This window comes from Mytilus galloprovincialis, chromosome 3 (genome assembly GCF_965363235.1).
Source record: "Mytilus galloprovincialis chromosome 3, xbMytGall1.hap1.1, whole genome shotgun sequence".
Classification (NCBI taxonomy): Eukaryota; Metazoa; Mollusca; class Bivalvia; order Mytilida; family Mytilidae; genus Mytilus; species Mytilus galloprovincialis.
Window position 1 is genome coordinate 26150233 of NC_134840.1, and position 66925 is coordinate 26217157.

Consider the following 66925-nt stretch of genomic DNA (forward strand, 5'->3'; position numbering starts at 1 on the left):
GAGCCTCCACAAGAGGAGGAAGAAGAAGAAGAGCAATGTAAGATTATATATAGATTAAAGTGTAGCACTTAAAGAGATATTTTGTAGTTTATAAGAGACTTTTTCACTGATATTTCCATATACAATATTAGGTCAATGTGAAAAAATATCAATCTTTGTTGTATGAGGCTAAGAAACAGGGAACGAGCAAGGTATATCAAGCCCTTCAACAGTTTTCATCCCGAATGTAAAACAGTTGATATTTTTCTAACATTGACCATAGCCGCCCGCTTAAAATTAATTCAATTACGTTTACATAAATATTAACACACACAAATATATTCCAAAGAGAAAAACTGCATTTTATATAACATTGATAGTGATGTCACATTTTTAACCCCATTGAATTTTGAAGTCTTTAAACTTTCTGTCAATTCTCATTTATAAGATAACACTCAAATCTGACAAGTGTCAATAATACATCATTTAAGTTTTATTCTGACATATTTTTTTGGAATGTTGTGCTTATTTTAGTTATTTAGAACAAAAATAATGGATTAGTTTTATTTAATTTTGATATGAGCAGCAGCCTTATCCTAAAAATAGTTTCCTTCAAGTTAGCTATTTCAGAGATACAGTTGCGTTCCTGTACCTTTTTTTTTAGTCAACATGTCAAATATGATATTTTTATAACTTCACTTTGGTCATAATTGATATTTTTGTCTTGAAATGACCAGATTTTAACATTTATTTGTTTCATAATAATTAAAAAAATATTGTGGAATCTTTTAAATATTTGTGGCAAATTTTCTTGTTTTTAGAAAAAATAATGCATCCATTTGATTTTATTTCCTTTCACAGTTGGCAGTGAGGCAGAAGGCAGTGTCAAATCAGGCGGAAGTAAACGCAGCAGGAGTAGAAGTAGAAGTCGAAGTCGTAGTGGCAGTCGTAGTAGGTCATCTAGCAGGAGTCGAAGCCGTAGCATAAGCACGACTCCATCACATAGCGGAAGTAAAGAGGGAAGTGGAAGTGAAAGTGAGGCTGAGAGTGAACATGCAAAGAAAGATGAGGAAGAAATCTTTGGATCTGCTAGTTCTGATGAAGATTAAACTTGTTTTCTTTAAAATGATAAATACTTCTAATGAAGAAAAAAAAACCAACTGTGACTTGAACCAAGTTGAATAATGCACTACCAGAAAATAGTTCTGTTATTATACCAATTACAGCAGAAAACATTATTTTTGGGATTTAAGCAGTCTTTTTTCAGTCAATATGATTATTTCATATTGTAAGTTCAAGTATTTTTTCTAATAATACTTTAATGAATTTTGAATGGTATATGATGTATAAAAGTTCAGAGTTAAGTTAGGATTTTTAAGGTAATTGAGATCAAAGATTTGATGGAATCTTCTGATCCTTGAAAACATTTTCAGAAATCATGAAACACATTGTCATTTGTAAAATATTATTTTGCAGCCTTTTAAGTTCACCGTTGTATAATCTTGTCATTGTGAAATTGCATTGCAAAATAAATTTTAAACCTGTATATTCAATTTGAATGTTATTTAAGGAATGACTGTAATAGTTTTTTCTGTCTATGAAGAAATAACATTAAAAATTTGGTGCACACTGAATAACGCGCGTCGCAGGTTATTTAACAGTGTGCACCACATTTTTGTCGAGCCTGCAACTTTTGTTGCAGAAAGCTCGACATAGGGATAGTGATCCGGCGGCGGCTACGGCGGCGGCGGCGGCGGCGGCGGCGGCGGCTACGGCGGCGGCGTTAGCTCACTTCTTAAAAGCTTTATATTTTAGAAGGTGGAAGACCTGGATGCTTCATACTTTGTATACAGATGCTTCATGTTACGAAGTTTCCGTCAGTCACATGTCCAATGTCCTTGACCTCATTTTCATGGTTCAGTGACCACTTGGAAAAAAAGTTCAAATTTTTTGTAATGTTGAATTCTCTCTTATTATAAGTAATAGGATAACTATATTTGATATGTGCGTACCTTGCAAGGTCCTTATGTCTGTCAGACAGTTTTCACTTGACCTCGACCTCATTTCATGGATCAGTGAACAAGGTTAAGTTTTGGTGGTCAAGTCCATATCTCAGATACTATAACCAATAGGGCTAGTATATTTGGTGTATGGAAGGACTGTAAGGTGTACATGTCCAACTGGCAGGTGTCATCTGACCTTGACCTCATTTTCATGGTTCAGTGGTTATAGTTAAATTTTTGTGTTTTGGTCTGTTTTTCTCATACTATATGCAATAGGTCTACTATATTTGTTGTATGGAATGATTGTAAGGTGTACATGTCTAGCGGGCAGATGTCATGTGACCTTGACCTCATTTTCATGGTTCAGTGGTCAAAGTTAAGTTTTTGAGTTATGGTCTTTTTATCTAATACTATATGCCAAAGGTCAACTATATTTGGTGTATGGAAATATTTTATGATCTTTATGTCAGTCGCCCAGGTTTTATTTGACCTTGACCTCATTTTCACGGTTCATTGCACAGTGTTAAGTTTTTGTGTTTTGGGCTATTTTTCTTCAACTATAAGTAATGGGTCAACTATATATGTTGTATAGAAGCATTGTTAGCTGTACATGTCTGCCTGGCATGGTTCATCTGACCTTGACCTCATTTTCAAGGTTCATTGGTCTTTGTTTAGTTATCTTGGTTAATGTTAAGTTTATGTGACAGTTGTAATAAAGCTTAGCTTTATACTTAGGACTATCAACATGATATCAATGATTAGTATAGAAGGCGAGACATTTCAGCGTGTGCACTCTTGTTTATGTTATTTCGAATAGACAGAAAAAAATATTACAGTCAGTTCTTATAATTCAATTCTAAATTCCATTTTAATCCGTAGAAAACCATGAAAAAACGTTGATGACGTCACGGTCACATGACTAAATTATGTCTATGGGCTCATAACAAAATAACTTCAGCCAATCAGAAGACGCGTTACATCTAAAAACTATGTTTATTTATTAATATGATATAGTGCAGAATTTCTTATTTTATGCTGGATGGTTATTCTTTTATTTTGACATCATGTCAGAAAAATGAAGACTTTCCTTACAAAGGATTGCTTGTTGTTTTCTTAACATCCAGTGGCAAATATTTGATGCATGTTCATGACACAAATAACTTGACAATTTATACAATAGGCAGTTCTTGTAATAATGGGTCGATCAAGATAGAGTGTGGGCCTGGAAATATGGACCGCCATCTAAAAATGACTATAATTTATATGGACAGAAATTTAACCTTGCAATAGGCCACCTACAAACTCATCAGGGTGGTTTTAACATGCTGAGAGTAAGGACAAACTTTTTACATGACGTCCAGAGACTAAATGATGAAGATGTTAGCAACTATAAGTCACTGAACAACCTTCAAAAATGAGCAAAACCCATAGTGTATACAGCAAGCTATAAAAGGTCTGAACATTTCAGAAAAGATGTAAAACAATTCAAACAAGAAAACCAGCAGCCTGATTTTTGTCATAAAACCTGAAAGGAACATAAAATTTACAGCAACAAATGCCAACCACTGATTGCTTACTATACATGTAGTTGTATTATGTTAGTTCATTAGAAGATATATAGGTGGTTAATAGATAGGATGTATAAGGTTTCAGTACCTGGACAGATTCTTTATAAGTTTAAGTCTTATGCTCAATGCTGTAGAAGGTACATGTCAGTCTGCCAGGTTTTGTCTGACCTTGACCTCATTTTCATGGTTTATTTGGCAATGTTAAGTTTTTATACGACCGCAAATTTAGAAAAAATTTTCGTCGTATATTGCTATCACGTTGGCGTCGGCGTCGTCGTCGTCGTCGTCGTCCGGTGTCCGAATACTTTTAGTTTTCGCACTCTAACTTTAGTAAAAGTGAATAGAAATCTATGAAATTTTAACACAAGGTTTATGACCATAAAAGGAAGGTTGGTATTGATTTTGGGAGTTTTGGTCCCAACATTTTAGGAATAAGGGGCCAGAAAGGGCCCAAATAAGCATTTTCTTGGTTTTCGCACCATAACTTTAGTTTAAGTTAATAGAAATCTATGAAATTTTGACACAAGGTTTATGACCACAAAAGAAAGATTGGGATTGATTTTGGGAGTTTTGGTTTCAATAGTTTAGGAATAAGGGGCCAATAAAGGGCCCAAATAAGCATTTTTCTTGGTTTTTGCACAATAACCTTAGGTTAAGTAAATGGAAATCTATGAAATTTAAACACAATGTTTATGACCACAAAAGAAAGGTTGGTATTGATTTTGGGAGTTTAGGACCCAACAGATTAGGAATTAGGGGCCAAAAAGGGACCCAAATAAGCATTTTTCTTGGTTTTCGCACTATAATGTTAGTATAAGTAAATACAAATTTATGAAATTTAAACACAAGGCTTATGACCATAAAAGGAAGGTTGGTATTGATTTTGGGAGTTTTGGTCCCAACAGTTTAGGAAAAAGGGGCCCAAAGGGTCCAAAATTAAACTTTGTTTGATTTCATCAAAATTGAATAATTGGGGTTCTTTGATATGCCGAATCTAACTGTATATGTAGATTCTCAACTTTTGGTCCCGTTTTCAAATTGGTCTACATTAAGGTCCAAAGGGTCCAAAATTAAACTTAGTTTGATTTTGACAAAAAATGAATCGGTTGGGTTCTTTGATATGTTGAATCTAAAAATGTACTTAGATTCTTGATTATTGAAGTTTTTTTGGTCCAGTTTTCAAATTGGTCTACATTAAGGTCCAAAGGGTCCAAAATTAAACTTTGTTTGATTTCATCAAAAATTGAATCCTTGGGGTTCTTTGATATGCCAAATCTAACTGTGTATGTAGATTCTTCATTTTTGGTCCTGTTTTCAAATTTCAAATTCTACATTAAAGTCCAAAGGGTCCAAAATTAAACTAAGTTTGATTTTAACAAAAATTGAATTCTTGGGCCTCTTTGATATGCTGAATCTAAACATGTACTTAGATTTTTGATTATGGGCCCAGTTTTCAAGTTGGTCCAAATCAGGATCTAAAATTATTATATTAAGTATTGTGCAATAGCAAGTCTTTTCAATTGCACAGTATTGTGCAATGGCAAGAAATATCTAATTGCACAATATTGTGAAATAGCAAATTTTTTTTTAATTAGAGTTATCTTTCTTTGTCCAGAATAGTAAGCAAGAAATATCCTATTTGTGCAATAGCAAGAATTTTTTTTAATTGGAGTTATCTTTCTTTGTCCAGAATCAACTTAAATCTTTGTTATATACAATATACAATGTATATACACTTTTTACTACCAACTGATAAATTTAAATAATCTTTACCATTCAGTGATAACAAGCAGTTTTTTTACATCTTAATATTTTATGATGTATTTAAATGAGTAGTTATTGTTGCAAACTCCATTAGAAATTTGAATTGATATCAGTTTTGAAAAAGGGAAACGGGGATGTGAAAAAAAAGGGGGGGGGGGTTAAATTTTTCTCATTTCAGATTTCATAAATAAAAAGAAAATTTCTTCAAACATTTTTTTGAGAGGATTAATATTCAACAGCATAGTGATTTGCTCAAAGGCAAAAAAAACCTTTTAAGTTCATTAGACCACATTCATTCTGTGTCAGAAACCTATGCTGTGTCAACTATTTAATTTTAGATTTAAAAAGTTTGAAGAAGAAATCTTTAATTGATTTGTAAAATCTTGGCATTTGTTTTGTGTAAAAAAAAACCATGTAATGTCAAAAATTTGATCACAATCCAAATTCAGAGCTGTATCATGCTTGAATGTTTTGTCCATACTTGCCCCAACTGTTCAGGGTTCGACCTCTGCGGTCGTATAAAGCTGCGCCCTGCGGAGCACCTGGTTGTGTTTTGGTCTGGTTTTTTGTCGAGCCTGCAACTTTTGTTGCAGAAAGCTCGACATAGGGATAGTGATCTGGCGGCAGCGGCTACGGCGGCGGCGTTAGCTAACTTCTTAAAAGGTTTATATTTTAGAAGGTGAAAGACCTGGATGCTTCATACTTTGTATATAGATGCCTCATGTTACGAAGTTTCCGTCAGTCACATGTCCAATGTCCTTGACCTCATTTTCATGGTTCAGTGACCACTTGAAAAAAAAGTTCAGCATTTTTGTAATGTTGAATTCTCTCTTATTATAAGTAATAGGGTAACTATATTTGGTATGTGCGTACCTTGCAAGGTCCTCATGCCCGTCAGACAGTTTTCACTTGACCTCGACCTCATTTCATGGATCAGTGAACAAGGTTAAGTTTTGGTGGTCAAGTCCATATCTCAGATACTATAAGCAATAAGGCTAGTATATTTGGTGTATGGAAGGACTGGAAGGTGTACATGTCCAACTGGCAGGTGTCATCTGACCTTGACCTCATTTTCATGGTTCAGTGGTTATAGTTAAGTTTTTGTGTCTTGGTCGGTTTTTCTCGTACTTTATGCAATAGGTCTACTATATTTGTTGTATGGAATGATTGTAAGGTGTACATGTCTAGCGGGCAGATGTCATCTGAACTTGACCTCATTTTCATGGTTCAGTGGTCAAAGTTAAGTTTTTAAGTTTTGGTCTTTTTATCTAATATTATATGCCAAAGGTCAACTATATTTGGTGTATGGAAATATATTATGATCTATGTGTCAGTCCCGCAGGTTTATTTGACCATGACCTCAATTGCACGGTTCATTGCACAGTGTTAAGTTTTTGTGTTTTGGTCTATTTTTCTTACTAAAACTATAAGTAATAGGTCAACTATATTTGTTGTATGGAAGCTTTGTTAGCTGTACATGTCTGCCTGGCATGGTTCATCTGACCTTGACCTTATTTTCATGGTTCATTGGTCTTTGTTTAGCTATCTTGGTTAATGTTAAGTTTATGTGACAGTTGTAATAAAGCTTTATACTTAGGACTATCAACATAATTTCAATGATTAGTAAAGAAGGCGAGACATTTCAATGTGTGCGCTCTTGTTTTAAGTTCTATAAGTAATTGCAGTCAACTATATAAGTGTATAAAATGATTGTAAGGTATACACATTATTTAAGCCGGTATCATATGTGACCTTGACCTCATTTTCATGGTTCATTGGTTAATGTAAAGTATTTGTGTTTCGGTCTGTTTTTCAAATTCTTAAAGTAATGAGGTCAGCTATTATTGGTGAATGAAATAATTGTTAGTTGTACATATCTGTCTGGCATGTATTATCTGACCCTTGATCATGGTTCATTGGTCAATGATACATTTTTGTAATTTTGTCAGTCTGTCGGACACTATAAGCCACAGGTCAACTATATTTAGTGTATTGAATAATTGTAATGTATACATGTCTGTCTTGTCTGGTTTATCTGACCGTGACCTCATTTTCATAGAACATTGATAAAGTTAAGTTTATGTTCAAACTTTATGTTACAGAATTTCAACATAAATTCAATGATAAGTAAAACAGGCAAGACATTTCAGCCTTTGTATTCTTGTTATGAGGTAGGAGTACTGATATAAAACCATAATTATTGACAACTGCCATGATCAACAAACAATCAGAGACATGTTGGAAACAAAGGGGTTATCTTTATTTGTCTATAACTGAGATAGGTAGCCTTATTTGTGCTCACTGTAGATATGTTAATGCTTTAATCTGACTCGCTCAAACAAATTTGTTAAACTCATATTCTTACAAATGTTCCGGTGGCATGTTTAGTCACGAGGAGAAACATATGCATATGACTTAAGTACGACCCGGGTCCACTAGTGTCTCCTGTTAAACAATCAAATACATGGCCCTTATCTATGTTTTTTGTATTGCTTCTTTCTTGCTTTGCTGGTTTATATGCGGGGATATTTATATGAATTTTAAGCACAGTCCCCTTGGTCTCCTCCAGCTGAGCAATCAATTTACCGAAATGTTCGTCTCCTTTTGAGTCGCACTGCCATAAACATCGTTATTGTAGAGTATTTAACATTTAAAATCATCAGACCCTTAAATTGTTATTGTAATTACCAAACCTGTGTTATACATAGTTTTCTGTTTCTGTTTTGGAAGTTTAACTGACTCAGAATAATTATTATTGTATCTTTGACATTGCTTTTTGAAGGGCATAAACTTGGTAAAGGAAAGACTTGTAGATGTTGACTGTCGGACTGAAGGATGTCAGTTCCTCTCATCCATGTGGTTTTAATTTACGAAAAAGAAAAACGAAGAGTATATCTTTTATTTTGAAGAAATATCTTCCTTTTCAAAACCTTAATAACCATGAATATTTTTTTCTTAGGTCTTAGATGAATGGTTGCCTCCCTGGAATCTTCTTACTCATAAATTCATATAAGAAAACTTTCTCTCAAGATGTCATTTCCTGCAGAATTATTCTTTTCTTTTATCCGGCATTTACAAAAATAAAAACCAAGAATATTACATTTATTTTCCATCAGAATTATGTTACTTTTTTATTTCCCAAATCTAGACAAAAATGCTGGTTTTAGGTATTTGCTAGAACATCTGGTGGGTCCATCGTCTATTAATACAGCATCAGTTATTTTACAGTCATAACAACAGGCAGCAAGATTGTAGGTTGATCCTCCAAAAGCTTCGAAACAACCAAGACATCCCATCAAACAGGATCGGCGGACATCTCTTGGGTCACATGCTAGTCCATATGGCGACATCTGAACTGACAGGACAATACATAGACTTGACACAAATATGTGTAACCATACTACCTGAAATAAATATCGTGATATCATGCTTAATCGAAACAAGAGGCTGCATTTGTCTGTAGACCCAAGCACATACAGTGCTTAATCGAAACAATAAGCTACATTTGTCTGTAGACCCAAGCACCTACAGTGCTTAATCGAAACAAGAGGCTGCATTTGTCTGTAGACCCAAGCACCTACAGTGCTTAATCAATAATCAATTAATTACCGATTTCTTGTTGAGTAAAATATCAATTCGTTCATTTTCAGGTGTTTTTCGACCGAAGTAATAAACAATTTAACATAACATCTACCTAAATTAAAAACTCAATGATTTTTCTTGCCTATTCTACACATATTGCATTAGGGTGGTGTTGATGGAAGATCTGCGGTTAAATTATTTCACAACTTCAAATCTGGGCGATTCAGCTTTCAGTTAATTGTTGAAATGGGTGAGTGATTGGTGAAATACTAGAAAGTAATAATCATATATCGAATTCAAAGGATCACCTTTTGTGTTATCATTCTTTATCTTAAAATACGATTTGAAAGTACTTGCAGTTACCGAAAGCTTGTTTAAAGCCGAAAACAATTAATGATAAAAAATCATACATCAGAGTCTTAAATCAACTAAAACACATCCCAGGGATTTAGTATGATGGCGTGTGCAATGCCAAAAAAAAAAGTATCGACAGGAGTAGGATAGTTAGGAGATATGTATTTACATATTTGACTTGGATTCCTCCACGAGGGGCTTCAATAATGGTACATATTTCAGGTGCGAATCCAGGAATGTGAAAAGGTGGGGCCTAGTAGGCCAACGTTTGGCCTGATGATAGTAAAAAAAAAACTGTATGTTTTTATTATATACGAAGCTTCATTAGGGGTTGGTGAAATCTGCCTCTGTTTCATAATAGTGTATTATCGGAAACGGGATATTTGATTTTTGTATATAAGAGGTGAATAAGTTCCCAAAAATATTCTATGAATTCAATTCAGGCACTGAAGTAAAATTATGTTGGTTTTTTTTTTTTAATTTTGGTGTCGATCTGCAATTTAAAAAAGATACCGCCGAGGAAAATATATGATATAGATACAATGGATATGCGTTGATTCTTTAAAAAAAAAACCATGAGCCCAGATCTCATTAAATGTTGTGATAGTCGGTGCTTTGCTTTTGCGCCAATTGGCATTTCTTTTTCGCCAAAAAAATCTTTCGTTTGCGCCAAAAAAGAAATCTATCGTTTGCGGCAATATTACAGGTAAATACAGGTAAATAGTATAAAACGTAGAATTTTTCAAAAGAGAATTTTAAAAATAAAAACAGTTTTAATCGAGATCGTTATCATAAAATCATACAAATAATGTTTTACACCTTGATAAAACTATACAAGTAATGTTACAACAATGTTATATAAAAAACACAGTTCTGTTATATATATATAAGTACGTCTGAGTCAGTGACAACTCTACAACAGATTTAATCCATCGGATCACCAGCAATGAAGATGATACATGACTGTGTACATTATGTATATACAACTCGTCCCGGCGACGGAAGAACAAAAAATTTGCGAAAGCAAATTTACAGATCTAACATTGTTGGGTTGATGTTTAGACGAGTTGTATATATATATATATATATATAATATTATATATATATATATATAAACGAGTCTAAATTGAAAACTACGTTCAAACCTATGATTGCGTTGGATAAAAACCGCAATTTTTATACGTGTGCATGTAAAACAAATTTCGTTGTAGGAGGGTTTAAAAACAGCACAAACAACATTTTCCAAAAGACCAAAAAAGTGAAAAAGTATATTTAAACAAAACGCATTTGACTAACAGGTCGAACAACTTATGTTCTTTAACCCTGCTGACTGCCATTGTCGATTGCCAAATAAAATTGATCACAAGATGTAACAAAATGGATCTTAATATAAATTTAATACTAAACAGAAAACAAGTAACTTGTGGTCACGATGTTATGCCACAAAAATAGGGTGTTAATATTTTTTTTGTACACCAGATCCGGATTTCGACAATAAATGTCTCTTCAGTGATGTTAGGGATCGAAACGGTATTTGGAAGGCCATATACAATGTACCCTCATTTTTAGATAGACTCTTGAATTTTAAGAGTCAATATAGGATGAACGGATCATATAAACCGGAGGGAAAATATGATACAAGCCCAAACGAAAAAATATAAACGAGTCTAAATTGAAAACTACGTTTAAACCTATTATTGCGTTGGATAAAAACCGCAATTTTTATACGTGTGCATGTAAAACAAATTTCGTTGTAGAAGGGTCTAAAAACAGCACAAACAACATTTTCCAAAAGACCAAAAAAAGGGAAGAAGTATATTTAAACAAAACGCATTTGACTAACAGGTCGAACAACTGATGTTCTTTAACCCTGCTGACTGCCATTGGCGATTGCCAAATAAAATTGATCACAAGATGTAACAAAATGGATATATATCTATATATGTTATATATATATGTTCCGGACCATATGAGTATTTGGACCATACGCGTATGGCCATGACCATATGGGTAAATACTCATATGGTCCGAGCGTACGCGTATGGTCGGGGTAAGTTAATACTCTGTTACAGTTAACTTTGAATATTCTAAACTCTTCATATGGTATGAACGTTACTTAAAAATACGCTATCATATAGGTCATTTTATTATCATATTATAATAAAGAGATGAACTGAATAAAAATAAGAAGTATCACACATTTAATTTTGCTACCTAGTCAAAACTATAATAAAAACATTTTATACCGAAGTGTGGTCCAAATACTCATATGTTCCGGAACATATATATACCTAAATAAATAATAAAACATAAAAGAAAGCACTATAAACTGGAATAAAATATGTATAAACCTAAGTAACTCTCAGTTTTGTATTAAAAAATAGTATGAACTCACCCAAATATCCAGGGGAGTTATATAGAAACAAATCGTAAAGAGCAATGAACATTTAACTTTTCCGTTATATATTACTATTATAACATGTAAAATGGCGCCAATGAAGTTTTAATTTTTTACGCAAATGAATACACACTTGTGGCGCAAATGAAATACAACCTTGTGGCGCAAATGAAATACAACCTTGTGGCGCAAAATGAAATACAACCTTGTTGCGCAAATGAAAGCGGTTTGGATTGATTAAAAATTGGCGCAAATGAAATTCGCCCGTGATAGTAAAAGGTTAACTGGTAGTGGTCGGGAGCATTTTTATTTTAAACGTGTCAAGTTTTAAAATAAATTATTTTCAGCTATTTTACGAACAAAGGATGGGTAGATACAAGTCTTTTTATGAATATTCAATTACTGGTATACATGTCTTCCTTTTCAAGTTGTTTAACAAATATGAGGGGGGACAGACAAACCAAACACTTTTATAAAACTGATGAAAACACGAAACATACAAGCATATAAAACTAGACCTTATACCCAACCTTCAGCAAAAACTTGTGTCGATTCTTTTAAAGCAAAATATTTTTGCTGTATTTATATGTTGTAAGTTTTTATGTCACGAGACAAACAGCAGAAAATACAAACACAAAAAAAAGGATACATGCACATGGTAAAATATCAACAATAATTAAATATGTTTCGGCGGTTGTCTGCTCTATAGTCGGGTTGTTGTCTCTTTGACACATTCCCCATTTCCATTCTCAATTTTATTCAAGTCTCATTTAATATTTAACTGAAATTATAATTTAAAATTGAGAATGGAAATGGGGAATGTGTCAAAGAGACAACAACCCGACCATAGAAAAAAACAACCTCAGTTGTTAAATACGTTTTAAAACTATTTTGCTTGACTTCTTCTTGCCATCGAATAATTTAGTTTTTGTTTATTTACCATAAGAAAATAAACAGCTATTGTCTTACCTTCATATTTGAATCTCTTGTCTTTGTTGGTATCTTTCATCTGTGAAAACTGTTCTGATTTCATCTTTTTATTCGTGTTTTCGTCATAACTATTTGGTCATTTCCGCTAAGGAAAGGCAGTCTGCCCCCTTCAGATTGTGTGTGAATTTCGTGAATAAAAGAATAATATTGCCGGAAACTTTTAACTGTCCATTTGAAGACTAAAGGGAAATAACGATTTCTAATTAACATCAATAAATACAATATCAAAATCACTTCTTATTATATTAATTGCATAGAGATATCAATTAATGATATTTTTAGTACTCCGTATGAAATTTTACATTTATTGTCAATAAATAGGTGTCAAAGTTACATTAACATCTTTTAAAATAGACGGATGAGTGGATCGCCTCGGACGTCAATGAACGATTCAAAGTATGAATGAATAAACATGGAGTAACTTCTAAGACCAAGAAATGACGAGGATAAATAACAAAAGTGAGGCATTTGCAGCATCAAAGAGTTTGGACAATACTTTGACTAATATATTGGCCTTTTTTTTTTTTAATATTCAAGTTCATTGAATTATAAATTTTAGTTATATCGACATGTTTACACAAAGAATTTCTATTTTTCGGTGGTTGTGTTACTGTTTCATATTTTGCCAAAAAGTAGTATATATTGTGATCTGTTCAAAAATATAATAAAAAGATAGGTCACCGAGCATTTTTTGAAGCTACAGGTTGTGCCAAAATGGCACATTTTGTATGGATTATAAAGGGAAAACATCATTATGTGATTAGAAGCTTAACTAAATGATAGAATTGTAAAATAAAATACGAAAAGATAGCTTTTAGAAAATACTTTAAGAATATCAAAAGAAAATATAGGGTAATCGCAGATTTTTTCCCCAGCCAGAATATAAAATAGCAAAAATTCATGTAGATTCGATCAGAAAATGCACTATTTCAGAGTTGCTTCCCCTTAAAATACAATTTTTATATAAACAGTAAAATTCAAGCATAAATAATCTACGATTGTTATAATATTTTAATATCTTTAAGTTAAAATTTAATACATTTCTTCTTTTAATTGAAAATTACATGAGTTATCTGCATTCCTGATCATATTTTGCTAATTTGGTTGAAAATCTTGACCGTAGATGCTCTGTTACGTTACAATTCAAGATAACAAAAGACAACAATACCACTATCGATTCTGAATACACGACAAACGCTATCGTTCAACGAATGCAAGTTCTTTTAAAATATCTTCTCACCTTCATCTAAGATATACTGCAGAAAAGGCCGATTTAATACATTAAGCGTCTAACCTAAATATACATATCTGAAAATCATACCTGAAAATGGTTGTCCACGGGTGCGCTATTTGGACTAAGTAGTGATATACTGACCAATTATTTGACCATCACTTATTATGTCGAATGATATTTCATCTTTGACATAATTTGCCTTATCTGTTTGTGTGTGTGGGTGGATAATTTAGTGAATAGAGAAGCAACTGCATGGTATAACTTATAAACGGAACTTAATAAGGAGGAGGCATGCCTTTGAATAAAAATTGGAAAACAGAGATCAATTGACATATACGTTAAATACTATACGTCAAAGTTCGGCCTTTAACAATGAGCAAAACCTTTACGCAAAGTAAGATATAAATAAGGCATCGAAATGACAAATGTTAAACAATCCAAACGAGAAAACTTACGGCCTGGTAAAGGACAAAACAATAAACGGTATAAAAAAGGATATACAACAAAAGAAGACAGCCACGGATTTGGGACAGGCACATACAGAATGTGGCGAGCTCAACATGTTTGATGACGCAAATCCTTCCCTTAAACCTGGGAAAGTGGTGTAACAATACAGCACAAAAAAAGTCATGAACAAACTATACAAATCAGTTAAAAAGGGCTTCACTCATCAAATCGACACCATAAACTAGATTCCCTCTCCACTCTGAGGTAACTGTACTATAACAAAGTCAATGTAAGACTTTTGAGATATCATTGTGTCTGGGTGACACAAATGGTCCCCCCGCAGATACAAAATGTAATTTAAAATGCACAAAGTTGACCATGGGGGCATTAGGTCTATGGTTCAATGTAAGAGGAGTTATTCTGAAGCGATATGCACCTCTTATGCAAGTAATACTCCAAACTGTGAAAATATTCAAACTATCTCCCAAAAGGGCAAATAATAATAAAAATCAAAACCCTTATAGCTACATGCGCACCTTCAATATGGTGTCACCATATCACAGTAGCATGGGTTCGAATCCCGGCGAGGGAAGAACCAAAAATTTGCGAAAGCAAATTTACAGATCTAACATTGTTGGGTTGATGTTTAGACGAATTGTATATACATTATGTACACAGCCATGTATCACCATCATTGATGGCGATCCGATGGATACTTCTGTTGTAGAGTTGTCACTGACTCAGACGTACTTATGAATATAATTATTTTCTGTGACTGTATATTACATTAATTTGTAGGATCCTTTACTACAGATAATTTAGCTGATCTGTAACAATAACATCTTCATGCCTTATATATCATGTACTGCAGTACGCCGCTAGATTAAAACTGACGTGGAAAGGTAACACACGGCCAGCGAAAGCTCTTTTTTTGAGAGCCCAGGTGGTCGTGTGGTCTAGCGGGGCGGCTGCAGTGCAGGCGATTTGGTGTCATGATATCACAGTAGCATGGGTTCGAATCCCGGCGAGGGAAGAACCAAAAATTTGCGAAAGCAAATTTACAGATCTAACATTGTTGGGTTGATGTTTAGACGAGTTATATATATATATATATATATATATATATATACAAACAGCCATCAAAGTGAAATATTCCTATTATTTAAACTGTAGCAGGAGTTTTCTGGAATTACTATACATTTTGTATATATATATAATGGGATGGACAGACAAGGGTAAAACAATATGTGTCCAATTTTCAGTTTCGAGGGGAATAAAAACACCAATAAAATACCCACAAAAGGCACCAAGTACAGATTTGACCGTACTCATAGTTACTGAAAGCTAGTTAGAAACCACTTAAAAATTGGGAGAGATCCGTTTGCGAAAAAATGCGTCCTTTCGCGCCACACCTTTTTTCCTATGTTACGTTTGCGCCACCTGTTTTAAAATTTCATGGAATCATGTGCCAAAAAAAAAAAAAAAAAAAACCATTGCGCAAATTAGAAGAAAAATTACTTCCCTCCTCCTTTATTCGGACTTGGAACCGGCAGTTTACACGGCAAATGTTTGCTTTTCTGAAACATATTATCTTCTTACTGCTGCTGCATGGGTACTTCCCAATTTAATGTATGTAGTAGCTTGTAACTTCACTTTATTGTCCAAAAACATAAACATTGAAGGATAAAATGCATAAAACAGTTCAATATCATTCATGTAGAATGCGGCTGCTCCATTACTGGTACCTCTTGACTCAGTGGCGGTTTCAGAGGGGCAAAGAGGGCGTACGCCCCCCCCCCCCTCTGCGCGGGCCTTTTTTTAATTTTGTAAAATGATTAATCAGACTAGACTTCGTGAACTTTGCCATTTCCTGTGTACTGTAGTATTTTATTTTAATGCGACAATTCTTTACTTATAAATATATTTTTCGTTGGAATTTACTGATTGACAAAGTCATGTCATTCTCTATGGTGGGGTTAAACAGTGCGTCGAAAAAAAACGTCGCTTAGTCATTCTGAAATTCAAATAACAGTGACACATTGCTTAGGCTGGGGATGACAATCATGACACCTTTAAAGCGACACAGGATTGAGCAAGAACGCATTAACTTCTATTTCACTATTCCACCAAGCAATCTATAGACTATTACATATTACACCCACATGAAAAAAAATTCCATGGCAATATTATTTACCTACGAAAACATGTTTAACCCCAAACGCCCCAGCCAATTTAAAAATAACATAGCTGAATAATGATCCCCAGTCAGTATAAGCTCTATAGATATATTTAAAGTCTAAGGTACGAACCATTTAATTTGAGGAGACAGTCTGAGATATTTGAGTGAAAAAAAATAACTGATTTTTGCCTTAAACAAAAATTCTGGCTGTATTTGGATTGACAACAATAATCATGTCCACTGTTTTTGCTATTAGAAACAAAAATTTCCAACAGAATTATTTAGCATTAAATGAACATGATGAATAAAAACGGGCATTTTTTTTTTTTGGTGGCAGGGGTTTGCATGTCTGAACTCTGAACGGAATGTCTGTTTCGCCGAACTGATTTTTTCAAGACCAGACTGCAACCTTCCTGATGGGTGTGGCCTTTATGTCTCCATTTGTCGACCGTCATTCATAAATTCGTTGTCATTAATTCAGACTCATTCTCAGCCTTTGATTGATTTGGAACCCCTCACTTCCCTTAATTTTGTTGGGTTAAACTTATCAACAAAACATTTGGATAAGAAATTGCTTGTTTGTCTTTTTTTAACTTGTGCCGGCCGTATTGTAAATTTCATTGAATACCCCGGCGTATATCTTGTTTACAACAAGAAATCTGTAAAGTTATGATAACTTAACTAGCTTACAACAAAACAGCGAGAATTTTCCATGTCTATTTTTCAGGCTATTGACAAGTCCCACATCAAATTTATCAGTTCATAGCTTTGGATCCATACTATCATTATATGATAGACAATCAATAGAGAGAATACAGCATCGAAAATATCCAACCCTTACACTTTGCAGCAACTACAAAATATACATGCCCCACGTCAGTAACCGTTTGAAAGTGCATATTACACTTATTTTATGTTTTAGCCCCAAAAAGGTCCCAATTTTTTTTTAAACTTCGCCCCCTTTACAAAATCCTGGATCCGCCCCTGTCTCTTGTGGTAGATAGTTTCAACCCATTCGCATGACTGGAACAAAGCACTGTGTCATCAACATATGTGGCTAAAACATAATCAGCAAAAGCTTCTATTTTCTTCTCTTTTTGACATATCTTGTATAAATATTCAGCAAAGCAATAAGTTTTATTCTCTCTCTGTACATTGACTGTCTAATGCATTTTAAGTCATTTCTCTCCAGATGCTCATTTTCTTGGTGAAATATCTCCAAACATATGATACTTTTTAAGCCAAAAATAAGAATAAATATATATTTATCATTAATACCTGAGACTACTATAGTTATAGTAGTCTCAGTTAATACTTATGAAATACATGAGTACAGGTAAAATTGGCGCAAATGAGTTCCGAAAATTGGCGCAATTGATACATTTGGAAAACAAAATTAGGCGCAAATGATACCCCTGAAAAACAGCAATTGGCGCAAAAGGACTGCTGCCTTAAAATTAATGTATCTAAGACTAATATACAAAATCAGTACACATCCAAAATATAATGGATTTAGTAAAAACTTATTTAACAGTCAGAGAAAATCTAGTGCAATGCCAAAATATAGGTATAGACAGAATATATTCAATCTGTTATCCTGTTCTTTGTCTTTAAACGAAAAACGTTTTAAAATGCCACCAGGTTAATTGCAGTTTACCAAACTATATTTGTGCAAAACTTATGTAACAAAATAAAACAATGAAAACTAGGTTCGTTATACGCCAACATTTTACGAGATATTCCACAAGTGTAACAATTCTGGTATTAGATCACCATTCGACACCACGACCAGGGTTTCCCCTTATGAAATGAACTACAGGATCCTACTGGAGATTACTTCACATGTTCTTTTCTCAAAATGGTTCTTCTTACCGAGAAAAAACTTGTAGGGTCGATATTTTTCTTGGACGGTGAATAGCAAGATAAAAGTTTATTACCTTTCGCTGCATGGGTGTCCAGTACAAATGTTATTGCGGAATTATGGGCGTGATTGCATGTAATTGTAATAATATCCGTAGCTATCATGTCTAATGAAAATAAAAATGAAAATATAGTTAGAATTAATATTTTCTCAGAAAAAATACATAAAATATATAACTCGATTGTAATACCGCTTCACATATGGTACAATTAAAGATGAATAAATGTCATTCGGTATTGTGATAACTTATAATGCTTGGTAATTAGAAAAAGAGAATGCTGAAGTATTTTTATTCTTATCTTAGCAGTGACGGGAAATGTTCGATTTTGAGACGGTCTAGCTATTAAAGATTCGTACGTTGTCTTAGAACAAATACCACAACAGTAAGAAGGTAGATATGTAATTTTAATAATAAACTCGACATAAAGATTCTTATATCATGGAGACTATGTTTTATTTGCCTTTTGACATCAGTAAATTTCACGGTGAAAAAAAAAATCCGTTGCTTATAATGCTCCGCCTTTACCTGAATAAAACTGTATTTATATAGTTTCTATTGTTTGATTCTCCGTAGCTGCCGGTTTCAGCCTACTGACGAGGTACTTGATTGAAAGGCGCGTTCCGCATACACCAAAATAAGCATGCCCATATGGCTTCGAAAAATCTGAAATTTGACAGTGTCACTAAAATGTGTCTGATCTCTTAAATTGTGTTAACAAGTTAGTAAAAATTTCTTATGATTTTTTTTATAAACTCAAACTAGTGCCCAATACATTTTCAATCCTTTAAAAAAAATATATTGGAGCCAAAGAATTCCATCTATATAAAATCGAAAACTTTAAATATAAAGAACTGTTGTGTAAGGGTCCCAGATAGTGCAGCAGTATTCGAGTTTTGGTATAATAAGGGTTTGGTATGCTCGGTCTTTGATGTTTACTGAGTTTATCTTTAAATTTCTTCTGATGAATCCAAGGGTCTTATTTGCTTTTGATGTCATGTTCTGAATGTGTTTGTTCCATTTTATGATACAGGTATACCTAAATATTTTGCATTTTCAACTGACTCAAGAATGTGACCGTGCATGTTATAATAAAAATGGCTAGGTGTTTTCTTTGTGATCACTCGAAGTATGTTACATTTGTCAGGGTGGAACTGCATTAGCCAGTCTTGTTCCCATTTGATTGTCCCTTCTAGATCTTCCTGGAGTGTAAGGCAATCTGACGTTGATTTAATCTGTCGGTAAATGATGGTATCGTCAGCAAAGAGCCTGATTTGACTGTGATGTAAATAGCCAGGTAAGTCATTAATGTATATTAAAAATAGTATTGGACCTAATACAGTGCCCTGAGGAACAATCTATTTTTTGTGACAAGTCGAAAACAATGTTTTTCTTCCAATTTAAGCATTACATATAGTGGCAGCTGAGGGAGAAACAAACAATTTTTTCCCAGAAAATCAAATGGTTGCTGCCTTACCAGGATGATGTTTGTCTCCTTTTTTGAAATCCAGTGTTACATTTGCATGGTTCCAATCACGAGGTACTTTTCCTGTTTGCATTAATTTTGTAAAAGTTAGAGTGAGTATGTCTGTGCATGTGTTGATGTTTTCTTTTAGCACTATTCCAGTAACGTTATCTAGTCCAGTTGCCTTTTTTGGATTTATATTTTTAATTAATTTATAGATGCCTTCTCTGTTGATATCTATATATATGTTGTCCATCATTGGATGTGTTGATGGACCTTTGTCAGGGATAACTGCATTAGTCTCGGATGTAAAAGCTGATTTAAATTGTTATTAGCTTTTTTTCAAGGGATCTGTATAAAGTAAACCTTCACTCCTAAGAGGTACAATACCAGTGTTTTCATTGTTTTGACCTTTTATGTATGAACAGATTTTTTTAAGTAAGGTTGTTTGTTAAATCTCGGATTTTCAGTCTCTTGTTTTTCAATGTCAAAAATCATGTTTTCGATATAATTCCAATAGGCACAATTCTCATCTCTTTCTGTAATTGTGTTTTAATTTGTTTGAATTTTTAAATATGTTTGCTATCATGTTTTTCTTTTTATATAATTTCTTTTTCTTATTTATCAGTTTTTTTTCAATTTTGAATCTATCTATGGTAGGTGGGTTTTATTACCTATTAGCTTAGTTGGTATATGCTTTTGGATACTTTCTGTTGTTTTTGTTTTAAATAAATTCCACATATTGTCTCTATCAAGTTCTAATTTGTGTTTTTCCATATGTGTGTATATTTCTTTTAAATCTTTTCCAATTGTTTTCCCAGTCTGCTTTCTTGTAAATGAATACTTCATGTGGTGACTGTTTGGCTTTCGAGAAGGAAAGATTACGTCATGGTCACCTAGTGATGGCCAGTAATGTGTCTACTCTGTTTACTAGGGATGAATTTGACATGCACAGAAGATCAAGTGTGCGGTCATTTCTTGTTGGTTTGTCAACTACCTGTGTGAGATTGTGATCTTGTAATATGTCTTATAGGTGTTGATGAAGAGAAGGATCTCATCTGGTTTGCTATGTATTACTGATGAATTTGACCAGTCAATATTGCCTTAATTGAAATCACCACTGTCAGAGCATGATATTTGCACTGGATATGTTGCATATCCTATTTAGTGAGCCTCGGATACTTAGATGTTCCAGTGATTCCCCTTTGTCTGATGGTGGTCTATAATATGCTCAAAGATAGGTGGTTTCATTTCTTGTTGGAGTTATTTTTGCCCATATTAAAATCTGTGTCTAATTCAGGCACATGTGATGTAATAAGTAAAACTGCATAAGTGAGCATATCATTCCCGATCTGTATTTTTTATTTATTTAAGACTTTGTATGGTAAATGCCTGTACCAAGTCAGGAATATGACAGTTCTTGTCCATTCGTTTTTTATGCGTTTTGTTATTTGATTTTGCCATGTGATTATGGACTTTCCGAATTGATTTACCTCTGAGTTCAGTATTTTTGTGATTTTAGTTTTACTTTTTTTTTTTAGATAAATGTTTTACATTGTTGACCCATTGTTATAAATCAAATCTGATGATTTGAGTCAAATCGATGATCATGAATTTGACAGCTAGTGCCTCTTTGAAACGAAGCAATCATGCCTCTCTCATAACATGGAATTGTATATTTATAAGTTCCGTCCCTGCATTTATAAAAACGGTCCGGATTTACAGCATATCTTCACCGTACTTAGCTTTCGTAATAAAATTATCTGCCCTTGGCTTAAATTCATGATTTGTGATTTGACCCTATCTCTCTCTGTGACTTGTTCAAGAGCAAACCTCAAAACATGTAAGAGTATAAATATAGCCATTAATGAAAAGTTGATAAGTATTCATTTTGACACAATCTGATGGGCAGATATCACGCTTTCGGAGCTTTGCATATAGTGCCTTAGTGTCATAATTTTAGTGATAGCAGATACTGAGATAGGACACCCACACACACACACACACACTTCTTTCTTTCTATCAATACCAATGGGAAGCACAAAGCTCGACTATCAATGTATAATTTATACTGTTATAATAGAAGAATGACTATCCATCTTCCCATTGATAGAACCAAGTGCATTTGGACGCTTATAGAAATGTGATGCTATGTTTGGGGTTTCATTGGTGGGGTTCTGATCCCTTTTACTGTTTTGTCAGATTCCCGTAACCCGCTTACACTATGAACGTAAGCAATTCTCATTTTTTGGTTATTTCCAATGTCTCGCTAGACTTCATTTTCTGTTTTCACGTCATAATAATTTGTCTTTCACATGTCGCGCTTACAAAAAAATCATCAATCCTGCGTCGTGATTAGATCCCAAGGACACCCACTGTATTTAGGCCAAACAAAAACATTTGTGTTTACTGTACCAACACCTACCCTAATTTTTATCCTCTACCCTAAAGTTTTTGTCCATTTTCAATTAAGCACTTTGAAAGTTGCAATGTTGCTCCCATACATTATATAGATTCAATATAAAAAAATATAATAAAAATGGAAAAAATTCCCCACCAATTTTGCCTACCTTCCCTATTTTTTCAGCATGTGGAACAGGGACCCAATTTTTGCCCAATTGAAATGCATTGTAAATAAATGGGGTCCTGTTCAATTAAAAATTTTGATAGCCACAGGCAACAGGGTCAGTCTGTCTACTTCTGGGGAAGAATAAAGGCTACAGTTTAGACAATTTACTCTATGTACTGATGCCAGATTACATTTAAATCAATATTTTTTTTTACAGAAATTCAAACTAGAAAGCCTCCTACCCTTTCAAATAAATCTACATTCAGTTACAGAACTAGCGTGACTAGTCATTTGCTAGTGTAAGGCCAAATAAAAAAGTATGTGTGGTTCCAGTTACATCTGAAAAAAAGTTAAGGAGATAGCTAGGTATTTTTTTTTATTTTATGTTTTTTTTTTACGTCTATGGGAGCAACATTCTGACTTTGAACAGTGCTTAATGAAAAATGACAATAAAATCTTTAGGGTAGGCTATTTTTAAGCTGAAAAAGTAGGGACGGTAGGGTTACTGGAACCACACATATATTTTTATTTGGCCTAATAATAACACTACACAATTTTAAATAAAAATTATATATTTTTTTAAGAACTACATTCACATTGATTCATGGGTACTGGACTGGTTGCCGTAACTGGGATCTTATTCCTGGCATGTGACAGTAAACACACATACTTTTTTGTTTGGCCTTATGTTTTTTCTCGATCAAAAAATCTTTTTATGATTATCAGGTTAAGTTGAAGGTTTTGGCTTAAAAATTAGGATTTCTAAAAGTAAGTTCCTTTGAGTAAATTTCGTCAGTATATTTAGAAATTTTGATTATTCAACAAAAAAATATCATCATGATAATGGTAAGAGTTGTTGAATTCGTCAATTAAATTCAATTTATACTAGACTTTACTGAGTTTGGTCATAAACTGTGATTCATAAAAGTACAAACACAAGTATGCTATTAAAGGGGCACAATTAGTGCCCATAGGAATAACTACACCCAGTCAATAAATGTTGCTGAAACATGCATGTACATAAATATTATGGAAAAAATTAACAGCTTCAATCATCTCATTATAGAAGGCCTTAATTTAGCAACATTGACCAAACAACCATTTAATTAAATAGGAAATGTTTTTTTTTATAAGATTGTGAGAAAGTGTAGTGTAAAGAGTTGAAAAGTCAAAACTGACAACAGAATCAAATAGACCATCAAAAGCATGTAACTTATCTAAATTAATAACATTCAAAGATTTCTTTACACTAAAAAAATAGAACATCCAACTATTTTTCTCTTGCTTGCTGGAGTCAAAAAGCAAGACATAGTTATGCCTCATTGACTTTGGATATATGTTAAAGTGTTGCTATTTTAATTTCAACATTTGCATTATAGAAATGATAAAAAAGTGAGACATATCTCTGTGATAGCAGTTTATTATATAATTTATTACAAATAATTTGTCTGCAGTACCAACATTTGACACACCAAAATTTAACCATTACTTTTCCTGTGAAAACATATACTTAATAGATATTCCAATTGAAAGTACTTTAAGTAATAAGTAATCTACATTTGGTGTATGGAATAGATGATCAATGATAACATGGTGTAATGTCTGTATAGCTGTGGTTCATAGATATATTATATATTACCATGACCCCATTGTGATGGATAGATATATTATATATTACCATGATAATGTTACACTTTGATATTTGTTGTGTTGTTCAAAATAGTCTGTTGAAACATTGTTTAGAATTTTCCTAAACAGAAGTTATGTTTGGCATCTGCAAGTTTTATTCATTTTTATTTTGTCCTTTTAATAACTTGAGAATTCAATTTTATAATTTATTTTGTAGGTGATGATCAGTATGATACGTCACAGTAAGATTCAAAAAGAGGTTTTGTTACTATATAGAGAATTTTTAAAGCTTGGTAAAGAGAAGCCTGGAATTGACAGTTATGTAAGAGTCCAATTTAAAAAGAACGCAATAATTCCACGTACAGAAACATTACGTATAGAGTACCTTATAAGGCAGGGTAGAAAACAATTGGACATGTTGAAAATGGAAGATGTTCAAAAGATGGGTGTATTTGTAGATGATCAATTAAAGAAAAAATAAATAACTACGAAATATTTGAAACTTTGATAAAATGATTAGGTTAAATTTTCATACTATTGTACGCTGGACATCCACTTTAGTGAAGCGTGAGGATGTCCATGAAAGAATTATTGGCAGTTTTCCAAATGATGGAATGCAAATGGCCTTTGCCTATGGATCTGGTGTTTTTAAACAGACAGGACATGGCGACATGAGTAAGAACATGCTGGATTATATTTTTGTTGTAGATGATGCACATAAATGGCATCACCAAAACATTAAAATGTATCCCAAACATTACTCATTTCTCAGGTTTTTTGGTGCAAAAAGACTAGCAAAAATTCAGGACAATTATGGAGCAGGAATATATTTTAACACTCTAGTTCAACATGAAGGAACATTAATTAAATATGGTGTTATAAGTACTGATCGTCTCGTTACAGATTTATTAGACTGGGATACACTATATGTGAGTGGTCGACTTCACAAGCCGGTCAAACTTTTAGTTATACCAACCAATAAACATTTATTATCTGCTATGCACATTAATTTACAAAGTGCTATGCATTCTGCATTGCTTTTACTTCCAGAATCATTCACTGAAGAAGAGTTATATACAAAAATAACAAGTCTATCATATTCAGGGGATTTCAGAATGCAATTTGGAGAAGATAAAAATAAAGTGTCAAACATTGTGAAACCCAACCTACCTTATTTTAGGCAGTTGTATGAAAAAATAATAGAGGGTGAAAAACATGTGATCTGGCATAAAGATGAAAATCGACTAGAACAGTACCCAACACATGTATCACAATTCCATCACCTGAATCTCTTACCAAAGTCCGTACATGTCAATATGGTGGTACTTCGTAAGCGATCAGGTGGCCTACCAGACATGGAGGAAATTATACGGAACTTGGCTCATGAGAGTCATTGTGATGACTATGTTACAAGAAGCATACAGCAAATTGTCACCAATTCTAGCTGGGGTCAGAGCATTAAAACAATACTTACGGCCGGGATAGTCAAGTCTGTCAGATATAGTTTAAAAAAAGTAAAGAAAATGATAAAAGGAAACAAGAAGAAATAGTACAAAATTTATATCACATGTATATTTGTGTGCAGTTAGAATAAATGCATCTTTTTGTTTTTTCATACGACCGCAAAAATTGAAAATTTTTGGTCGTATATTGGTATGACATTGTCGTCGTTGTCTGTCGTCGTCGGTGTCAGAAGACTTTTGGTTTTCGCACTATAACTTTAGTATAAGTTAATAGAAATCTATAAAATTTAAACACAAGGTTTATGACCATAAAAGGAAGGTTGGGATTGATTTTGGAAGTTTTGGTCCCAACAGTTTGGGAATTAGGGGCCAAAAAGTGCCGAAATAAGCATTTTCTTGGTTTTCGCACTATAACTTTAGTTTAGGTAAATAGAAATCTATGAAATTTTGACACAATGTTTATGACCACTAAAGGAAGGTTGGTGATTGACTTTGGGAGTTTTGGTCCCAACAGTTTAGGAATTAGGTGCCAAAAAAGGGCCCAAATAAGCATTATTCTTGGTTTTCGCACAATAACTTTAGTATAAGTAAATAGAAATCAATGAAATTTGAAACAATGTTTATGAACACAAAAGGAAGGTTGGGATTGATTTTGGGAGTTGAGATCCCAACAGTTTAGGAATTAGGGGCCAAAAGGGGGCCCAAATAAGCATTTTTCTTGGTTTTCACACAATAACTTAAGTATAAGCAAATAGAAATCTATGAAATTTAAACACAAGGTTTATGACCATAAAAGGAAGGTTGGGATTGATTTTGGGAGTTTTGGCCCCATCCTTTTAGGAATAAGGGGCCCAAAGGGTCCAAAACTAAACTTGAATTCATCAAAAATTGAATAATTGGGGTTCTTTGATATGCCGAATCTAACTGTGTATGTAGATTTTTAATTTTTGGTCCCATTCTCAAATTGGTCTACATAAAGGTCCAAAGGGTCCAAAATTAAACTTGGCTTGATTTTCACAAAAAATGAATTCTTGATTTTCTTTGATATGCTGAATATAAACATGTACTTAGATTTTTGATTATGGGCCCAGTTTTCAGGTTGGTCCAAATCGGGGTCCAACATTATTATATTAAGTATTGTGCAATAGCAAGAAATTTTCAATTGCACAGTATTGCACAATAGCAAGAATTCTTCAATTGCACAGTATTGTGCAATAGCAAGAAATTTTCAATTGCATAGTATTGTGCAAAGCAAGAAATCTTCAATTGCACAGTATTGTGCAATAGCAAAAAATCTTCAATTGCATAGTATTGTGCAATAGCAAGAAATTTTCAATTGCACAGTTTTTATGAAATATTCTTTGAATATTGGAGTTATCTTTCTTTGTCCAGAATAGTAATTGAATCAACTTAAATCATTGTTTTATACAATACACAATGTATATTCACCTTTACTACCAACTGATTAATTAAAACAATCTTTACCATTCAGTGATTACAAGCACTTTTTTTACATTTTAATATTTTATGATGTATTTAAATGAGTAGTTATTGTTGCATACTCCATTAGAAATTTGAATTGAGATCAGTTTTGGAATAAGGGAAAGGGGGATGTGAAAAAAAAGGTGAGGGGTTCAATTTTTCTAATTTCAGATTTCATAAATAAAAAGAAAATTTCTTCAAACATTTTTTTGAGAGGATTAATATTCAACAGCATAGTGAATTGCTCAAAGGCAAAAAAAGTTTTTAGGTCATTAGACCACATTCATTCTGTGTCAGAAACCTATGCGTCAACTATTTTTTAATCACAATCCAAATTTAGAGCTGAATCCAGCTTGAATGTTGTGTCCATACTTGCCCCAACTGTTCAGGGTACAACCTCTGCAGTCGTATAAAGATGCGTCCTGCGGAGCATCTGGTTTATGTTTGTGATAATAAATATAAATTCATTCGAATAATAAATAAATTTGAATAGCAGTATGGATAAGAATAACAAACAAGTTGAACTCTTATTCTAAAACTTTCCTACAAAGACATTGATTACTAGTTTCCCCTGCTAATAAAATTAGCAATATAATAGTCAAAAGAAGAGAAGATAAACAAAAAACACTTCATACAGGTTTTTTTTTGTCAAGCCCCCCACTTTTGTTGCAGAAAGCTCAATATAGGGATAGTGATCAGACAGTGGTGATGTTAAGTAACTTGTTAAAAGCTTTATATTTTAGAAGGTGGAAGACCTGGATGCTTCATATTTTGGATAAGCCTTATGTTACGAAATTTCTGTTTGTCACATGTCCATTGTCCTTGAACTTATTTTCATGGTTCAGTGACTTCTTGAAAAATTGTGGACTTTTTGTAATGTTAATCTCTCTCTTATTATAAGTAATAGGATTACTATATTTTGTATGTGCGTACCTTGCAAGGTCCTCATGCCATTCAGACAGTTTTCACCTGACCTCAACCCCATTTCATGGATCAGTGAACAATGGTTAAGTTTTGGTGGTCAAGTCCATATTTCAGATACTATTACAATAGGTCTAGTATATTTGGTGTATGGAATTATTTTATGATGTACATGTCAGTCTATCCAGTTTTATTTGACCTTGACCTCATTTTCACGGTTCATTGTTTTAAGTTTTTGTGTTTTGGTCTGTGTTTCTTAAACTATAAGTTATAGGTCAGCTATATTTTTTTGTATGGAAGAATTGTTAGCTATACATTTTTTTTGTACATGTCAGCCTGGTTCATCTGACCTTGACCTCAATTTCATGGTTCATTGGTCAGTGTTAAGTTTTCTTAGAAACTATAAGCAATAGGCCAACTATATTTAGTGTATTGAATAATTGTAAGGTGTACAAGTATTTCTTGTTTGGTTTATATGACCTTGACCTCATTTTGGTGGATCATGTTAAGTTTATGTTATAGTTGTAGTTATACATTATATTTAGGACTATAAACATATCAATGATTAGTGAAGTAGGCGAGGCATTCTCAAGTTAGTCTGCCTGGACTGAAAGCGAGAGGAAAACGAGCAATCATCAAACATGCCAACTGATGCTTTATAATAAAAAAAAACAGGTGGAGGGTGAACTACCATTTTTGTCTTGCCTGTTACAAAAGTCGCAGTATGTAAGTCAAAAGGTTTACTATCCAGCAGCAGTAGTGATGTAACGGTGTAATTTTTTTTTATAAAGCTTTATTTTCCAGAGGGTAGAGGACTTAGGTGCTTTAATTTATTCCATGTATGTAAGCAGATACATTATGTTACGAAGTTTCCGTCTGTCATTGATCTATTGTCCTTGACCTGATTGTTGCTTGGAAAAAATGTCATGTGAATTCCTCGCTTTTTGAGTAATAAGATGACTATTTGGTATATGGCCCATAATATGGGTTCATTGCAATGTCAACATGTCCGTCAGACATAGGTCACCTTACCTCGACCTTATTTCATGGATCAGTGACCAAGGTTGAAGTCACTTAATTATGTTGCCCAACTATTAGCAATTATAGGACAATTATATGTGGTGTATGGAATGATTTCTAGGGGTACATGCCAGTTTTGCAGGTTTAATCTGAACTTTATTTCATTTTCATGAACCATTGGGCAATGTTCAGTTTTTGTGTTTTGGTCAGTTTTTCGATTATCATGAGCAATAGGACAACTTGGTATACGCAATAATTGTAAGGTGAACATGTTTGTCTGACAGGATTTATCTGACCTTGACCTCATTGTGATCGATATCTTTATAGATATAAGAAGATGTGGTATGAGTGCCAATGAGAATCTCCAAATCTAAGCAGTCACAATTTATAAAAGTAAACGGTAAACCATTATAGGTCAAAGTATGGTCTTTAGGACAACACGGAACCTTGGCTCACATCGAACAGTGTGCTATAAAGGGCCTTAAAATGACTAGTGTAAAACCATTCAAACAATAAAACCAACAATTGAATCTATATTAAAACAAAGAGAAAAACACATACGAACTAGCATCAACAAACGAAAAACCATCATCAAAAATAGTCGCTGTTGATGATAAAATTTGAACATAGGTACATATATAAGTGATATAATAGTCCTGTTAAAATCTAGAGGATATATGATAAGAAGGGGGGCTTATAACAGGATCCTGTCTGATAACGCTTAGTGTTTACTTGTTTATGCCAATATAATGCTTGTTAAAACGGAAAGAAAGGCGAAAAATCGTCTTTATAGCTGACTGCGTCATGGGCTTTGCTCATTGTTGAAGGCCGTACGGTGACCTATAGTTGTTAATGTCTATGTCATTTGTGGACAGTTGTCTCATTGGCAATCATACCACATCTTTTTTTATATTGTTTACTTCAAAAGAACATTATAATTTTAAATGATGATTGTAAAACTCTTTAGAAAAGAATATGTGGTATAATTGCCAATGAGACAACTGTTCACAAGAGACCACAAATGACATAGACATTAACAACATTGGTCCAAAATGCATTTATCATATAAGCTGCATATGAGGAAAGTCTACGATCCCATCCCACTAAAAATGCAAAATCCGCCTTTGGTTAGAATACTTTTATCAACTGTTCATGTAAGAATACAGGCTGCCTATAGGACCATTGGTAAAAGTTAAGTCATTCCAATTGATATTTTATAGTGTGTCTTTCCATGTTATACTACTGTTTCAGAAAAGGGAGAAGGTTTGGTACCATTAAAAAGTTTAATCCCACTGCAATTGTTTGCACCTGTCCTAAGTCAGGAATTTGATGTTCAGTGGTGTCGTCTGATAATGTGGTTCATAAGTGTTTCTCGTTTTTTATATAGATTAGACTTGGTTTTTGTCGAGCCTGCGACTTTTGTCGCAGAAAGCTCGATATAGGGATAGTGATCCGGCGGCGGCGTTAGCTAACTTCTTAAAAGCTTTATATTTTAGAAGGTGGAAGACCTGGATGCTTTATACTTTGTATATGGATGCCTCATGTTACGAAGTTTCCGTCAGTCACATGTCCAATGTCCTTGACCTGATTTTCATGGTTCAGTTACTACTTGAAAAAAAATTAAGATTTTTTGTACTGTTAAATTCGCTCTTATTATAAATAATAGGATAACTATATTTGGTATGTGCGTACCTTGCAAGGTCCTCATGCCCGTCAGATAGTTTTCTATTGACCTCGACCTCATTTCATGGATCAGTGAACAAGGTTAAGTGTTGGTGGTCAAGTCCATATCTCAGATACTATAAGCAATAGGTCTAGTATGTTCGGTGTATGGAAGCACTATAAGGTGTACATGTCCAAATGGCAGGTGTCATCTGACCTTGACCTCGTTTTCATGGTTCAGTGGTTACAGTTAAGTTTTTGTGTTTTGGTCTGTTTTTCTTGTACTGTATGCAATAGGTCTGGAATGATTGTAAGGTGTACATGTCTAGCTGGCAAGTGTCATCTGACCTTGACCTCATTTTCATGGTTCAGTGGTCAAAGTTAAGTTTTTGAGTTTTGGTCTTTTTTTCTAATACTATATGCAAAAGGTCAACTATATTTGGTGAATAGAAATATTTTATGATCTTTATGTCAGTCGCACAGGTGTTGTTTGACCTTGACCTCCTTTTTACAGTTCATTGCTCAGTGTTAAGTTTTTGTGTTTTGGTCTGTTTTCTTAAACTATAAGCAAAAGGTCAACTATATTTGTTGTATGAAAGAATTGTTAGCTGTACATGCCTGCCTGGCATTGTTCATCTGACCTTGATCTCATTTTCATGGTTAAAAGGTCAATGTTTAGTTTTCTTGGTTTGTGTTAGGTTTATTTGACAGTTGTAATATTTTTAGCTTTATATTTAGGACTCAATATAATATCAATGATTCACTGTAGTATAGAAGGCGAGACATTCCAGTGTGTGCACTCTTGTTTCCGTTTTCATCAAGAATGGTTCTACACTAGTAATTTTTGGTGTCCTTTATAGCTTGCTGTTCGGTGTGAGCCTAGGCTCCGTGTTGAAGGTCGTATCTTGGCATATAATAATGGTTTACTTTTATAAATTGAGACTTGAATGGAGAGTTGTCTCATTGGCACTCATACCACATCATCCTATATCTATATATATTAAAGGATAATCTTATATTCCTCGTAGACACCAAATTATGGAAATGAATTTTGGTTTCTTATGTCTTGTGTAAATACGATCTGGATTCTACTGGCAATGTCAGGTAATTACCTGCTATGTAATAATCGTGTAATTACCAAAATGCACGTGGTATGCGCGTGTTGTGCTTTAAGAACGATCAGCTGTATCTGAAGAAAAGAAGTGGGTGTTTAATTCCATTGATAATTTCCTGGAGTTTCGATAATAATTTACTTTGGACGGAATACTACACCAAGTTTCGTGGTATGTAAACTATTTAAAGTATAAAACTTTGCAGGTCTCAATATCAACTTTCAGTGAATAAACTCGTTAAAGTTATTTATACAAAGGCAAATATAATCAATATCTGACGTGTGCATTCTGATCTACTATTTTTACTGACTATTATTTAACAATATGAATACGCAGAAAGTTTTTCAACAGAATATAATTGGGCGATTTGATAAGACAATTCGTTTTGGAGTCAAGTAATACCAAGAACTGTTTCAGGTAATTATGGAACAAGAAATGGATGAACAGCCTTTGACAAATCGAGTGCAGATGTGGCAAAAACGAGCAGACGACCACAAGGAGAAACAACTTATCAACCCATTCTCTGATTGGGAGGGAGCATCACATCGCCAGAAATTGTCAAAAGACGACGAAAACTATGGACGCCCCGTATCAGGATCAAAAACTGAAATCAGAGGGAAACAGGCAGGTGAACAAAGTAGTCGTGAAGTAATTAGTCTTTGTTATGTCATTTATGACTTGGGAAAACACCAAGAAGATGGAAGTTATAACATTACTTTTGGTGAACTATTTGAAACTTTCCTGATGATATCTAATAACTTAGTGGGTACATTACTTAGAGCTAGAAAATATAAATTTGTGGAATTTGAAGGAGAAATGTTGTATCAAGGACGGGATGAAGAAAAAGTTATAACATTAAGGACTTTACCAGAAAGACCGTAGTGTTCGTTTTTGTGACTATTTACCAGAAAAGGAGCCGTATGGGACTATGTGCAAATTAAGTGACATATATATACCGTGGACCCGTTTTAAGAACATCAGAGTGTAGCACTACAGGGCAGTGGGATTATAGGTCACCTGCACTCCCTTTGTCAAACTATGACTCTGTAGACGTTGTTAGTATATCACGAATCTTAGTTCTGGATGACCAAAGCTATAAGTCGATCGGAAAGACTTATCGTAAATTTAATGACTAATGTGAACGAATGTAGACTAACTGTCAGAAGAATTATAACAAGCGTATTCCGTATTTGATTTTGACGTGCGTTAACTTTAATTCAAATTCAAATCAAACTTTTATTGTAGACATTTATGTGTTCAAAATCTCTTTTATATTAAAAACAAGTATTTAAAAACATCGACATCCTAGGCGTTAATTAATTTTTCCCGTCAAATCCCCACATAAATCCGTGTTCAGAATGATTAATGCATAGGCCGCTTGAGCCATGAACCCCTTTTTAGCTCACCGGGCCCGAAGGGCCAAGTGAGCTTTTCTCATCACTTGGCGTCCGTCGTCGTCGTCAACTTTTACAAAAATCTTCTTCTCTGAAACTACTGGGCCAAATTTATCCAAACGTGACCACAATCATCACTAGGTATCTAGTTTTAAAAATGTGTCTGATGACCCCGCCTGCGAAACAAGATGGCCGACATGGCTAAATATAGTACATAAGGTAAAATGCATTTTATGGCTCATATCTCTGAAAATATCATTTAGAGCAAATCTGACATGAATAAAATTGTTAATTAGGTGAAGATAAATCTGCCCTGAAATTTTCAGACCATTTAAGCAACCCATTGTCGGGTTGCTGCCCCTGAATTGGTAAAAAATTGCAACTTTTGGTTATCTTGAATATTATTATAGATAGAGATAAACTGTAAACAGCAATAATGTACAGCAAAGTAAGACAAAAAAATAAGTCAATATGACACAACTGGTCAATTGACCTCTTAAGGAGTTATTGCCCTTAAAAGTCAATTTTTAACAATTTTCATGAATATGTAAATTTTTACAAAATATTTTCAACTGTACCTACTGGACCAAGTTCATTATAGATAGAGATAATTGTAAGCAGGAAGAATGTTCAGTAAAGTAAGATCTGCAATCACATCACCATCACCAAAACACAATTTTATCATGAATCCATCTGTGTCCTTTGTTTAATATGCACATAGACCAAGGTGAGCGACACTAAAGAGCCTCTAGTTATTTTCCACATTGTAGTTGGGTAGCATATATTTGACATGTTTTAATGATAAGTAAGCACTCGGATATGTTTAAATATGTAAAATGAGGTAAACAAAAAAATAACATTTCAGATTCTTTTCTCTTAGTCTATCTTAGTCCTACTCTTCCCCGTTATATGATTTATAAGATATCTCATATAATATTGTTTATAAGATATCTTATAAACTTGATAAGATATTTTATAGACTCTATAGTATATCTCAACCAATTTTAGAATATATCTATATAAAGATAAATTGTAGAAGATGTGTTATAGACTATCGTAAACACTTTATAAGATATCTTGAAAGGTTTGTAAGATATCTTATAAAGTATCTACATGCATCTTTTATTATACGATATCTTCTAAAGAATATAAGTTATCATATAAAGAATATGTATGTTTTATAAGATATCTTGTATAGTTTCTAAGATATCTTATAAATATTGTGTATACAAGATATCTTATATTCCTTTATAAAAAAATATATAAGCTATTTATAAATTATATGAGATATCTTGTTAACTATATATGAGATCTCTTATTAAGAATACCGTATAAGATATATCTTATGAATTATGTAAAATATCTTATAATCTATATACTATATCTTATAAATTATTTGAGGTATCTTGTAAAGATTTTGCCATACATTTAGCATGCAAAAATAGTCAGGCTCTGTTGTATATTTTGTCCTTGTTTGGTGCTTTGTGGTCTTTTATATTTTATAGTTTCACTTACTTTCGGTCAGTTATAGGAGGTATTTAGATATGAAAAGATGTGATATGAGTGGCTATCAGACAACCCAGTCCCTCATTCCAAGTCACAATTTGTAAAAGTAAACCATTATAGGCCAAAGTACGGTCTTCAACCAGGAGCCTTGGCTCACAACGATCGAACAGCAAGCTATAAAGGGTCCCCGAAATGACAAGTGTTATCTTGACCATTCAATCAGGAAAACTATAAAAGATATGGTTAAAAACTCTTTATAACAAAATTGATCAGCAACACAATATTTTCAATATCTCAACAGGATCGAAATCTCAATCGACACTTTACAGGATTTAATTCCGCCCATATTTTTGGATTGTGCTTCGTTTGAATATAGAAAATATCAGAAAAGAAATATAAGATCTAAAATGAGTCAAAATTGACAAAGTCGACAATCGACTCCTTAAATGTGTTGTTTTCTTTACCGGATTTTGATTTCTGAGCAAATGTTATGCATCCCGAATATCTTGAAAACGACAACATGAAACCTTGAACAGCAAAAATGATCTGCAACACAAGAGGTACAAATAGGTCATTATGATTGAAATAGCAGATCGACTCCTTGCAAGAGTTCATGGTCTCTAAAAATACGGTGTTTACCAACTTTTTTTCCATTTTTGTCTTTAATTTAGAAAATTATAATTAATAGACAAACTTTGTCTAGCAAAAAACGATCATTAAGACAGGCTTGTGGTTCATATATTTTAAACCCATTTGTTTGTAACATTGTACCAACATAATCCAAAACAGCTAGATAAGTGGCTTTAGTTTCGACATGTTGTCCTATAACTTGTACTATAAACAATATTTGTCACGAGATGTAACAAAATAACCCATAATAGTGAAAAACTGCAGAAAACTCCGACATTTTAAGAGTAAATTTGTACCACTCAGAATTTTACACTGCATTTCTTTTAAGGTACCAATAAAAGGGACACCATAATCATAAAGGAAAGAGAACAAAAGACAGGAACAAATAAGCTATGAAGACTGGAAAGAGGTTTGAACCATAAGATACATGTAGTTGAAATTATGCTGACATGTGGATTAAGGGAGCTACCATTTGATTTTTATGGGGACTAGGATGAAATTTGAAAAAAATAGGCAGGACAGGAGTTTTGAGTAAAAAAAAAAAAGCAGGATGTGACACTTGCAAAAAAAAAAGTCAGGACGACAATTTAGGTAAAAAAAAAGTCAGGATAAACTAAAAAAAAAAAAAAGGCAGGACCGATTAGAGTGAAAAATAAAAAGGCAGGACAGAGATTACAGCTAAAAAAAAATGCAGGACAATATTTTTCATCCTAGCCCCCCCCCTCCCCCCCCATAAAAATCAAATGGTAGCTCCCTAATATGATACACTTTTGTTTAAACTTTGTGTTATAATTCATAATTAATTTATATATTCGTCCTATATTTATTTGATGCTAATAGCGGGTAAATACCCAATGGCGATTTATATTAGATAGTTTTTAACGTTTAGCAGATTTTATTTTGTCAGTTGTCAGTTGTCGACTTTTTAATTATAGACTTTTACTTGTTTAAGAATGTAAGGGCCCTAGGGAAACATAGTTTTAAGAAATAGCATTGACCGGTATACGTTTCACTTGCACCAAAACTGATCTTATATTTGAACCACAAACCATATGTCATTTATGCCAAACTGAAACATTTCATATGATTAGGTAAATAGTATATATAATAGATGTATATTCATCATAAAGGATTACATAATGAACACCCACTCTAATTAATGTGAAGCAGGATAATCTTTGATGAATAATTCGTATCGACAAATCATTGTTATCTTCGATAATTCTGTATGACTGATCAATAATACTTTGGTATATGCATTAATTGATTGGTATGTATATATTTCTGATAGATTTCATATGGCCATGACCTATCCTCCATCTGTATTTCATACTTTTCCTGAGATACTTTTTTTTTACAATAATTGCCGTTCAATATATTTTAAGAAGCACATACGCATCGGATGATTAAATGACCCTGACCTATGTATTAAGGTTATTAACCTTCAGAAAATTATAAAATATATATCAGGCGAGTGTGCCAATTCTTGTTGATGATGATTAATTGTTGAAATAGTAATCGTCTTATCATCTATTATGCGATGTATTTTTTTTAAAAACACAAGATTATTATCGATAGAAGAATCATAATCATTCGTCTAGTTCATTGTTTGTGTTATGATTTAATTTATGTAAGAATATTGTTGAATGTTATACAGGATTTTCAAGAAAATCAAACAAGGGTTGGGATCCGATTATGAGAACCCATTGTACTCACCACTGGTTCAAGCTCAGCAGACGTAAGAACAAAATTGCTTGGCTTTATTGCTAAGCATGTATGCAACAATGCATTTGCTGCATATTGATAATAAAAAAATTGAAAAAAATGAATTTTCATAAAGAATCTAAAGATCTTTTGGCAAACGAATTTCTAGGGTGAAGGTACTTTTTCTTGAAACAAGTTTCCAATTAAGTTATCGATCACTACGACCCCCTTACTGTAACGGGAAACTTTCAAAATAAAAAAATTGTTACTTTGTGCATATATTCAAGTTTAAATTAATAATGGAAAACATCCTGAATAGTAATATATCAGTTCTTAATAGGTCTAGTTCTTTACTTAAATCTTCAAATTTTGAGACAGATTGACAATTAATGGATTAGACTATTCGATATGATAAAGACGAAAAAACCAAGTACTTATTGCATTATTTATTATTGTCAAATATCACTTATTTGTGTTTGTTAGAACCAAACTGTCAACTTACCAGTTTAAGGGCATACGATACAGTTACAGGGAAGGTAATGACGTTGCTAACGTAAAATGTTATTTTCGCGACGTCAAACTATGACATATCGGGAAAAGATGCTTTTTTCGACTGATTTTTATCATTCAATCTGATTTAATTTGAAAACGAGTGCATGGACCCCTATTTTTTAAAACAGCAATTTGTTTCAATTTGCAAGGAGATTATGTGACCCAAATTTTTAAAAACTGTAAATAGCGCAATTTTTTCAATTTTGATAAACATGCAGCAAAAAATGACGTTTTTTCCTCTATTCATGAACATTTGATAAATATAGAGTTATTTCGGAATAAAAATTGCATAATTTTCAATGATACTTATAAAATACAGAAATTACCGATTATTTAACAAAAAACAATCCGTGTTTATCTTTTAAAGCAAAAAAGTTACGTCGTTCTTTCGAAAAAGAAAATACGGACACAAATCTGAATTTTGAGCAAATATACAAAATGTCGACCTCATTTTACTCAAAAAGTAGCACATGAAGGTATATTTTTTATGACATATTTGATTTAATCAGGTAAAAAATAGCCTACATGCAAATTTTCATCAACTTGTAAATACAGGTTCAAAACTGTATCGTATGCCCTTAAGGGAAGATAACTCAAACAGTAAAATACGTAACTATAAGGAATGAAACGGAAATTTTCATCTTTTATTGTATCAAGAAAAGGTCGGTGATACCAGTTTCTTTTTTATTATTATTAAAGCATATTTGATATCTATCTTGATACCAAATTCTTTCTAACAGATTTTTTTTCCTCACAAAAAAGTGTTTATTTTCCGAAACAATCTGCATATTTGGGCAATTGTAAACGACTGGTAGCTTGAAAAATAGCACGGTGTCTCAAACTGTAGGATATTTATACTTTTGGAAAAAAATCATGGTAAAATCGACATTCTGGCAAGGTATAAGAAAATTATATTTCAGGAAATATATATACCAATGCACCACCTTAGTTCGTTTCGACGGTAATGCACTTGTGTGTTAAAATTTTCGCTATGTGTTTGCACGACCAAATTATGGCACACGAACGCTTGTTTGAAGTTGCCATGTTTTCAAAGTGCGGATGGTTGTAGCCTGTAGTTATTTTTAAAAACTGCTCCACCAAATACTTGAGTGTTCTCTTTCTCACTTACTTGTTTGCCTTAAGCGCTAACGACATATTTATTATGAGTATTTTTTATTTACCTATGTTTCATCTAAAATGATAATGTGCAAAAGTGCGCGCAAAAATGAAGCTCAACTTGGTTATCTTTTTTTAATCTTTTAAAAATGGTGTATTTTTTAAAAATCTAGTAAAGGAATATGTAATTTTTAAGGAATATTTTTTTTTTGATATTCTTCAGGACAATACCTTTTCAAATTAATAAGTTAAGTCTCTTACGAAATGTTGACGAGAACGCCAATTCATAACTTAATATCACTATCCGCCATATTGAAACATTGAAACATTTTATTTCACCAAAGGCCTCACATGAGGCATGATAGTACAACAATATAACAAATAAGATATAATGCATGAACAAACATATTTACAAATGCATGAATAAATGGGAAGGTAAATATCATTTGTAAATTGACATTACAATTTTACAGAACTTGGCTAAGCCAACTAGAACAAATTTATCTTTGCTGCTCAGGCATTAAATTAGAGAAACTCATAGTATTTTTAACTTTACAAATATCTGCAGACAAAAATTTCAGCCTTTCAGCATTAAAGAAAGTACAATCATATATATAATGAAATTCATCTCCCAGCACATTGCTGTTACATAAATCACATATTCTCTCTGATCTATCAATGCTATAAAATCTACCACATTCAATAGGTAACCTATGACTACTGCACCTATATTTACACAAATTAATTCTTAGATCAAAAGGCAATGTAGTTAAATAATCTTCAAAACCAAACTCAGACTTGTACATTCTATAATTTAAACATTTTGAGGTATTAAATATCTGAGCCTTCCATTCATTTACAAACAAATTGTGGTAATACTGTTTCACATTTTTAGACAACTGACAATTTGTATCTATATATTGATTATTCCAGGCATTAATAAAACCCCATTCAGATATAATATCTTTTACACAATTCAACCACGTAGAGTGGTAAACATTACCAGAATCAAGTTTATATAGCATTTCATACAATGTACGAGAAATTTTCTCTTTTTTACCAGTAACAATACGTTTCCAAAAACCAACCATTCTTGCTTTAATATTAACAGACATTGGTACTCTACCTAGTTCACCATATACAATGCAATTAGGTGTACATCTTTTAACTTTCATTATATATTTACAAAATTCTAAGTGCAATGATCCAATAACATAATTTTTCTCATACCCCCAAACTTCTGCACCATACATTAATATAGGGCCAACCATAGCATCAAAAAGTTGTAACAATACATCTATAGGTAAATATAATTTTCTTGCCTTACGTTATACATAAAACATTGCTTTTCTGGCTTGTTGAAACAGTCTTGAAACAGATTTATTAACATGAAAAGTACCTTTTCTAGAAAATACAATACCTAAATATTGAAATTCATCAATAACAGATAAACGGTCATTATTATATATAAAATGAACATTATCAGCCTGTCGACTTTTAGAAAATATAACAACATTGTTTTTTTCAGTATTAACTTTGAGATTCCATGTTTCACAATATAAATACATTGCATTCAATGCTGATTGTAACTCAACTGCAGGTTCTGCAAAAATGACTGTGTCATCTGCATATAACAACAGATACAATTTAAATACACTTCAATATCATCATTGTCAAACAGTAAATGAGACATAGTACAAACATCATTCAGACCACTATAAGCATGTGACATAAACTCAGTCAAATCATTAAGAAAAATAGAAAATAATGAGGGCGACAGGTTTTCACCCTGCCTCACACCAATATTAGATGCAAAAAAATCTGAACAATTAGATCCATCTCTTACTGTAAGATTTTGCATTTTTATACAAGTTTTGTAATACAATCAGCAATTTACCATCTATACCATTGCGTAACAAATTTTGCCATAATAATATTCTGTTTAATAACAGAGTCAAAAGCCTTACAAAAGTCAACAAAAGCACAATACAATTTTTTTCTTCTAAATAAATACAAATCAATGAGACATTTCAAATTAAAGATATGATCAACAGTGCCATACCCATAGCAAACAACATGCATGTAAAGAGTGATGGTTAGTAAGAAGAGTGAAATTACTTTTTGAAACATATTTATAAACCCCTTTCTCTGTTTTTATGAGTCATTCGCCACTTTAAAAAAAAACCATCAGTATATTATTTGATTTCAAATTTATTTAATTCAAAGAAAGAATTATAGTCAAGAACAACTTTTGTAGAACAACAGATATTCCCAGAGGAATAGAGAACAAAAAATTAAATTCTTATGACATAGATGCCATGAAAAACAAAGAAACACGATCGACTTTGCCAGCCTGGCAGATCAGGAAGAAAAAGGCCTCTATGCCTAGGCCAAAGAGTACAGGATATCTGAAAGATTTCAACATTCTCTCTGCTGAGGATGACGTTGGAGATGTAAGTATTACAGGGGGGTAAGAAAATGCAAGTTTTTACAGAAGAATTATATTTATTTATTACAAATTTATTGAAACAAATATTCATAAAAGGAACTTTGAAGTTACGATTCATTCTGAAAAAAATTGTTTAAAGTTTCTTTTATCAAGCATGCACACTATTGATTGCAAGAAGTTCGATTTCGTTAAAAGAACTAGTAAGTTTATGACCAGCTTTCAAAGAACATGTTTAATCTTTCACAGATTTTCCACTAGGTTACATTTATTTGTATATATGGCTTATCTTGACATGTTCCTACATTTGTTAATACAAGCCATTATTACCATGCACTGTTTTTTGTTTGTTTGTTTGACTGTGCCATAAATGAGATTTATTGCACTGTTTTTCGGTAATGTGTGTCTGTACCAGACTTCTTGATATTCGGAGTGAAATTTGCATATCATTGTCATATATTATAAAAAAAAACGATACTAGTTTTAAAAATCAATTTTAGGATGCCGACACAGCATATGATGATTACGTCTTGTCCAGACAAGCGGCTGTTGGGATGGATCTTGCTAAAAGAAATGGATACGCAATGAATGAAGGCATAGGCGAAAAAAATAAAGCTGGTTATAATGCTAGGAAAGATATTAAGGATGTCACCAAAGATTTTCAAGGAAACGTTTATTTTAATACTAAAGGTCATACGGCCAATGACAGCGGCAAACAGTTCAAAGTCAATGAAACAAATGGTCGTCATGGTGGTGCAGATTTTTGTAATGATTTTGCGGAAAAGTTCAAAAGTGGTTTGTCAAAACCTCACCAGAGAAGGGACAATGTTGTACTGATAAAGGATGTTGGTGACAGAGCAGCCTACTGGCAGAATCGTGATGATGAAAGCAAAAAACCAAATATACGCAGTACATCCTCCGATGTAGAAAGAAATTGGAAGACACCAAGACAGATTCGACAAATGAGAGATCAGGTAATTATGCCAAATGATTCCAGTAGTAATTTTGTATATATATGATTGTTATAAATGGCATAATTGCAGTTGTATGACTGTGAAAATGATAGAGCCAAACAATCTGGGGCATGATTTTCTTTTTGTTTTTCTACATTTGAAAATTAGACAATATTTCGTTGTTACTATTTATAAAAATTCTTTTAATTTCAGGTTGATCCAAACGAAATGACACAATACATATACGATTCAGGAGTTGCCAATCGGGCTGCCATGTGGCAGAAACTGGAAGATGACCACTATGACAAGATGGTAATAAACCCAGACAAAGAATGGAAAGGACCTAAAGTAAGAGTTGTCTTACCTACGGATCACCCGGAATACGGACGACCCCCAAAAGGTTCTAAGACGGAAAAGCGCGGCATAAAAGCACATAAACATGTTGTGAAAGAAATCGGAGAACTTTGTTTAATGATTGCCGAAAATGGTGAACTACAGGATGACGGAACGGTGACCATCACTTTCAGGAAACTTTTCCAAACGTATGTTGCTATATCGAACAAAGTTGTAGGTATTCTTATCAGAGCAAGAAAACGGGGTTTGTTACACTTCAATGGTGAGATGTTATATCAAAGACAGGATGAAGAAGAAGTTATCAGATTGTTTAATGTTCCAGATCTATTAGAATAGAAACCATAATCTCGTTTATGTGTTTCGTTGCAAAGTTGTAAATTCATATTTTTTATACGATTTACATTTTTTTTTAAAGTTTCATTTTATTGTAATATATAAAAAGATGTATTTTGGAAAGTTTTTGAGTCGTTATATGTACATGTATATAAATTTACATTTTTTTTATTACCAGCTTCATAATAGCAATTACATCATCTCATTTTGCAATAATAGGGTCAGTGCATGGAGGCAAATTTTATTTTTATTATTATCTTTTTTTATACGTATAACAGGATTAGACATTTATATGAGGATAGAAATATTCCAGCACAAAGTTCTGTTGATGCCATTTTGAACTGACCAGTTAAATGTACGGAATTCGTCATCAAATCGTTCTTCTGTATTTAATATTTAATAGCAATACGCCTTCCATAATACACATTTTATATTTATTTCAATTGATGAATACATTATGTATTGCTATATACAGTTATCGACACCTACAGTCCTACATCTTGTCTGTACTTATATTTCGGCAAAACTAAGGTTTTCTTATACTTTTTATGACATCTCTATACTAAATCCATTGGATGAGTACTTATTAATTGATATTTTGTCATGAATACATATTTTTTGTCATTGTTTAATTTTGGCATTGAAATAGCTGTCAGAACTGCGGTTATGGGTTTTGTTTCATTGTTGAAGATTGTATATCCACCTATATATAGTTACTAACATCTACACTAAGCCTCTGCCGGATAGTTGTCTATCTGGCAGTTATATCACATTATGCATCTCATGTGTAAAATGTCTGATTTAACATATGTTAAAGGTAATTACATGTACAAGTGTTATCATTTATCTCATGTGTAAAACGTCTGATTTTGTATGTATGCTTTCTAAGCCTTGTAGAACACATATTTTATGCGGAATGTTTTGGAGCTGTAAAAGGATCCCTGATAATTGCCCTGTGTATTGGAAAAAATCAAGAAATGTATAATATATTCAGAAATCATTAAATCAAAATAAACATTAATATCCTAAAATAGATGCATCAAGATTACATTTTTATTTGCTTTGCTTTGTTAAGTGAAAAAGGTATTTAGTAAAATGTCCATTCTCTCACTATTTCAAGGAGAGAGTTTTTCGTTGCTTTTAAATACTCAAATAGGCATTTTGCGATTTTGCTGACATTGCAATTTCCAGAAATAGATTTCGTCGAGTGATAAAGAAGCTGTTATATATATTTTACATTAGCTAACGTCCCTTTTACCATTCTTTAGATAAATTGTATGCAGTTCTTTAAGTTGCCAGCGAGTTTCGTGTCTGACCTATGATACCGACTCTTTGGTTAGTAAATAATTTGTATCAACATTGCAGTTCTCCTTCTGTTGTTTCATTTTCTTGAAGATTATTTTCTAAACTATCATCACCAGACATTACAGATTGAATTTTGGTTGACCTACTATTGACCTTATTTTACTATGAACTTAAATCCTCAGTCACATTTTTAAAGGTTTCAATCCAGTTGCAAGTGAGTAGGAAAACCTCTGTCCAGTTTGTTTTTGAGTGTGATGACAGATGTGTTGAATTCTGAATGGAATGTCAAAAAAGTTTTTAAATGCTTTTCGGGACTTACTTTATTGCAAATAAAATATTTCATGTTATTTAAAGAAATATGGGAGTACTCGTAAAGAAATAGTTGTGTTAAGGGGGGCAGACTCCTGTCAATTTGTTCTTCGCATGATTTTAAAATGTTTTTATTTGTTTTATATTTGTATTGAAATTCACGAATGCCAAGTGGGCAATCTGATCTCTTTTGATAATCATGTATGTATATAACACAACATATAGTGTTAATCGAAATTTAAATATTTTGCTAAAAATGTTTGATATTTCAAATTTTGATGCTATTTGAAATTATATATATTTGTTTTTGTTTTAAAAAATTGTAACATTTGTCTCATGCTAGATTGTTATTGTTTTCTTTCTGTCTCGTGTATTTTCTAACAAATTAAAACATTGTGTTATATGTTTGATCTTTTTCTGACTATGGTACTGGTTTGTCAAGCACCTTAAGATAGATATACAATACATTGAAATGTCAACAAACAGTAAATCTTAATGTACATCATATATCATGATCTAAATAGCATGAATGAAAAAAAAATGTGAATAAACAGAAACTTTCAACCTCCACCACGAATGCTCGATTCTGCAAAGGACCAACACAAACATCAAGTCGTTAATAAAGACAACATCAGGTTTGACTCAGAACTTTCGACCTTTACATGCGACCTAGTTTTATAGAATCAGTGAAACCAGGAACTTTTGTAATTGTAGCCCGATGCGCAGACCATTACACAATGGCTCTCAGTTCTTTCCCCATTTAATCCTGATAATGGCTAAGGTAAAAAAACAAACTCGCATTATATATGTAGGACTCGGAAGTGCAATGGTCACTATCGTCAACATTCGAACATGGAAAACATTGAAAAATGGTTTATGTAATCAATCGCACTTCAGCGTTACCACCAACGAACTTCGATAAGTCATTAACAAGGTAGAGTAGCGAAGCCACCATCGCACTTCAGCTAGAAATGGTCATTGGGGTTTGTCGTACCATCGGGATTATAAAATATAAGATATAGCGGTCCCATTACATAATGTGACAGGAGACCCCCCCTAAAAAAACCAACAAAAAACAAAACAAAACAAAACCAAACGAACAAAAAACAAAACTGGTATCTATAATTAATAATGGTGGTATAAGTGTCTAGATTCATTGAACTTCAGTAACTTTCTAAAAAGGAAAAAGTGTAAAATCAAAATCATACAACAAAAGAAAAAAATTAAGACTTTCCGTAACAATTAGATATGACAGCAATCCAACAACAATAAGATACCAAAATTGATACTTATCAAATGACAAAAACATTAAGAAAGTAGAATTACTATAAAGATGAATTTGAACGCTTACAAATATCTTCCATATCTTCCCTTGTACATATAAATATATATATGCCAACGTTCATTGCGTATCTTTGGAATAAAAACATTCGGATAAAAAAGATAAATTAAAGCAGCAAAAAAGATACCATGAAAGTGAATTGATATCTTTCAATCATTTAAGAGGAGTTGCAGATATTAGGTGTCGACTCTTGTTAGAAAAAAAAACAGAAATCAATCGGGATTTTTGTAATGATCACTTTGTATCTTAACCTGTGTTATGTTAGTCGATAAAAGGTAACTATTGTCGTAGACAATTTTAAAGCTGATGCCGGCCTATTTTGGATCATATTAGCTCAGTGGTTGAAGATATCTTACAGTTTTACGACTGCAGACAGACAACTGATGAAACTTAACTCACTCTGGACCAAGTGAGTTAAAAATAAATCGTGTCATTTTCGCTTTCCTGTAGAGGTTTCATCTATAGCTAGTTCAAAAACCGAATAGCTAAGTCAGTTCTGAAATGACTGACGATTACTCGGAGGATTTTTTTCCGTATTAGACTGGTTTTGGTTTTGATATACTAGTACTAGTATTTTTTTCTGTGGTTTATAATTTAACTATTTGGTAATTTGGTTATCACTTTAGTCTAAAATCTGTTATTATTCATAATTTGAGGAGTTGAGCCTTGTTTTCAATTAATATTTTATAGTGTGTCCTTTTATGTCGTATAGTTACACCACTGTCTCAGGTTGGGGTAAATAATGGCGCCGGATAAAACGTTCAAACCCGCTGCATTTGTTTGAAGCTGTCCTTAATCAGCTGGAGCCTGAGGTAGCAATACCATGACAGTTAGAAGTTTAGTTTCGCATTATGGCCCCTGAATTTTTTAAATATGAAAGTTTTTGTACAATAAAATTGATTTTTCGATAATTGATGAATAATATAGCCTTCTTAGTTGGTTTTTTATGAACATTTAGATTGTTTTTAACATGTTTTATAGGCAATTTATATGATTGACAGTCCGTATTTTCTTATCCGTACCGTTCATAGGTCCATAAATTATTGTAGTGTTTATCAACAAAGATTTTGCACAGGCGCTTGGGTAGTATATGATACAGATTTTTTTTTTTGATTTTTTATATTAAAATATTCAATTTTCTATATTTATAATACATATCTATCACTTCTGTGCATGTCTCACCTAGTTTCGAGTGATTTAAACGACCCAGAGAAAATAACTAATTTTACTATCCATACTAAGAATTTGTTTCTTAGTATGGATAGTAAAATTAGTTATTTTCTCTGGATAGTAAAATTAGTTATTTTCTCTGGGTCGTTTAAATCACTCGAAACTAACTAATTTTATTATCCATACTAAGAATTTGTTTCTTAGTATGGATAGTAAAATTAGTTATTTTCTCTGGGTCGTTTAAATCACTCGAAACTAGGTGAGACATGCACAGAAGTGATAGATATGTATTATAAATATAGAAAATTGAATATTTTAATCAGCAAAAAAAAAATCAAAAAAAAAATCTGTATTCTATACTACCCAAGCGCCTGTGAGATTTTGCGCTCGATCTTTTCAATTCAATTTTATGGAAAAACGAGCAGAAATGCATATGATTTTTTTTGGACCACTTGATAGATATAAACCTATGGATTCAGGAAAGGTATCACTGTAATTGATTAAAATTTTCCAATAGACCAAATTTTGGAGACTTTTGTGACATGTTCACCCCCCTTTTTTGCTATATTTTGTATCGAAGAAATGCAGATTGTTGCCATGGTTACACCCAAGAGGGATTATATTTCACCCTTATGACCATTAGAAATTAAATCTATGGAAGATTCTCTTTTTTAAGTATATAACATGCATAACACACATATAAAGCCTTCTTTGTTAGACAGGAGGGGAAAGAGGGTGTTTAAAAATTATGAGTGTCAATTTTAAGTTTTTTTCCTAACTGCGTATTGCTACCTAATGTTCAGTGGTTGTAGTTTGTTGCTGTGGTTCATAAGTGTTTCTCGTTCCGTGTTGGTCCAAGTTTGGTTCCCGTTGTCCATTACTATTTACGACTGGTAAATGATTAACAAGACAAGGGTTCAAACATTCACTCAAGTCACGATGAAAATAATTATAACATCTTTGCGAACAAAATAAAATACCGTTAAGAATTTTTTTGCTTATCAGTCAAAGAGTGATTTCAAACACGTCTATCACTGATGTTGATAATGCGTATTTATAACTCTTACTTATATTTATCTCTAAGTAAATTAATACATTGGAAACACAAAGGCTTTAAGCATCTTTATCTATACACACTCGTATATTAAATGAATTTCTTCAGATACTATAAAAATAGTACTTAGTCTAGCTCATAATTTGTTATATTGGATTATATCAGGAAAAACCCAAACAGAATCAATCAACTATTAGTTACTAAACATGTCAGGAATACATACACCAGATTAACAGAATCAATCAAATAAGCAAGTATTACAAAACATGTCAGGAATGCACGTGTATATACCGAGGTATACACCAGATTGCTATAGATACCGTTACTTCAATAGTTATTCGTAACATCATTAACAAAAGATTATAAATATCAGTAAAGATTTAAATCATACTGGCATGTCTTACTTTCATTGATGTTTATAGCTTTAGCTAAGAATGTTGAAAAACTCACTGCTGACGGAATCGGTAAATGAAACGATTCAAATGTAACATCAACATAAAAAATATCAGTAAAGATATAATTCATATGGTCATATCTTACTTTTATTGATGTGTATAGCTTTAGTTAAGAATGTTAAAACGCTCACTACTGGCACCTGCAGGACTCGGTAAACGAAACGATCCCTTTAACAGGCTGTTGATCGTAATATTTTTCAGAAGGCGATGCTTCAATCAACAAAAGGCCCAAGATGATTATAATAATAACGTTTTCAAATGGACACTTTTGGTCTTTCTTTTTTTAAAGGGACACTTTCGGTCTTTTTTTCAAATGGGCATGTTTGGGCGTTCATCAAAAGAACATTTAAATTAGTTTGTATTTGTATACCACTCCAGTGATTGCTTACAATCTCAAAAGTGTTTTTTTTAAAGAAGACGTTTTGGCTTCATATGGACAAATATTGTTTGTTTAAAGATCTTTAAATGGACACGTTTGGTCGGTTTTTTAAATGGACATGTATGGTTGTTCATTGTTTAAGTGGACTTGTTTTGTCGTTTTTGTTTTAATTTGACCAATTTGGCGTGTTTTTTTGGGTCAAAATGGACACATTTGGTAGTGTTTTTTTTAATGATCACACTTGAGTGTATATCAAAAAAAGAACACGTTTTGGTGCAAACTAGCAATATACAGGCTTTGCTATTATACATAATCTTACTCCTTGTAAAGGAGGTCAAGGTTAGATAAAGCCTGACAGACAGACATGAACAGGTTACAATCATAATTATACTGTCCCCTTTATCAAATTGACCATTTGCAAGTAGGTTAGAAACAGAAATAATTATTGCTTATAATATTAGAGATACGGACTTGACCACAAAAACTTAATCTTGATCACTGATCCATGAACATGAGGTTGAGGCAAGGTGAACCCTAAATATCCTTTTGCATAAAGTATATATATGAACATAAATTGCTTCGCAGAGCGCAACTGGATACGACCGCAGAGGTACAACCCTGAACTGTTGGGGCAAAAATAAACACAATATTCACGATTGATACAGGTCTGAATTTTGGACAGTCAATCACCTCAAGACAATACAAAATTTCTGTATACAGTTTTTCTTGGGTGGAAATGAAAGAAGAGAGCTGAAACAAACTTTTGGATGTTTTATTTTATCTGATTTTGATAAGGAAAGAGTGATTCGGCCAGGTGCAAAAAGGTAATATTTACACTTTTCGGAACATCTCTTGACTTGCCTAAAGGGGTATGGATATGTATTGGCCAAATTTGTATGATGTAAACTAGTCCAAATAACTATGACGTCTACACCTTCCTAAGATGTCCCAGAAAAAATTAAAATAGCCTTGCCAGCCGTCATAATTATTTGGAAGGCGTCCCAGAAAAAAATTAAAATAGCCTTCCCAGACGTCATAATTATTTGGACTAGATGTAAACATGCAATTTTTCTGAAAATTGCATACATTTTCGGACCTGAACTGTACACAACACACACAAAAAAATAGAAAAAAAGAATAGGCAATTTTTTTTTAATGCGACAAAACGTTATAAAGAACTGATAGAGAAATTAACTGTGGTCTCGAGCTAGTCCAAATAATTATTAAGCCATAAACCTCCAAAGCCAATCCTAACCATCCTTTTTTGGTATGGAAACTTGTGGTATAATTTCAGAGAGATCCATAAAACACAAGTTATTGTCTGGAAACTAGAAAATGCCTTTTTAGGCCTCTTTTTGGCCCATTAGTCCTATACTCTTAGGACCATAACCCCCAAAATCAATCACAACCTTCCTTTTGTGGTTATAAACCTTGTGTTTAAATTTCATAGACTTCTATTCACTTATACTAAAGTTATTGTGTGTACACCAACAGTCTTTGAACGACATCGAAGACGAAAACTGACAATGAGATGATACCAATATACAACCACAAATTTTTTTTGCTGTCGTATAAAAAGACCAAACCAGGCAGACTTAGCATTGACCAATGAACCATGAAAATGAGTTCATGGTCAAATAAAACCTGCCAGTCTAACATGTACAACTTTCAATAATTCTTTAACAAAAAAACTTAGTTGACAGCTGGTTGCTAATAAAGTATCCATGATACAGAATTGACAGAAAAAAATAAATCTTGATCACTTATCCATGAAATTAGATTGAGGTCAGGTGACCCCTGTCTGACAGGCATGTAGACCTTCCAAGGATGCCATTAACCATATATAGTCAACCTATGTTACAAATAAGTGAGTAAATCACATAACAAGAACGCTTTTATTTTTTATCAAGCAGTCACTGAATGTGACAATGAAGCCAAGGACAATGGACTGTCATACAACAAACAGAAATTTCTGACAAACAGCATTTATTTGCACACAAGCTTAAGATTTAAGCCTCCATGTAATCTATCTTCTAAAATAAAAAGCTTGAAACAAATAGCTTACAACATTGCAACTACCTGAGAGTAATCTCTATGTCTCACTTTGATCTAATTCAGTTTTCCAATTTTTCAAGTAAATTAAATTTCTAAGTATTAGACACAATTGAGAGCATTCCATACATTATCCTGGCAAAACTACATGTTCAGAACAGATTATACCAATCATACCACATCTTCTTGTTTATAGTTAAAAATTTTCAGAGAGGAAGATAATGTGATTTGTCATAAATTACAATGGGAACCCCATTAAGTTTTCAAACATTATATCACAAGAATAAGACTAGGATGTTAAAAAATAGAGTCTCAGAAGCTATAGCATAAAGATGAAAAAACTTCTTTTTTTATTCAGTTTGTTTATTCTTTAAATTTCCCATTAAAGAACTGTCTTTCAGTGTGTTTTTCTGTAAACTTCCAAATTGTCTTCTTTGTTCTGCCTGCATTTCTCTCGAATTTTCACCTTCTCTAGGACCACGGATATTCTGCCAATCGTGAATGTCATACTTTTCCATTACATCCTAAATCAAATAAAAAATTATCAAAAATATCAGTGTATATCCACTTGTACAAGAATAGAAATAGCTCTGATTTATATTTCTTTTCTTTTATCCAAACTTATTTTTGGATTCTATTAATAATTACAACAGCATAAGTTTATTCCTTCAATACTTTAAAAAAATATATCTACATTGTTAGTGAAAAATTTAATGATACAGATGACTCATAGCTATCACATCTAAAACAAGAATGTGTCCATAGTACATGGATTCCCCACTCACATTATCATTTTCTATGTTCAGTAGACCGTGAAATTGGGGTCAAAACTCTAATTTGGCAATTAAATTAGAAAGATCATATCATAGGGAACATGTTTACTAAGTTTGAAGTTGATTGGACTTCAACTTCATCAAAAACTACCTTGACCAAAAACTTTAACCTGAGCGAACGGAAGGACGGACGAACTACATAAAGTAATAGCTCCCACAACAAAAACAGACTCATAGCAATTGCTTGCATGTCAAAAAACTCTCACATCAAAAGCTCACATGACAAAAACTTACATATAGCAATAGCTTGCACAACAAAAACAGACACATAGCAATGGCTTAAATAACAAAGACCTACTCATAGTAATAGCTCAAAAGACAAAGACCTATTTATAGAAATGGTTTACATAATAAAACCAGATGCTCAGCAGGGCGCAGCTTTATACGACCACAGAGGTTGAACCCTGAACAGTTGGGGCAAGTATGGACACATCATTCAAGCTGGATTCAGCTCTAAATTTGGATTGTTATTAAATAGTTGACACAGCATAGGTTTCTGACACAGAATGAATGTGGTCTAATGAACTTAAAATATTTTTTTTGTCTTTGAGCAATTCACTATGCTGTTGAATATTAATCCTCTCAAAAAAATGTTTGAAAAAATTTTCTTTTTATTTATGAAATCGGAAATGAGAAAAATTTAACCCCCCCTCCATTTTTTTCTACATCCCCCTTTCCCTTTTTCCAAAACTGATCTCAATTCAAATTTCTAATGGAGTTTGCAACAATAACTACTCATTTAATATACATCATAAAATATTAAAATGTTAAATAAAGTGCTTGTTATCACTGAATGGTAAAGATTGTTTTAATTTATCAGTTGGTAGTAAAAGTGAATATACATTGTATATTGTATAAAACAATGATTTAAGTTGATTCAACTACTATTCTGGACAAAGAAAGATAACTCCAATTGAAAATTTCTTGCTATTGCACAATATTGTGCAATTGGATATTTCTTGCTATTGCGCAATACTATGCAATTGAAAATATTTGCTATTGCACAATACTGTGCTATTTCTTGCTATTGCTGAATACTGTGCAATTGAAAATTTCTTGCTATTGCACAATACTTAATATAATAATTTTGGATCCTGATTTGAACCAACTTGAAAACTGGGACCATAATCAAAAATCTAAGTACATGTTTAGATTCAGCATATCAAAAAAGCCCAAGAATTCAATTTTTGTTAAAATCAAACTTAGTTTAATTTTGGACCCTTTGGACTTTAATGTAGACCAATTTGAAAACGGGACCAAAAATTAAGAATCTACATGTGCATACACAGTTAGATTTGGCATATCTAAGAACCCTAATTATTCAATTTTTGATGAAATCGAACAAAGTTTAATTTTGGACCCCGATTTGGACCAATAATCAAAAATCTAAGTACATTTTTAGATTCAGGATATCAAAGAACCCCAAGGATTCAATTTTTGTTAAAATCAAACTAAGTTTAATTTTGTACGGTCCGACCCTTTGGACCTTAATGTAGACCAATTTAAAAACGACACCAAAAATTAAGAATCTACATACACAGTTAGATAATAGATTCGACATATCAAAGAACCCCAATTATTCAATTTTTGATGAAATCAAACAAAGTTCAATTTTGGACCCTTTGGGCCCCTTATTCCTAAACTGTTGGGACCAAAACTCCCAAAATCAAACCCAACCTTCCTTTTATGATCATAAACCTTGTGTTTAAATTTCATAGAATTCTATTTACTTATACTAAAGTTATGGTGCGAAAACCAAGAATAATGCTTATTTGGACCCCTTTTTGGCCCCTAATTCCTAAACTGTTGAGACCTTAACTCGCAAAATCAATCCCAACCTTTCTTTTGTGGTCATAAACCTTGTGTTTAAATTTCATTGATTTCTATTTACTTATACTAAAGTTATTGTGTGAAAACCAAGAATAACGCTTATTTGGGCCGTTTTTTGGCCCCTAATTCCTAAACTTTTGGAACCAAAACTCCCAAAATCAATACCAACCTTCCTTTTGTGGTCATTAACCTTGTGTTAAAATTTCATAGATTTCTATTCACTTTTACTAAAGTTAGAGTGAGAATTCAATTTTTGCGGTCGTATAAAAACTGCTCATAGAGAAATACATGCAGGGTTGTATAACAAAGACCTACTCATAACAATAGCTTACATGTCAAAGATCTACAAAATATAATTATAGAAATAGCTCAAATAACCTGGACCTACTCCTAGCAATAACTTACAAAACAAAGACATACTCATAGCAATAGCTCACATGACAAAAACAACCTCATAGCAAAGCTTATAAAGACATACCTGTACCTATAGCAATAACTCACATGACCTACTCATAGCAATAGCTTTCATGACCAGGACCTTCTCATATCAATAGCTTACACAACAAAAACCTACTCAGGAATAGCTCATAGGACTAAGACATACTCATAGCAATAACTCAAAGGACAAAGACCTACATGTAAAAATAGCCTCCTATCAAAGGTATTAATTTTGTAATAGCTCACATGACAAAGACTTACTCATAACATTAGCTCACATGAAGAGTATGAACTCATAAATTTGTAGCAATAGCTTACATGACCAAGATGAAATATTAAGTAAAGGCTCCTACAAAAAACTCAATAAATTAGGTTAACAATTCTCTTATTTCATGGACAGGAATGTTATGGCATCTCCACAATTAAGTATGTCCGTCTCAGTGAGAAATGGACCTGCACCACTAGTACTGAAGAAAGATAAATAGCTATAGGGAATCTACTGATACTTTCTCTACAACTTACATTATATACTTTTTCAAGATCTTCTGTCTTTAATGATCTACCAATATTAAGTTCAGCCTTCTCAGAAAGCTGCAAAAAAAAAGATAATATTTAACATTAAAACTCACATTTTATTATCTTGGATATATCTTATCTCTCTCTCTCTCTCTCTCTCTACATACATATATATATCATTTCAGGGGCGGATCCAGCCATTTTAAAAAGGGGGGGTTCCTAACCCAGGACAAAGGGGGGGAGTTCCAATTACATGTACATGTCCCCATTCAAATGCATTGATCGTCCAAAAAAAAGGGGGGTTCCAACCCCCGGACCCCCCCCTCTGGATCCGCGCCTGCATTTATACATAAATGTACTAGTACACAATGTATAAATAAATATTCCAAAACATCTTAATTTGGTACTACTATACAACAGAATTTTCATTTGTTAACATACAGTTTGTCAGAAATTAAGCCTAGAAGCCTGTGCATAGCTGATATTTATTATTTCATCAGTGGGATTTGAAACAACTTTTCAGTGACATCATGGCAATGCTGCCTTCACTGTTTTCAGTAACCTGGACAACTCTTCAAACTAATTGACTATATACTATCTTAAAATATAGCATGACAGGTCCTTTAGACTTCTTCTAGGGATCTAAATCAGTATAATGTATAATGATATTATGGAATAAAAAGCTTTTTATCAGTTGTAAAGGATGATAATACTTTTCTGTCACTTGCAACAATGTGGAAAAAAAATTGCCCTATATGATTCAAATTATTGTATATATATTTTTTTGAAAATTGAAGCCCAGACATTCATGATCGGTGGACTGCCAGAATAAGAAAACAAAACATGTTTTGTAGTTTCTGTTTGAACAAAATCCTTGCACAATTCTGAAAAATTACTGAGTGTTTCTAAATATTATAAACTATTTTAGGATTATAAATTCATAACTTACTTTTTGTACCTGGCCTCTTTCATATTTCAGTTTATGAAACTGATACAACCAAATGTAACTACCAAATATAAAAACCTGAAAGCATACAAAGGAATATTGATATTGCCAATATTCATCTCAAAGTCACAATGAGACCATGTTTAGAAATATTAATAACTTTAACAGTCAGATATTTTTATTTTATGATATTGCATTGTACTATTAAGTAGGAATTGCTTTAAATGAGTCAAAGGGCTTCTCATTTCTGGTCATAGATGAAGCAAGTCTATACAATTCTCAGGGGCAGATCAAGCCCCCTGATCAGCCACCATGGCCACTGATTCTAAAAAAAGACAAAATAACATACTGCTTTGTCTGTAGATAATGATGATTTGACCCGGTGCTGATTTGAATTGCACGTGCACTCTCTAAAGTCTCTTGAAGCAGTTTAAAAACTAAAGCTATTAATAGATAATGGTGAGTCTAGTCTTTATTTTTTATGAATTTGATCTAAGACACATGCAACAGACAACTTTCGAGTTCGATGCATTTTCTGTCAAAAACTCTGGTTTTAGTGAACCTCATTTGTGCATTTAGGGGCATCGTCACTTCCGTTCCAATGTTGAGCGAGTGGTTGGAAAGCTTTAATACTATATTGCACATATTATTCGGCAAATTAAATACTCATAATTTACAATCAGCACTGCTGTCCTTAGATAATTGTGATTAAGTACCTACAAAACAAACATTAGTTCTAGTTTATCCTGCACAATGACGATAACTAAGACGCTTAATGAACTTTAATAGTGCAGGGATACAGGCAATCCTCTCTATCTGGTAAATGACGCCATACAGGCGCGCATAATTGACAAGTTTTTTCCGGTGACAGATGAACTCGAAAGTGGTCTATATTCATTCAAATGATTTCAGTGAGAAACAGGAGCTCAAGTTTTTTATATTTGTCATTTTGTCATATCTTGCAGTATGAGTTTTACTCATTGTTGAAGGCCATAAAGTGAGGTGCCATATAAAAGATATTGACTTGTACATGTACATTGTACATCATTTATTATTTTTCTCTGGTAAAGAATTGTTTAATTGACAATCATATCACATCTTCTTATTTTTTCATAAGATTAATTTTACAGAATAGCCAGCCATTAAACAAATAGGTTAGCATGCAAATGAATTATTATCATTTTTATCCCATTTATCAAATCCATATTGAATTTATCTTTTACATCGTAAGAAGGTCAGATTGATTTGACTCACATCACCTTTTTACGATGATTTTTAAAATACTATATTTTTTGCTGTGACGCCTTCTTACATTGCAGGTAGGTGTCACTGCAGAAAATTATAATAGCCTTTCTGTTTCAAGACATTCATAGTTATTTGGACAAGGTACATATATGAGGGTTGTAATGGGGTTACCTTCATGACCATGTGATGTTATTTGGACAAGGTACATGTATGAGGGTCGTAATGGGGTTACCTTCATGACCATATGATGTTAACCTTAATTTTTGGTGCATGTACATTTGTATCATAATGATAAAAATAAATGTATGCTTCCTTTTAGAAAATATAAGAATCAACTAATTTGACAAATCATGTTAATTTTTTTGATAAAAATATTGGAAACTTTAAAATTTGTGACCTCTTTCGAATCAAAACAAGATATTGCACAGTAAAATTTTACGTTTATCATAACAGTTTACACAAATGTACATGCATGTGTGTGTTTTCATTGCAAAACTGATGAACATGATGAAGAATGATAAATAAAAAACTTCTATTATTTCAGACAGCACCTATAGGGTCTATAAAGGTATCCAGTTAGTGCAAATCATAGACTCTACTGTTGAAATTATTCTAAACGAGGAAAACCATGATGTAAACAAGGATATGTAAACATTAAATACTGAAGGTCATTACCAACATTGGAACACCGGTTTCCCATGTTCTTGACTTGAAAAATCTGTGGTTTGTAATAGGTTTTAGCTTTTCCACGGACATAACAGCCTTAAAAATTGAACTGAGTCTATTCATTGTCTGTCTTTGCTACGCATTACGATAACAAAAAATACACAGGACTGTTTTTCATATGAACCGGATGTATCAATAACATAAAAATTTTAAAAGTCGTGCTGGTACGACTTGACTTATTTCCGGAACGCAAATGCTTCCATATTCCGTGCCTGACAATTTTATTATGAAATAGTGTCCTTGTCCATGAAATTTTGTCACCTCCTTGTGGACAATATTTCACTATGAAATTCTGTTCATGACAATACCTCACTATGAAATTCTGTTCATGACAATACTTCACTATGAAATACTGATCAATACTGGCTTTGAAAATCTTTTTTCACGTAATCAAATTTTTACGCAATTAGTAATATAGTACACAAGCATGCATCATGCACATTTTTAGATTTATAACTAAAAGGGTTTTGTATAGTAAGTAATTTTATTATTACTAATAGTGAGTTTCAAATTTGCATAGATACTTTACAAATGGTTTATTATAGAATAAAGATTTGTCAAATACTATATATAGATATAGGAAGATGTGGTATGAGTGCCAATGAGACAACTCTCCATGGTGTTTTATTGTATTACATTATACTGTAGTTGGATGGTCTTCGTACACAAACCTTAGTGCACTTTCTTGCACTTTTTCTGTTTTATTTTTTATTTTTTCTCGGTACAAAAGTGCCATGCCGAAGGGCAAAAATTGAAATTTGACAAAATAAAAGTATGGAAAATAGTTACTTAGCTTGTTCAAATAGGCTCCCAAACGTTTTAAAATATTTAGTTGCTGAGATGCCTTCCTGCACATTTTACCAATTTGAATATCAAAATTTAACTGATAATCTATGTAAATGCCAAGTAATTTGACAGTTGACTCACACGAAAGATCAGCACTTTGGATACGTATAGATGGATTTTGTTGTATGTCTTTTTCCCAACTGTTAAGACCTGTTAGTCAGGGTTTGTCTTCATTTTATTTATTTTGTGAACCACACAATAAGTTTGAGTGATTCAGATTCCAAAGTAGAAATCAAAACATCATAATCAGGACTACAGTAAGATAAAGTATTGTCGTCTGCATAATTGTACAGAGTTCCATTTTTTATAAATAAGACTATATCATTGATAAAAACATTGAATAGTAGGGGGCCAGGATAGAACCCTGTGTTGGAGTTCCTTCAGATACTTGTCAAAAAGATCAAATATGCAAGATAATTTAATTTTACATTCAGATATATTGATGCTTTTTTTTCCATTAACAATCGAAACTTTTCTGATCGTATTCGATTAATATATTCACCAGAAAACAAACTAGACGATAGTAATTTTGATGTTATCAATTTCCCCCACATTTATAGCAAGATACCAACTGCATTTCTAACTTATTCAGTATTCAAGAGCTTGCAGCTCCAACTGAGACTTTGTACAACATCGACAGTGTTTGAGCAGAAAGATGATGATCCAGGAGTGTGCCAAATAACGTCTCGACTCGTCCTTTTTCTAAAAAAAGTTCATCGGAAGATACCAAGATCTTGTTGATAAATACTTCTTACTTCACAAATAATACACGATGGTCTTGAAGTATAGGTTATAGGTACTGACGTTGGTTATCTTCTTAATAAGGTGTTCTGGTATTCTTTTATTTGTTTTTGTAAATTATGACTTTTACTGTTTATTCTATTTTGACGATATCCGTTTGACGTGGCTCGGTACTTGTACATCCGTCATTATCACTGGTATTAAAGAGATAATAGTAACTGCAATTACGATTATCCCAATATGGCGACGGTAGATACAGGTAAAATCTTTACACTAATTTTTCTTAAATGTAGCATGCTTTTGTCAATAGTTACTCAGCTGCAAGGTTTATCTATACCATTACATCATATTTGAATCGTAAAGGTGCACTGGAATTGTCTAAGCGCTTTGAAAATTGCCGTCGAAAAATTCGGGATGATAATCGTAACTCGGAAAAAAAGATAATCGTAAATATGGTATTTAAAAATGAAAAGATAATCGTAACTGGAAAGTCTTTTATTGATATTGACACTTAAAACATATATCTGATAGCATATAATGAAATTATGGCGATGAATTATTTACGAAACGTTCCAACAGCTTATGACATTTCTTTTTATGCATATATTATTAACAGTTCTTAGGAAAACAGCTACATACTAGTATATCATAAAATTGGAAGGGTGAACAAGCATCAAGAAGTTTGAAATTAGGGAAAACACGAACTATGTTAATATACAGAAACTTCAAAGAACTAAGAATTTCACAAAATAAGTGAATGAGCGATGGAAATTATGATACATGACAATAATTGTCAGGCGACCCGCATGTGTCACCCTACATCAGATTTCTGATTAAGACAGTAATCAAAAACTAATTTATCCTGAAGTAAATAGTAAATATAGTTATAAATATTGTTTAAATTCATTTATTGCAGGTGGCTATATGTGCTATTTCTGCCCCCGGGAAGCCACTGCTGATTTAATTTTAGAACATACCCTATTATGCCATAACGAAGGAGGAAAGACATTTAGTATTCGTCAAAAACAGTTTGACGAGAAATTAGGGGCTACAGTTTTCATGTCACTTCATTTTTCATGGATGATATCACAACTTAAAAGTTATGAAGAACAGGGGATAACTTTGAAAATAAACACAAGCGACAAAAAGATAACTTTCAAACGAAAACAGGTTGACGCTCACACTCAAGAATGTAACAAAATAAGTGGTTTAACGCAAACAAGAATGAAAGATGAATCCAGTCAGACAGCTATCCTTGATACTGACCTATACAGTTTATTACAAGATGCTGCTTCCGTTTTGAAAGAAAGGGGTCGTTATGACGATTTTCTCACTGTTTTGAGGTGTATTGCAGATAGAACTTTGATAGATAATATATCATTGCATCTTCTCCTTGATGTAGTAAACTTTTATGCCACAAACTGCATACAGGGATTACGCTACAGCGAAGAAACTATTACTTTTTGGGTTACAGTTAAAAAGTTGTTTAAAGGGAAAGGAGTAAACTTTTTCCGTGGTTTTAAAGCGCAAGGGTTAGAGAAAGATAAAGAGTGCATCAGCCCAAAAGACTGTCGAATAAATTTTGCTGTCCCATCAAATCCCACGTTAGCTTCAGAATCCACTAAATATACTGTTGGACTAGAAAATCCTGGAATTTTAGAAACATCATTAGATGCTTTTGCCGAAAAAAATATAGACAAAGATATCAAAATTGCAATAGATGGAAAGAAACTTTTTTGGCAAAACTGGGGACGAAAATTTGTGTGGATTTGAGAACTCTCCTACTCTAAAAGACCGTCAAGAAAGATTAGCAAATGAACAAAAAACTGCAAGAAACACTACAGAACTATTCGAAAAAGAGGATTTAGATAGACCTATGGCTAAGCAGATCTTGTTACTTACAATTTCAAATATGAGTAAACGTATACAAGAGCTTCGGGAATTCAATGTAAAAAGGAAGCGGCATGTAGAAAATCTATTGAAAAGCGTAGACGGAAATTGGCAACAAAGTAAGTTCGCTCATGCTATCAGTTACTGGCAGACAAAGCTTGTTCAGGCCAACAACTGTGTATCAGAGTTAATAGATTGTATGGATAAATTAGGTTACGCTGTATCTTGCTTGAATGGCACCTCAAACAACTATATTCAAGGAAGTAAATCAACCATATTTTTAAACAGACAAGGGAATTAAAAATGCTTAAAAGACGGAATACACTTGAATGAACCGATGGACCAAGATTCAAATATCATGAAACAAAGAAGCAATGCTTGGCATGAACTTCGAAATGGAAGTAGGATTACAGGTAGTACAATATTTAGAGCGCTTGGTCTTGACACGCTAAAAGAACAGCAGAATCATTATGATAAAGTTTACAAGGGAGTTGAAAAACCAATATCTGATAATTTATCGTCACTCTTCGAATATGGAACAGCTCAAGAAATCAATGCTTTGGGTTCATTTGTTGGAAAAGTTATGCCGGTGTATTTCCCAGACCTGATTTACAAAGAGGACGGTTGTATTATTCTTCCTTTCGGAGACACACAAGCTGTTATAAGTGGAGATGGGACTGGTGTCAATACCAACAATGATGTAGTTGCTTTTGAGTTCAAATGTCCTATGCCAGGAAAGAAGTATAAAACTGATGCATTATACGAAATTCCTGTTTATTATACAACCCAGGTACTAAGCCAAATGGCCGCTAAAAATTTACAAGAATTGGCTTTTATTTGTTACACACCAGACAGTATCACATACATCCGTGGACATTTTGATGCCCAACTTTGGTCACGGATCTGGACATTTGTAGAAAAATGCTACGGAAGTAAGGATGCAGCAAGACCAACTAGAAGGGATCCTGAAATTCAAACTTTACTCGCCGATCTTAAACCATACAGCAAACAATGCGAGTTCATTGCCGAGTTTCCCTCTCTTAGAAGTGTACCTTGTGAATGTTTGCCAACCAGCAATGCCTCCGATATGTACGGAAATCATGTTGACTTGGAACACTTATCTGATATGTCTTTTGAAGACGTACCCAGTTTTATCCAAAAATCTATGGAAGCTACTAATACAGCATACAACATTCTTAGAAAGCCCGCAAAAGAAGTGTTGGTCACTGTGATCTCAGATTTAGACAGACAGTCACGCGGAGACGATTCAGTTGTTCACGCTGTTCCCATCCACTATGGACTCAGCGGATTCAGTTTGTTTATGTCGTCTGTACGAAAACTTCTTCATCAAGTTGTGTGTGCCACCCAAGGAGATTAAACACCAAAGCTATAGCTTTCGATGGACAGTTCTTGGAAATAGCCATTGCAGATGACAATGGGAAAGCTTTGACTGTATCAAAATTCACCAAATAGTTCTGGGAAGACGTAAAATCCACCGATAAAAAGGTGAAGCGTGAAACGTTAATGAAACTTAATGATATGCCAAACATCAAAAATATGGAAGACTTGTATCATGTTTTCGATTGCCTACGTGATAGGAATGGATTCAGTATTTCTGTTAAAGATTCCACAAAAATCCAACAAGTAGGATCGCCTGAAAATATAAGTAAAATTTTCTACAAGAAGCAAGAAAAGATTTTAGACGAAGATGAAATCGAAGAATCTATCCCTTCCCAAGATGGTGATATCCTCCAGTATCTACCCACAGAAATTATTTCAGCTCTTGATGCCGAAGCGATAGAAATTATTAAGAGCTTGGGAAATATCGATACCAGTGATTTACAAGATAAGACTGAAGACCAAAATCAGGAATCTGAAGACATTAACCTGCAAGACGACGACTACGAGAAAGCTCTGATAGCAATGTTAGTTCAAGCTGAAGGAAAATCTAAATTTGATGTATACTCTTTGCAAAAATTCAAAGAATTATTTACAGATGCCAAGACCATTAATACATCATTTACAGCCCCAGAAATGAAGATTTTGATTAACTTATTGGACAAAGCAAAGTACAAAAAAATCTGCTCTAAAGCCTGAACTAGTCAATATTGTTTCCAAATGGTATGGGAATGGTGACAGCCTTGAAAAAACAGCAAAAAGTCCACTAAATTTGAAAAAAATGGTACAAAACCACATCAAGCGCTGGCCAATAGATGCCATTAATGTAGCATATGCTCAGCTAAAGTTCAGAGAATCATTTGACGTATGGTGTGACAGTAATCCATTCAATGGACCTTGGAATATAAAGACAGACAAAGGTACACTGTTTACAATTTCTACGTGGTATGCACAACCTGCTCTCGTTGATGGAAAATGGATACAGCCAATAATAGATCCCCATCACATCTTTGTAAATAACCGGAGTAGATGTTGCTCAAAGGGAATGTCCGGTATGGGTATCAACCCGAGTTCTTGGTGGAAAGTTGCAGAAGACTCTGTGAATAATAAAGCAGGGTTATCAATTGAAGTCGCAAAAGAATTGAGAGACAGACAAAAAAAACAGTTTTGCTCAAGCTACTTTTAGTGAGAAGGTAGAGAAAGTTATGGAAATCAACGGAGACGTAAGAGAAGCCAACTGGTGTTCACTCATTCGAAATTGGTACAGTGCAATCGACGATGCTGGAATATCAGTAGATACAAGATTACAGAAAATGTTGGATATCAGATCTTATCTGCTTCCATTTTTAAGAACTGGCCATTTTCCACCACAGGGTGCTTACATTGCTGGATTACCCATTGCACAGTTTGAAGGGATTTTGTCCAATGTTGATCGTAGAATTCAGCTATTCTATGACAACCCTTCAGACTTATAATCAGAGAGCCATAACCAGCTTGGATTCCGAGACGTTTTTCTCTGGATTTCAGGTACTACGCAAATCAATATAAAACAGTTAAAATAAATAAATGTTAACGAAGGAATAGTTTAGTAATCTTAGTTGCTGTATGTTTTCTATTACACCTTGAAAAAATGTGGTAGGTGTAGAGGGGTGTATTTCACTCTTTTTAACATTAACAGGGTATTCTTCCTTTAAAAATGCTTATTGACAATGTTCAAAATATATTAGGTATACTATTTGAAAGGATGAAAGATTTTTCTTAATATTGCCTATATTTTCTAATTCTTAATGTTCAGGTTAATATATGATCATTCAATTGTATATATACTTCAACAATAGCAAAATAAGTAAATGTGTACATATCTCATGTATCTTTTAACTACTTTAGGATTATGACCCAAAGGGGACAGGTGTTCTGAGGGCTGATGATATCCCAACCGCACTTGGTGCTGCTGTTTACCTGTACAAACAGAGACTCGACCCCAATAGGTAAATATTTGTTTTATATAAATTTTACTAAATTACTGATAGATAAAAATAAATAGCACCATATATAAGTGATAATAACATGTAAAGAATTTTTCTACAATTCTAAAGGTTTTTTTCCTCCAAATATCAAGTCCTGGAATACCTTTTGAAATAAAGATTCAATTTACTATTTATCTGCCCAAATACACCTTTAGTTATTTATTTAATTGTTGTTTTAGAAAATTTTACATGCGAACTTCAGAGAGAGTAAGGGTGTACCAAGTACAACCCCTTGATGATGAGATGAACTTTCAACAGACTGGTGACAAAGATGCTACAGAAGATGCTACTTTACCTCGAACTATATTCTAAGGTAAATAAGTGTATGCAGCTAACCATTTCACATGCACATAATTTGATTAAGTATTGTCCATGAACCACTTTTGGTAAAAATGCATCTTCAATATATCCACCAAAGCTCGAGATAATAGATACAACATAAATAGCTTGTTCCGCATATTTTTTTTAACATGTATCTCAAATTAGACAATAGTGGTCATCCCAGCACTAATATTTATGATAAAAGAGACGTCTTTAATTTTTATTTGATCAAATACTCCACAAGTTGTATTGCTCAAGTCAGGTTTATGACAAGCTAAATAAAAAAGACATAAAGCTGTTAATGATGATTATTTATACATAAAATAATTAGTTAATGGAAACCATGTATTTGTAGGTCACATCAATTTGACACAGAAAAACGAAAGACTAAAGTTCCAAAGAGAAAAAGCGGCAAAATATCTGATATTGGTCAGACAGCAAGAGGGGCAGAAGGAGCACGCTCGTTTCATAAATTCAACGAGGAAAAAATATTGGCACATAGACGATCTGGCATCATGGATGATGAACTATTTGACATATAACGAAAATGTGTATTGAATTAATGTGTGGCCATACCAATTAGGTACAAGTCCAGTTTCAGTTTTAAATGAAGTTCGGTGTGCAATGCTCTTAGTCTTAGTATTTATTTTAATGTGTAAGTGCATTCGTTGCATTTATACTAAAAGCTGTTTTTCAATGTGAAAAGTTATATGGATATTTGGTAAATGTGCGTGGCACAAAATCCTATAAAAACTATAAAGTATGAAGAATCAGAGTTTTGTTTCTGCTGTTTTTCAATGTGAAAAGTTATATGTATATTTGGTAAATGTGCGTGGCATAAAATCCTATAAAAACTATAAGATATGTAGAATGTGAGTTTTTATTGAATCTTTTTTATGTTCAGTCGCCAGAGAACTTCATAGATGTTTCTGCTTCAAGTGCCTTAAGTAGTTGGGCTGAAAGCTAAATGTCTTACTGCACATAAAACAGGCAAAGTGTTTTCCCACATGAACACTTTGAATATGTGCCCGGAGGCCTTGCTCATATTTGTATACTTTCTCACATTGTTCACATTTAAAATGATCAGCAGTATGTTTAGCTTTTAAGTGGGCCTTCATGTCCTTCTTGCGGGCAAATCTCTTCGGGCATTTCAGACACTTATACTGCTTGTCCTGTAAATATAGAATGTGGAATAAGTATCAATTATCTCTGAGAATATACAACTATTGCTATACAACTACTCACTACTATGCCTATCTATAACTGCTATTTTGTTGTAAATAATAAAAACTATCGGCACTGCTTGGTATAATTCCAATACCCAATATTTAAAATCGTCAGTTGTCATCAAATATATTGAAGATAACCGATTTTACGATAGTAGACGAGTTGATTTTACATGTTCAATATATATTTGTTACATCTTGTGATCAATTTATTTGGTAATCGTCAATGGTAGTCAGCCGGGAAATATTGTTTGTACTGTATTTAGACCCCTCTACAACGAAATTTTAGTTTACATGCACATGTTTAAAAATTGTATTTTTTTATACAACGCAATCATGGGTTTGAACGTTGTTTTCACTTCAGACTTGTGTGTGTGTGTGTGTGTGTAGATAATTTTATATAAATACAACTCGTCTAAACATCAACCCAACAATGTTAGATCTGTAAATTTGCTTTCGCAAATTTTTGGTTCTTCCCTCGCCGGGATTCGAACCCATGCTACTGTGATATCGTAAGAAACATAAGAAACTGCCTGTACCAATTTGAGAATATGACAGTTGTTATTTATTCGTTTGATGTGTTTGAGTTTTTGATTTTGCCATTTGATTAAGAACTTTCCCTTTAAATTTTCCTCGGAGTTCAATATTTTTGTGATTGATTTTTTTTTTGTATACAACTATACACAAATCAATCAAACGTTTATAAAACAACAACTTTTGCATCTGAAATACTGAAAACGCTTTGCGACACTAATAGCAACCCGATATGTTGGGTTACTCACAATCCACAAATCGTTGTAACACGTCATCGTACCACCCTCTACCTTTTCAATAGGATCTAAATTATCCAATGTTTTGGCTCACTGAATAGGCAGCTGTGATTTTCTTAAACAGTTAAAATAATCCAGCCAAATCGCAAATTCAATGGTAACGTTATATATTGCATTAAAGGAACGAATTCATCGTTCTCCGAGAAGAGTAGGCAAGAGTGAGAGAGAAAAAAGTATGATATAATGATGAACAATATTTAGAACCAATCGACACTATTACTTAACATTAATATTTTGGTCATTCAATAATCACTTTATTATTAAAACTTTAACAATATTACCGTTCAATTTTATCAACTGAAGGCAGAAACTTGCAGA

General features: G+C 33.0%; 5 protein-coding genes across 7 annotated transcripts in view; 4 read left to right on the forward strand and 1 right to left on the reverse strand.

The window, feature by feature from the left end:
* Positions 1 to 1525, forward strand: part of LOC143067545 (RNA polymerase II-associated factor 1 homolog) — a 20473-nt gene extending 18948 nt beyond the window's left edge. The window contains exons 12-13 of the mRNA XM_076240888.1: positions 1 to 37; positions 841 to 1525. The exon at positions 1 to 37 is cut by the window's left edge and continues 21 nt beyond it. Coding sequence (XP_076097003.1) covers positions 1 to 37; positions 841 to 1088 — 285 coding nt within the window. The 3' untranslated portion in view covers positions 1089 to 1525. The remainder of the gene's footprint in view (positions 38 to 840) is intronic.
* Positions 1526 to 21644: 20119 nt separating this feature from the next.
* On the forward strand, positions 21645 to 25689 carry LOC143067547 (phosphatidate cytidylyltransferase, mitochondrial-like). Its single transcript, XM_076240890.1, has 2 exons — positions 21645 to 21725; positions 24298 to 25689. The coding sequence occupies exon 2, from the start codon at positions 24593 to 24595 to the stop codon at positions 25628 to 25630; it is 1038 nt and encodes a 345-aa protein (XP_076097005.1). The 5' UTR covers positions 21645 to 21725; positions 24298 to 24592; the 3' UTR covers positions 25631 to 25689.
* A 5988-nt stretch (positions 25690 to 31677) lies between these two features.
* On the forward strand, positions 31678 to 44745 carry LOC143067538 (uncharacterized). Of its 2 annotated transcripts, XM_076240879.1 has the most exons (6): positions 31678 to 31911; positions 35599 to 35679; positions 36928 to 37008; positions 40900 to 41095; positions 41589 to 42062; positions 42255 to 44745. In XM_076240879.1, exons 2-6 carry the CDS (start codon positions 35663 to 35665, stop codon positions 42729 to 42731), a joined length of 1245 nt encoding a protein of 414 aa, XP_076096994.1. In that variant the 5' UTR covers positions 31678 to 31911; positions 35599 to 35662; the 3' UTR covers positions 42732 to 44745. The 2 variants fall into 2 exon arrangements, with proteins under 2 accessions (XP_076096994.1, XP_076096995.1); XM_076240880.1 differs by lacking the exon at positions 36928 to 37008 and having other exon boundaries at positions 31682 to 31911.
* On the forward strand, positions 31993 to 33043 carry LOC143067539 (actin-binding Rho-activating protein-like). Its single transcript, XM_076240881.1, has one exon. It carries the CDS (start codon positions 32164 to 32166, stop codon positions 32620 to 32622), a length of 459 nt encoding a protein of 152 aa, XP_076096996.1. The 5' UTR covers positions 31993 to 32163; the 3' UTR covers positions 32623 to 33043.
* A 5132-nt stretch (positions 44746 to 49877) lies between the features above and the next one.
* Positions 49878 to 57470, reverse strand: LOC143067548 (uncharacterized). 2 transcript variants are annotated; one of them, XM_076240892.1, is made up of 4 exons: positions 57278 to 57469; positions 55361 to 55435; positions 54418 to 54486; positions 49878 to 51318 (listed from the first exon to the last, which is right to left on the reverse strand). In XM_076240892.1, the coding sequence occupies exons 1-4, from the start codon at positions 57389 to 57391 to the stop codon at positions 51145 to 51147; spliced, it is 432 nt and encodes a 143-aa protein (XP_076097007.1). In that variant the 5' UTR covers positions 57392 to 57469; the 3' UTR covers positions 49878 to 51144. The 2 variants fall into 2 exon arrangements, with proteins under 2 accessions (XP_076097007.1, XP_076097006.1); XM_076240891.1 differs by lacking the exon at positions 55361 to 55435 and having other exon boundaries at positions 57278 to 57470.
* Positions 57471 to 66925: the final 9455 nt, after the last annotated feature.

Coding starts and splice junctions, on each gene's coding strand:
- LOC143067547 (XM_076240890.1), top strand. CDS start 24,593: ATGATTAGGTTAAATTTTCATACTATTGTACGCTGGACATCCACTTTA.
- LOC143067539 (XM_076240881.1), top strand. CDS start 32,164: ATGGAACAAGAAATGGATGAACAGCCTTTGACAAATCGAGTGCAGATG.
- LOC143067538 (XM_076240879.1), top strand. Junction 37,009..40,899: donor CTGGTTCAAGCTCAGCAGAC/GTAAGAACAAAA, acceptor CAACTTTTGTAG/AACAACAGATATTCCCAGAG. Junction 42,063..42,254: donor TTCGACAAATGAGAGATCAG/GTAATTATGCCA, acceptor TTTTAATTTCAG/GTTGATCCAAACGAAATGAC.
- LOC143067548 (XM_076240892.1), bottom strand. CDS start 57,391: ATGAATAGACTCAGTTCAATTTTTAAGGCTGTTATGTCCGTGGAAAAG. Junction 55,436..57,277: donor AAACCGGTGTTCCAATGTTG/GTAATGACCTTC, acceptor GTATGCTTTCAG/GTTTTTATATTTGGTAGTTA. Junction 51,319..54,417: donor ATCTTGAAAAAGTATATAAT/GTAAGTTGTAGA, acceptor TATTTGATTTAG/GATGTAATGGAAAAGTATGA.